At 48.0% G+C, this 72,089-nt stretch overlaps 2 protein-coding genes across 2 annotated transcripts in view; one reads left to right on the top strand and one right to left on the bottom strand.

Annotated features, from left to right (window-relative positions):
- The first annotated feature begins 36,693 nt into the window (after positions 1-36,693).
- On the top strand, positions 36,694-56,498 carry LOC119945804 (cartilage intermediate layer protein). Its single transcript, XM_038766989.1, has 8 exons — positions 36,694-36,754; positions 37,674-37,775; positions 39,961-40,230; positions 41,427-41,606; positions 43,539-43,859; positions 44,266-44,374; positions 48,490-48,647; positions 54,217-56,498. The coding sequence occupies exons 1-8, from the start codon at positions 36,694-36,696 to the stop codon at positions 56,496-56,498; spliced, it is 3,483 nt and encodes a 1,160-aa protein (XP_038622917.1).
- A 12,845-nt stretch (positions 56,499-69,343) lies between these two features.
- The window catches only part of MTFMT (mitochondrial methionyl-tRNA formyltransferase), a 17,812-nt gene continuing 15,066 nt past the window's right edge, over positions 69,344-72,089 (bottom strand). The window contains exons 8-9 of the mRNA XM_038766988.1: positions 71,473-71,555; positions 69,344-69,794 (exon numbers count right to left, since the gene is read on the bottom strand). Of these exons, the coding sequence (XP_038622916.1) occupies positions 69,588-69,794; positions 71,473-71,555 (290 nt within the window). The 3' untranslated portion in view covers positions 69,344-69,587. The remainder of the gene's footprint in view (positions 69,795-71,472; positions 71,556-72,089) is intronic.

Here is a 72,089-nt window from a genome sequence, read left to right as displayed (position 1 = left end):
TTTCTCCCGGGCTTACTGCAGTCTGTTTTGTCCACAAAAGGCGGGTTAAACGATTCCCATTCTTATTTTCCGAGCCCACAGGGGGAATCAGCTCACTCCCCAGATGAAGAGGAAAGGGGCAGGTCATCTAGTAAAGCAGAACTTTACGTCCAAGTGTTTTCCTTTTCCCTAAAAACTCCAGAGCCGCCGTGCTGAGGTTAATCTAGGCCGACAGTAGGACAGACTCCGAAATATATGTATATACATATTTATTACTCTATTTATTTATTTGTACATATCTATTCTATTTATTTTATTTTGTTAGTATGTTTGGTTTTCTTCTCTGTCTCCCCCTTTTAGACTGTGAGCCCACTGTTGGGTAGGGACTGTCTCCATATGTTGCCAATTTGTACTTCCCAAGCGCTTAGTACAGTGCTCTGCACATAGTAAGCGCTCAATAAATACGATTGATGATGATGATCTAGTCCATCCCCCTGCCTCCAGTTGGGCAGAGGAGTCCAGTGACTCGTCCAAGGGCACACAGCTGACAAGTGGCCCGTTTTAGACACGGATTAGGCCTATTTCTCACCTGTGCGTTGTTTTTGTCCTCTGTCTCCCCCTTTTAGACTGTGAGCCCACTGTTGGGTAGGAACTTTCTCTATATGTTGCCAATTTGTACTTCCCAAGCGCTTAGTACAGTGCTCTGCACATAGTAAGCGCTCAATAAATATGATTGATTGATTGATTATTTTCTCCCGGGCTTACTGCAGTCTGTTTTGTCCACAAAAGGCGGGTTAAACGATTCCCACTCTTATTTTCCGAGCCCACAGGGGGAATCAGCTCACTCCCCAGATGAAGAGGAACCGGGCAGGTCATCTAGTAAAGCAGAACTTTACGTCCAAGTGTTTTCCTTTTCCCTAAAAACTCCAGAGCCGCCGTGCTGAGGTTAATCTAGGCTGACAGTAGGACAGACTCCGAAATATATGTATATACATATTTATTACTCTATTTGTACATATCTATTCTATTTATTTTATTTTGTTAGTATGTTTGGTTTTCTTCTCTGTCTCCCCCTTTTAGACTGTGAGCCCACTGTTGGGTAGGGACTGTCTCTAGATGTTGCCAATTTGTACTTCCCAAACGCTTAGTACAGTGCTCTGCCCACAGTAAGCGCTCAATAAATACGATTGATGATGATGATCTAGTCCATCCCCCTGCCTCCAGTTGGGCAGAGGAGTCCAGTGACTCGTCCAAGGGCACACGGCTGGCAAGTGGCCCGTTTTAGACACGGATTAGGCCTATTTCTCACCTGTGTGTTGTTTTTGTCCTCTGTCTCCCCCTTTTAGACTGTGAGCCCACTGTTGGGTAGGGACTGTCTCTATATGTTGCCAATTTGTACTTCCCAAGCGCTTAGTACAGTGCTCTGCACATAGTAAGCGCTCAATAAATATGATTGATTTTCTCCCGGGCTTACTGCAGTCTGTTTTGTCCACAAAAGGCGGGTTAAACTATTCCCATTCTTATTTTCCGAGCCCACAGGGGGAATCAGCTCACTCCCCAGATGAAGAGGAACCGGGCAGGTCATCTAGTAAAGCAGAACTTTACGTCCAAGTGTTTTCCTTTTCCCTAAAAACTCCAGAGCCGCCGTGCTGAGGTTAATCTAGGCCGACAGTAGGACAGACTCCGAAATATATGTATATACATATTTATTACTCTATTTATTTATTTATTTATTTGTACATATCTATTCTATTTATTTTATTAGTATGTTTGGTTTTCTTCTCTGTCTCCCCCTTTTAGACTGTGAGCCCACTGTTGGGTAGGGACCGTCTCTAGATGTTGCCAATTTGTACTTCCCAAGCGCTTAGTACAGTGCTCTGCACATAGTAAGCGCTCAATAAATACGATTGATGATGATGATCTAGTCCATCCCCCTGCCTCCAGTTGGGCAGAGGAGTCCAGTGACTCGTCCAAGGGCACACAGCTGACAAGTGGCCCGTTTTAGACACGGATTAGGCCTATTTCTCACCTGTGCGTTGTTTTTGTCCTCTGTCTCCCCCCTTTTAGACTGTGAGCCCACTGTTGGGTAGGAACTTTCTCTATATGTTGCCAATTTGTACTTCCCAAGCGCTTAGTACAGTGCTCTGCACATAGTAAGCGCTCAATAAATATGATTGATTGATTGATTATTTTCTCCCGGGCTTACTGCAGTCTGTTTTGTCCACAAAAGGCGGGTTAAACGATTCCCATTCTTATTTTCCGAGCCCACAGGGGGAATCAGCTCACTCCCCAGATGAAGAGGAACCGGGCAGGTCATCTAGTAAAGCAGAACTTTACGTCCAAGTGTTTTCCTTTTCCCTAAAAACTCCAGAGCCGCCGTGCTGAGGTTAATCTAGGCTGACAGTAGGACAGACTCCGAAATATATGTATATACATATTTATTACTCTATTTGTACATATCTATTCTATTTATTTTATTTTGTTAGTATGTTTGGTTTTCTTCTCTGTCTCCCCCTTTTAGACTGTGAGCCCACTGTTGGGTAGGGACCGTCTCTAGATGTTGCCAATTTGTACTTCCCAAACGCTTAGTACAGTGCTCTGCCCACAGTAAGCGCTCAATAAATACGATTGATGATGATGATCTAGTCCATCCCCCTGCCTCCAGTTGGGCAGAGGAGTCCAGTGACTCGTCCAAGGGCACACGGCTGACAAGTGGCCCGTTTTAGACACGGATTAGGCCTATTTCTCACCTGTGTGTTGTTTTTGTCCTCTGTCTCCCCCCTTTTAGACTGTGAGCCCACTGTTGGGTAGGGACTGTCTCTATATGTTGCCAATTTGTACTTCCCAAGCGCTTAGTACAGTGCTCTGCACATAGTAAGCGCTCAATAAATATGATTGATTTTCTCCCGGGCTTACTGCAGTCTGTTTTGTCCACAAAAGGCAGGTTAAACTATTCCCATTCTTATTTTCCGAGCCCACAGGGGGAATCAGCTCACTCCCCAGATGAAGAGGAACCGGGCAGGTCATCTAGTAAAGCAGAACTTTACGTCCAAGTGTTTTCCTTTTCCCTAAAAACTCCAGAGCCGCCGTGCTGAGGTTAATCTAGGCTGACAGTAGGACAGACTCCGAAATATATGTATATACATATTTATTACTCTATTTATTTATTTATTTATTTGTACATATCTATTCTATTTATTTTATTAGTATGTTTGGTTTTCTTCTCTGTCTCCCCCTTTTAGACTGTGAGCCCACTGTTGGGTAGGGACCGTCTCTAGATGTTGCCAATTTGTACTTCCCAAGCGCTTAGTACAGTGCTCTGCACATAGTAAGCGCTCAATAAATACGATTGATGATGATGATCTAGTCCATCCCCCTGCCTCCAGTTGGGCAGAGGAGTCCAGTGACTCGTCCAAGGGCACACAGCTGACAAGTGGCCCGTTTTAGACACGGATTAGGCCTATTTCTCACCTGTGCGTTGTTTTTGTCCTCTGTCTCCCCCTTTTAGACTGTGAGCCCACTGTTGGGTAGGAACTTTCTCTATATGTTGCCAATTTGTACTTCCCAAGCGCTTAGTACAGTGCTCTGCACATAGTAAGCGCTCAATAAATATGATTGATTGATTGATTGATTTTCTCCCGGGCTTACTGCAGTCTGTTTTGTCCACAAAAGGCGGGTTAAACGATTCCCATTCTTATTTTCCGAGCCCACAGGGGGAATCAGCTCACTCCCCAGATGAAGAGGAAAGGGGCAGGTCATCTAGTAAAGCAGAACTTTACGTCCAAGTGTTTTCCTTTTCCCTAAAAACTCCAGAGCCGCCGTGCTGAGGTTAATCTAGGCCGACAGTAGGACAGACTCCGAAATATATGTATATACATATTTATTACTCTATTTATTTATTTGTACATATCTATTCTATTTATTTTATTTCGTTAGTACGTTTGGTTTTATTCTCTGTCTCCCCCTTTTAGACTGTGAGCCCACTGTTGGGTAGGGACCGTCTCCATATGTTGCCAATTTGTACTTCCCAAGCGCTTAGTACAGTGCTCTGCCCACAGTAAGCGCTCAATAAATACGATTGATGATGATGATCTAGTCCATCCCCCTGCCTCCAGTTGGGCAGAGGAGTCCAGTGACTCGTCCAAGGGCACACAGCTGACAAGGGGCCCGTTTTAGACACGGATTAGGTCTCTCACCTGTGCGTTGTTTTTCTCCCGGGTTTACTGCAGTCTGTTTTGTCCACAAAAGGCGGGTTAAACTATTTCCATTCTTATTTTCCGAGCCCACAGGGCAATCAGCTCACTTCCCAGATGAAGAGGAACCGGGAAGGTCATCTAGTCCATCCCCCTGCCTCCAGTTGGGCCCCACCCACCTCAAACCACCTGGTTCTTGCGCCCGCCCTCGGGGTTTCCATTTCCAAGCCTTGTCCGGCTACAGCTCTACCCTGTCACTTAACTTTGGGCAAGTCACTTAACTTCCAACTTGTACAAGCGCTTAGTACAGTGCTCTGCCCACAGTAAGCGCTCAATAAATACAATTGATTGATTCTCGGTGCCTCAGTTCCCTCACCTGTCAAATGGGGGATTGGGACTGTGAGCCTACAGCTCTACCTTGTCACTTAACTGTGGGCAAGTCACTTAACTTCCAACTTGTACTTCCCAAGCGCTTAGTACAGTGCTCTGCCCACAGTAAGCGCTCAATAAATACGATTGATTGATTGATTGATTCTCGGTGCCTCAGTTCCCTCACCTGTCAAATGAGGGATTGGGACTGTGAGCCTACAGCTCTACCTTGTCACTTAACTTTGGGCAAGTCACTTAACTTTCAACTTGTACTTCCCAAGCGCTTAGTACAGTGCTCTGCCCACAGTAAGCGCTCAATAAATACGATTGATTGATTGATTCTTGGTGCCTCAGTTCCCTCACCTCTCAAATGGGGGATTGGGACTGTGAGCCTACAGCTCTACCTTGTCACTTAACTTTGGGCAAGTCACTTAACTTCCAACTTGCACTTCCCAAGCGCTTCGTACAGTGCTCGGCCCACAGTAAGCGCTCAATAAATACGATTGATTGATTGATTCTCGGTGCCTCAGTTCTCTCACCTGTCAAATGGGGGATTGGGACTGTGAGCCTCATGCGGGGCAACCGGATTACATTGCATCTCCCCCAGCGCTTAGAACAGTGCTCGGCACATAGTAAGCACTTAACAAATACCAACATTATTATTATTATTATTATTATTAGAAATACAACTGAATGAATAGAGCAGGAGGCCGCCGTGGATGGAAAATGCCTCGCCCTTGGCTTTAAAGCAGTCAATCCCCTTGCCTGCATTTCTCTATTGCTTCTGTTGAGCCGAGAAGCAGCGTGGCTCAGTGGAAAGAGCCTGGATTTGGGAGGCAGAGGTCATGGGTTCGAATCCTGGCTCTTGATTGATTCTTCTTTCCGCGTCTTAGAGCCTCCCAGTCACCACCTCAGCATTTACGTCATCCGTTGCCCTTTTTTTGACATATCAATACAGGTAATGCTCCTGTTTAAGCCTTCAGTTACGCACGGATCCTTTTTTCCATTCATTCATTCAATCGTATTTTTTTTTAATGGCATTTATTAAGCGCTTACTATGTGCAAAGCACTGTTCTAAGCGCTGGGGAGGTTACAAGGTGATCAGGTTGTCCCACGTGGGGCTCACAGTCTTCATCCCCATTTTACAGATGAGGGAACTGAGGCACAGAGAAGTTAAGTGACTTGCCCAAAGTCACACAGCTGACAATTGGCAGAGCCGGGATTTGAACCCATGACCTCTGACTCCAAAGCCCGTGCTTTTTTCCATTGAGCCACGTCAATCAATCAATCGTATTTATTGAGCGCTTACTGGGTGCAGAGCACTGTACTAAGCGCTTGGGAAGTCCAAGTTGGCAACATCTAGAGACGGTCCCTACCCAACAGTGGGCTCACAGTCTAGAAGGGGGAGACAGAGCACTACCGGCAGAAATCTAAATATCGGGCGGACTTTGTCCTCTTCAAGTTTATTCTTGCGGGCTTCAACCCTGCCTTCTCCTCCTTATTGACGCCCATCGCCCTCGCCAGTTGTTCCAGGCATTTGATTTAATAATAATGGTAGCATTTATTAAGCGCTTACTATGTGCAAAGGGTAGGCCTTTGCCCCACCTGAAAATCTTGTCTCTACCCCAGCGCTTAGTACAGAGTCAGTGCCTAACAAATACCGCAGTCATCAATCATTTAGTCAGAGCTGAGCAGAGTTTGTGGCACGCTGTAAGCGCTCAACAGACACAATCATAATACGGGGCCTTTCCCTCATTTTAGACTGTGAGCCCACTGTTGGGTAGGGACTGTCTCTATATGTTGCCAACTTGGACTTCCCAAGCGCTTAGTACAGTGCTCTGTACACAGTAAGCGCTCAAGAAATACGATTGATTGATTGATTGATCTTGAATAAAACCACCCAGAAATCTACTCGATCCCCTGGTTTGCCAAGTCTGACATTAAACCTCACGAAGAGGATTCTCTCCCTTCAAGGCCCTACTGAGAGCTCACCTCCTCCAGGAGGCCTTCCCAGACTGAGCCCCTTCCTTCCTCTCCCCCTCGTCCCCCTCTCCATTCCCCCATCTTACCTCCTTCCCTTCCCCACAGCACCTGTATATATGTAGATATGTTTGTACTTATTTATTACTCTATTTATTTATTTTACCTGTACATATCTATTCTATTTATTTTATTTTGTTAGTATGTTTGGTTTTGTTCTCTGTCTCCCCCTTTTAGACTGTGAGCCCACTGTTGGGTAGGGACTGTCTCTATATGTTGCCAACTTGTACTTCCCAAGCGCTTAGTACAGTGCTCTGCACACAGTAAGCGCTCAATAATTACGATTGATTGATTGATTGATTGATTGATTTTAGATTGGGGGAGAACAAGGCTGGGAGTCCCCACCCCAGAGGCTCTGAGGGTGAAGACAGTCAGTCGGCATTCAATTTGTATTTATGAGCGCTTTCTGTGGGCCGAATACTGTAGTAAGTGCTTAGGAGAGTGCAATACAATAATAAACGGACACATTCCCTGCCCATAACGAACTTACAGTTGAAAGGGCAGCAGCCTCGGCCCCTGAGCTGGAAGCCTCCATTTAGGAGAAGCAGGAAAGAGCCTGGGCTTTGGAGTCAAAGGTCATGGGTTCAAATTCCGGCTCCACCAACTGTCAGCTGTGTGTCTCTGGGCAAGTCACTTCATTTCTCTGTTCCTCAGTTCCCTCATCTGTAAAATGGGGATTAAAACTGTGAGCCCCCGGTGGGACAACCTGTTCACCTTGTAACCTCCCCAGTGCTTTGCACATAGTAAGCACTTAACAAATACCATCATTATGAGGGAAGCGGTGTGGCTCAGTCCAAAGAGCGCGGGCTCTGGAGTCAGAGGCCATGGGTTCAAATCCCAGCTCCGCCAACGGTCAGCTGGGTGACTTTGGGCAAGTCGCTTTACTTCTCTGTTTCTCAGTTACCTCATCTGTAAAATGGGGGTGAAGACTGTGAGCTCCCCTTGGGACAACCTGATCACCTTGTAACCTCCCCAGTGCTTAGAACAGTGCTTTGCACGTAGTAAGCGCTTAATAAATGCCATTATTATTATCATTAACAAATGCCACGATCGTTATTATGATGATTCACTATGTTGGCATGACTTTGGTAAATAATAATAATAATAATAATAATAATAATTATTATTATTATTATTATTATTATTTCCCTCCACAGAGGAGACATGGGCCAGTGGCCACTCATCCCCGCCCTGGGCCGCCTGCTCCTCCCTCTGACTCAGTCTGCTGGCCTTTCCCGGCCGGTGACCCCCGGCCCCCCCACACTAAACCCCTCCAGGCCGGGAGCGGCAGAGGAAACTTGGGTGGAGACCAGCGTCTTTTGGAGCTCCTGTAGGTCAGCTGTGCGGGTCTCTGCGCTTCTCCAAGAAGACAAACAGCAGAGACCCAACGTCCAAAGTGACCTGTTTGGGCTGATTTCCCCGGCTGCTGGCCTGGTCTGAGAGACAGAAGCGGCTGGCCTCTCCTGGGGTCCCAGCAGCTGGAGGGTCCTGGCCCAGGGTGGGCACTCAGGGGCTGACATCACCCTATCCATCCACCTCGCCACTGACCTCTCCCCCACATTTCACTCATTCGTTCATTCCATCACATTCACCTCCTCCAGGAGGCCTTCCCAGACTGAGCCCCTTCCTTCCTCTCCCCCTCGTCCCCCTCTCCATCCCCCATCTTACCTCCCTCCCTTCCCCACAGCACCTGTATATATGTATATATGTTTGTACATATTTTTTTACTGTATTTATTTATTTATTTAATTTATTTCTACATATCTATTCTATTTTATTTTGTTAGTATGTTTGCTTTTGTTCTCTGTCTCCCCCTTTTAGACTGTGAGCCCACTGTTGGGTAGGGACCGTCTCTAGATGTTGCCAATTTGTACTTCCCAAGCGCTTAGTACAGTGCTCTGCACATAGTAAGCGCTCAATAAATACGATTGATGATGATGATGATTTATCTAGCGCTTACTGTGTGTAGAGCACTGGACTAAGTGCTGAGAGCTCACCTCCTCCAGGAGGCCTTCCCAGACTGAGCCCCTTCCTTCCTCTCCCCCCTCGTCCCCCCCTCCATCCCCCCATCTTACCTCCTTCCCTTCCCCACAGCACCTGTATATATGTATATATGGTTGTACATATTTATTACTCTTTTTATTTATTTATTTATTTTACTTGTACATATCTATCCTATTTATTTTAATTTGATGGTATGTTTGGTTTTGTTCTCTGTCTCCCCCTTTTAGACTGTGAGCCCACTGTTGGGTAGGGACTGTCTCTATGTGTTGCCAATTTGTACTTCCCAAGCGCTTAGTACAGTGCTCTGCACATAGTAAGCGCTCAATAAATACGATTGATGATGATGATGATGATGACTAAGCGCTTGCATGCCGCCTCTGGTCTGAGGCTTGCATGAGCCTCTGGGGTGGGGACTCCCAGCCTTGTTCTCTTCCGATCTAAAACCCTTTCTGAGAGTCCTCTTTGTGAGGTTTAATGTCGCAAACCAAGGGATCGAGTAGATTTCTGGGTTGTTTTATTCAAGATCAATCAATCAATTGGAACACCCTCCCTCTTCTTCCCCGACAGACCGTGACTCCCCAACTTCAAAGCCTTATCGAAGGCCCGTCTCCTCCAAGAGGCCTTCCCTGACTAAGCCCTCCTTTCCTCTTCTCCCACTTCTGCGTCGCCCTGATTTGCTCCCTTTATTCACCCCTCCATTCAGCCCCGCAGCACCTATGTCCATCTCTGTCATTTATACTAATTTCTGTCTCCCTCTCTAGGCTGTCAGCTCACTGTGGGCAGGGAATGTGTCCACCAACTCTCCCAAGGGCTTAATACAGTGCTCTCCACACAGAAAGCCCTCAGTGATTTGCTCCCTTTATTCACCCCTCCATTCAGCCCCGCAGCACTTATGTCCATCTCTGTCATTTATTCATTTATACTAATTTCTGTCTCCCTCTCTAGGCTGTCAGCTCACTGGGGGCAGGGAATGTGTCCACCAACTCTCCCAAGGTCTTAATACAGTGCTCTCCACACAGTAAGCCCTCAATGATTTGCTCCTTTTATTCACCCCTCCATTCAGCCCCGCAGCACTTTTGTCCATCTCTGTCATTTATTCATTTATACTAATATCTGTCTCCCTCTCTAGGCTGTCAGCTCACTGTGGGCAGGGAATGTGTCCACCAACTCTCCCAAGGGCTTAATACAGTGCTCTCCACACAGTAAGCCCTCAATGGTTTGCTCCCTTTATTCACCCCTCCATTCAGCCCCGCAGTACCTATGTCCATCTCTGTCATTTATTCATTTATACTAATATCTGCCTCCCTCTCTAGGCTGTCAGCTAACTGTGGGCAGGGAATGTGTCCACCAACTCTCCCAAGGTCTTAATACAGTGCTCTCTACACAGTAAGCCCTCAATGATTTGCTCCCTTTATTCACCCCTCCATTCAGCCCCGCAGCACTTATCAATCAATCAATCAATCGTATTTATTGAGCGCTTACTGTGTGCAGAGCACTGTACTAAGTGCTTGGGAAGTTCCAGTTGGCAACATATAGAGACAGTCCCTACCCAACAGAGGGCTCACAGTCTAAAAGGGGGAGACAGAGAACAAAACCAAACATACTAACAAAATAAAATAAATAGAATAGATATGTACAAGTAAAAAAGAGTAATAAATATGTACAAACATATATACATATATACAGGTGCTGTGGGGAAGGGAAGGAGGTAAGATGGGGGGGATGGAGAGGGGGACAAGGAGAGGAAGGAATGTCCATCTCTGTCATTTATTCATTTATACTAATTTCTGCCTACCTCTCTAGGCTGTCAGCTCACTGTGGGCAGGGAATGTGTCCACCAACTCTCCCAAGGGCTTAATACAGTGCTCTCCACACAGTAAGCCCTCAACAAATATGAACGTGTCCGTTCTGTTGTTCTGTTATACTCTCCCAAGCACTTAGTCCAGTGCTCTGCACACAGTAAGTGCTCAATAAGTAGGACTGACTGACGATTGATTGATGGATTGACGGTTCCCTGATCCTGAGCTCAGCTGCTCGGCCTGTGAAATTTCCTCAATCCTAGTGGGTCTCTGCTCACCCTGAGCTCTCCAAGACCCTGCTTCCTGGGATGGGGATGGGGCGATGAGGATTTCTTGGTTCTGCCGCGCCGGAGAAGGCCGTGGTGCCTCCTGCCTATTTTCCCCCTCCTACTTAGTTTGTGAGCCCTCCATAGGATAGGGGCTGTGCCCAACCTGATTATCTTCTATCTTCCACATAAATACCATTATCATCATAATCATCATCTCAGTGACAGAGAAGGCTGTCAAGTCCCGCCCCTCCCCCCCCCAGGACCCCCATGCTTCCAAGCTCATTTATTCAATCATATTTATTGAATGCACACTGTGTGCAAAGCACTGTACTAAGTGCTGGGGAGAGTAGAATATAATAATAAACGGATGCATTCCCTGCCCATAACAAGCTTACAGGCTGGTGGGGGGAGACAGACATTAATAGAAGTAAATAAATACACAAATAAATTTAAAATATGCACAAAGTGGCTTCAGGAAAGCTGGGTATCTGCTTCTTTTTCTTTCTGGTGCAGGAGAGCAGGGCAGAACGCTGACCCCTGGGTCTATCTCTGTCTTCCATGTTGACTCTCTTAATAATAATAATGTTGGCATTTGTTAAGCGCTTACTATGTGCAAAGCACTGTTCTAAGCGCTGTGGGGGGGGTACAAAGTGATCAGGTTGTCCCACGTGGGGCTCACAGTCTTAATCCCCATTTTCCAGATGAGGTAACTGAGGCTCAGAGAAGTCACACAGCAGACATGTGGCGGAGCCAGAATTCAAACCCTTGACCTCTGACTCCAAAGCCCGGGCTCTTTCTACTGAGCCACTCCTCTTCTCTTCGCTCTGTCTCTGTCTCTTTTTTCTCTCTCTCCGTCTCTTTCCGTGTGTATCCCGAACTTCATGGAGTGGGACCTGCTGAAGCCCTGGGGGATCTGTACTTCCCAAGCGCTTAGTACAGTGCTCTGCACGCAGTAAGCGCTCAATAAATACGATTGATGATGATGATGATGACCCCTGGATCTATCTCTGTCCTTCATGTTGACTCTCTTCTCATCTCTCTGTCTCTGTCTCTCTTTTCTCTCTCCCCGTCTCTTTCCGTGCGTATCCCGAACTTCATGGAGTGGGACCTGCTGAAGCCCTGGGGGATCTGTACTTCCCAAGCGCTTAGTACAGTGCTCTGCACACAGTAAGCGCTCAATAAATACGATTGATTGATCATGTGAAGCACCTTCTCTGAGACAACCGCGGCAGGCCGGGGGTCGACGGTGGGCCCACTGGCCCAAAGAGACCGGGACAGGGATGTCCGGGGGCCTCGGGCCTCGTCGTATCCCTCATCCCAAGCGGAATGGTGCGATGCCACGGGACGCTTCCTCCCCGCCGGCCCGGCTGGGTCCCTCTCGGCCACGGTCCTTCTCGCTGGAAACATTTTGTTCCCCTCTTGGAGAGTGGAAAGAAACATTTCTGAGGTCAAACTTGATGTCCCCGGGTACGGTCGGAAAAAATGAAATTCCTGTTTGCGCCAACAGACGTAGCGCGATGGAGGAAAAATAAGCCGGATCTTCTGGGTTTTCCCTTTGATGGATTCAGTCTTAATGGGAGAAGAACATTCCTGCCCGGAGCGGCGGCCAGCCGAGCTGCCCGTTAGAACTTTCAGATGTCGTTAAATTTAATTTTAAAAAGTTATTCTTGACCTTTTAACCAGTTTCTTTTTTTGTTTTTGTCCCAGGATGACGGGCTGGGATGGAAGCTGGGAGTTGATCCCTCGGCCCAGTTTTAATCTCCTTTTGCGTTATTCTGATTATGGCATTTATTGGAGAAGCAGCGTGGCTCAGTGGAAAGAGCCCGGGCTTTGGAGTCAGAGGTCATGGGTTCAAATCCTGACTCTGCCAATGGTCAGCTGTGTGACTTTGGGCAAGTCACTTCACTTCTCTGTGCCTCCGATACCTCATCTGTAAAATGGGGATTAAAACTGCGAGCCCCCCGTGGGACAACTTGATCACCTTGTAACCACCCCAGCGCTTAGAGCAGTGCTTTGCACATAGTAAGCGCTTGACAAATGCCAAAATTATTATTTTTAAGCGCTCTCTGTGTGCCGGGCAAAGGGGTCAAGATGCGATCCACCGGGTTGGACGCCACCCCTGCTCCACGTGGGGCTAGAGAGTGGGTATCTTACCCCCATTTTACAGATGAGGGAACTGAGGCCCAGAGAGGCTTAGTGACTTGCTCAAGGTCTTCCAGCCACCAGGCCATTAACTTCTTGTGGACAGGGAACATATCGACCAGTGTTGTCATACTGTCTTCTCCCAAGTACTTGATAACAGTCCTTGTTCGATAAGTATCGTTGATTGACTGGCTGATTTAATAAATAAATAATAATGATAATAATAATAATGACGGTGTTTCTTAAGCACTTACTATGTGCCAGGCACTGTACTAAGCACTGGGGTGGCTCCAAGCAAAGATTTATTGATCAAAGCCACACAGCAGGCCAGTGGAAAAAGCATGAAGCTAGGAGCCTCTTGCTTTCAATTTCCCTCTCTGCCACTGCCAACTGCCCCGGTGATTAACACACAGTGGGCAAGTCACTTAATCAATCGCATTTATTGAGCGCTTAGTGTGTGCAGAGCACTGTACTAAGCGCTTATAATGGCATTTATTAAGCACTTACTACGTGCAAAGCACTGTTCTAAGCGCTGGGGAGGTTACAAGGTGATCAGATTGTCCCGCAGCGGGCTCACAGTCTTCATCCCCATTTGACAGATGAGGTAACTGAGGCCCAGAGAATGAAGTGACTGGCCCAAAGTCCCCCAGCTGACAAGTGGCGGAGCTGGGATTCGAACCCGTGACCTCTGACTCCAAAGCCCGGGCTCTTCCCACTGAGCCACGCTGCTTCTGGGCCTCAGTTACCCCATCTGTAAAATGGGGATTAAGCCTCTGAGCCCCCTGCGGGACAACCTGCTCACCTTGTAACCTCCCCAGCGCTCAGAACAGTGCTTGGCACATAGTAAGTGCTTAATAAATCCCATCATTATTATTATTATTACTTAATATACTTAGTAAAACTGAACTTCCTGGGGAGGCCCCTGAAACTGACCAGCCTGACCCACCTGGAGCAAGAATCCTTTTTCCCAGGCGGCCTCAAAAAGCGCTTAGAACAGTGCTTGGCACATAGTAAGCGCTTAACAAATATTATTATTATTATTACTATTATTATTAAAAAGGGAAGGAGTATGGCCTAGTGGCTCATCTCCTCCAAGAAGCCTTCCTTGATTAAGCCCTTCTCTCCTCTTCTCCCATTCTCTTCTGTGTCACCCTGACTTGCTCCCCATCTCACCTCCTTCCCTTCCCCACAGCCCCTGTATATATGTATATATGTTTGTACCTATTTTGTACTCTATTTATTTTACTTGTACATATCTATTCTATTTATTTAATTTTGTTAATATGTTTGGTTTTGTTCTCTGTCTCCCCCTTCTAGACTGTGAGCCCACTGTTGGGTAGGGACTGTCTCTATATGTCGCCAATTTGTACTTCCCAAACGCTTAGTACAGTGCTCTGCACACAGTAAGCGCTCAATAAATACGATTGATCGATTGATTGATTGATTGATCACCACCCCCACCCACAGCACTTTCATATAAATATATCTTTAGTTAATTTATTTATTTACATATGTATATTAATATCTGTCTCCCCCTCTTGACTGTGAGCTCACTGTAGGCAGGGAATGTGTCTGCTCATCGTTATACTGTGTTTTCCCAAGCCCTTAGTGAAGTGCCTCAGTTTCCTCATCTGTAAAATGGGGATGAAGACTGTGAGCCCCCCGTGGGACAACCTGATCACCTTGTAACCTCCCCAGTGCTTAGAACAGTGCTTTGCACATAGTAAGTGCTTAATAAATGGCATCATCATTATTGTTAAAGTAAGCGCTCAATAAATACCACTGAATGGATGAAAGAGTCACTAGTTTGATAGAGCATGGGCTTGGGAATCAGAAGGCTGCGAAGCAGCGTGGCGCAGTGGAAAGAGCCCGGGCTTTGGAGTCAGAGGTCATGGGTTCGAATCCCGGCTCTGCCACATGTCTGCTGTGTGACCTTGGGCAAGTCACTTAACTTCTCTGAGCCTCAGTTACCTCATCTGTAAGATGGGGTTTAAGACTGTGAGACCCTCGTGGGACAACCTGATCACCTTGTAACTTCCCCAGTGCTTAGAACAGTGCTTTGCACATAGTAAGCGCTTAACAAATGCCATTATTATTATTATTATTAGAAGGACCTGGGGTCGGAACTGGAAGGGCAGGGAACTTGTCCATTAATTCTGTAGTATTGTATTCTCCCAAGTGCTTAATTCAGTGCACTGCACGTAGTAAGCGCTCAATAAATACCATCGATTGATTGATTCTAATCCTGGTTCTGCCATTTGTCTACCGCGTGACCTCAGGTGAGTCATTTAACTTCTCAAGGTCTCAGTTCCCTCAACTGTAAAATGGGGATTAAGACCGGGAGCCCCATGTGGGACAGGGACTGTGTCTAACCTGATTAGCTTGTATCTACGCCAGCGTTTAGTACAGTGCCCGGCACATAGTAAGCGCTTAACCGATGCCATAAAAAGGTGTGGAAGGGGGTTATGTGGCCCGCACTCTTGTTGCTGGCTAGTAGCCATGGGAGCACTGAGAAGGCAGTGTAGCCTAGTGAAAAGAGACCAGGATTGGGAGTGAGAAGACCCAGCTCCTAGCTTTGGCTCTGCCCCTTGCCTGCTGCCAACTTGTAATAATAATAATAATAATAATAATAATAACATTTATTAAGCACTTACTATGTGCAAAGCACTGTTCTAAGCGCTGGAGAGGTTACAAGATGATCAGGTTGTCCCTCGGGGGGGCTCACAGTCATCATCCCCATTTACAGATGAAGTAACTGAAGCCCAGAGAAGTTAAGTGACTCGCCCAAAGTCACACAGCTAATTGGCGGAGCCGGGATTTGAACCCATGACCTCTGACTCCAAAGCCCGGGCTCTTTCCCATTGAGCCACGCTGCTTCTCGACTTGTACTTCCCAAGCGCTTAGTCCAGCGCTCTGCACACAGTAAGCGGCTAAATAAATACGATTGAATGAATGGATGAATAAATGCTGGGTGACTTTGGGCTAGCAGCGTGGCTCAGTGGAAAGAGCCCGGGCTTTGGAGTCAGAGGTCATGGGTTCAAATCCCGATTCCACCAGTTGCCAGCTGTGTGACTTGGGGCATGTCACTGAACTTCTCTGGGCCTCAGTTCCCTCATCTGTAGAATGGGGATGAAGACTGTGAGCCCCCCGTGGGACAACCTGATCACCTTGTAACCTCCCCAGCGCTTTTAGACTGTGAGCCCACTGCTGGGTAGGGACTGTCTCTATATGTTGCCAATTTGTACTTCCCAAGCGCTTAGTACAGTGCTCTGCACATAGTAAGTGCTCAATAAATACGATTGATTGACTGATTGATTGATTAGAACAGTGCTTTGCATACAGTAAGCGCATTATAAATGCCATTATAAAGTCACTCTATTTCTCTGGCCCTCAGTCTCCTCCTCCGTAAAATGGGGTCAAGATACCTATTCGCCTTTCCTCTTAGGCTGGGAGCCCTGGATGGGACAGAGTCTGTGTCCGATCTATCTTGTAACTACCTCAGGGCTTAAGCAATGTTAATTATTATTATTATTGTTATTATTATTATTCTGCTGCTGCTGCTGATGATGATAATGGTGATGACTAGTTCTGGGTTTCTTGGATCACTGGGGGTGAAAACCTCTCTGGGAGAAAAGGAAAACTTCTTTGGGGAAGAATTTGCCTGGCTTCCAACCCTCCGAAGTGTCCTCCACTGGGCAATTAGGGACAGTCTTTTAGACTGTGAGCCCACCGTTGGGTAGGGACCGTCTCTATATGTTGCCAACTTGGACTTCCCAAGCGCTTAGTACAGTGCTCAGCACACAGTAAGCGCTCAATAAATACAATTGATGATGATGATGATGAATTAGGGACCTTCTGCCTCTCTGCTCCTCTAACTATAAAACAAATATTTTCTTAACCCGGGCCTTGTCCAAGGCCACACAGCAGCAGAGAAGTGGCCGAGTTGGATTAGAACCCAGGTCCTTGGTGGGCTCTATCCACTAGACAACACTACTACTCACCTTGGACAGCTGACCTGAGAGCGGGATAGCTTTCCAGAATAGATCGCCTGATGGCCAACAGTCTGTGGATTTGCCTAATGATAATAATTGCAGTATTTCTTAAGCGCTTACTACGTGCCAGGCGTTCATCCGTTCGTTCATTCAGTCGTATTTATTGAGAAGCAGCGCGGCTCAGTGGAAAGAGCCCGGGCTTTGGAGACAGAGGTCATGGGTTCAAATCCCAGCTCCGCCACTTATCAGCTGTGTGACTGTGGTCAAGTCACTTCAATCAATCAATCAATCAATCAATCAATTGCATTTATTGAGCGCTTACTGTGTGCAGATCACTGTACTAAGCGCTTGGGGAGCAAAAGTTGGCAACAATAAGTGAGAACTTCACTTCTCTGGACCTCAGTTACCTCATCTGTAAAATGGGGTTGAAGACTGTGAGCACCCCCCCCCCCGTGAGACAACCTGATCACCTTGTAACCTCCCCAGCGCTTAGAACGGTGCTTTGCACATAGTAAGCGCTTAATAAATGCCATATATATATATATATATATATATATATAGCGCTTACTGTGTGCAGGGCACTGTACTAAGCGCTTGGGAAGTACAAGTTGGCAACAATAAGTGAGAACTTCACTTCTCTGGACCTCAGTTACCTCATCTGTAAAATGGGGTTGAAGACTGTGAGCCCCCCCGTGGGACAACCTGATCACCTTGTAACCTCCCCAGCGCTTAGAACAGTGCTTTGCACATAGTAAGCGCTTAATAAATGCCATTATATATATATATGTACATATACATATATATATATTGAGCGCTTACTGTGTGCAGAGCACTGTACTAAGCGCTTGGGAAGTACAAATTGGCAACATATAGAGACGGTCCCTCCCCAACAACGGGCTCACAGTCTAGAAGGGCACCGTACTAAGGCACTGGGGTGGACACAAACAAGCCACAGTCCCAGTCATCATCATCATCATCAATCGTATTTATTGAGCGCTTACCGTGTGCAGAGCACTGTACTAAGCGCTTAGCACTGTACTAAGTACAGTACACAGTCCCCATTTTACAGGTGAGGTAACCGAGGCCCAGAAGAGTGAAGTGACTTGGCCAAAGTCACAAAGCAGACAAATGGGAAAGCTGGGATTAGAACCCGCGACTTCGGACTCCCAGGGCGGTGCTGTCCTCCCCCGGAGCCGTCCCCATCTGTCCGGGCAAGGGGCCATTTCTGCTTGGAGGCCGGGAGATGGATGGGATGAGCTCAACAGGATCCTGACGGCTTGGGGCGGGTGTGATTCTGGGAAACAGAAAGGCCTCGAGGATCGGCTCCCGGGAACATGGAGCTAAAACAGCCAGAAATTGAATCCAGGACGGAACAGATCGCCCGCCAAGAAGGGCAGACGCCTCCCCGCCTCAGCCTCACCGAGGGGTCGTGCGGTCAAGCTGGGTCAATTCACTCCACCACGCTGACCTCGCACCATAGATCACTTCTCCGAGCCTCAGTTCCCTCATCTGTAAAATGGGGATTAAGACCGTGAGGCCCACGTGGGACAACTCGATCACCTTGTATTCCTCCCCCCAGTGCTTAGAACAGTGCTCTGCATGTAGTAAGCGCTTAACAAATGCCATCATCATCGTTATTATTATTATATTATTATTATTAGAGAAGCGGCGTGGCTCAGTGGAAAGAGCCCGGGCTATGGAGTCGGAGGTCAGGGGTTCAAATCCCGGCTCCGCCAATTGTCAGCTGTGTGACTTTGGGCAAGTCACTTCACTTCTCTGGGCCTCACTTCCCTCATCTGGAAAATGGGGATGAAGACTGTGAGCCCCCCGTGGGACAACCTGATCACCTCGTAACCTCCCCAGCGCTTAGAACAGTGCGTTGCACATAGTAAGCGCTTAATAAATGCCATCATTGTTATTATTTACAAATGCCATTATTATTATTATTATTATTATTATTATTATATTATATTATTATTATTAGAGAAGCAGCGTGGCTCAGTGGAAAGAGCCTGGGCTTTGGAGTCGGAGGCCAGGGGTTCAAATCCCAGCTCCGCCAACTGTCAGCTGTGTGACTTTGGGCAAGTCACTTCACTTCTCTGGGCCTCACTTCCCTCATCTGGAAAATGGGGATGAAGACTGTGAGCCCCCCGTGGGACAACCTGATCACCTTGTAACCTCCCCAGCGTTTAGAACAGTGCTTTGCACATAGCAAGCGCTTAATAAATGCCATCATTATTATTATTAACAAATGCCATCATTATTATTACTATTATTATATTATATTATTATTATTATTAGAGAAGCAGCGTGGCTCAGTGGAAAGAGCCCGGGCTTTGGAGTCGGAGGCCAGGGGTTCAAATCCCGGCTCCGCCAACTGTCAGCTGGGTGACTTTGGGCAAGTCACTTCACTTCTCTGGGCCTCACTTCCCTTGTCTGTAAAATGGGGATGAAGACTGTGAGCCCCCCGTGGGACAACCTGATCACCTTGTAACCTCCCCAGCGCTTAGAACAGTGCTTTGCACATAGTAAGCGCTTAATGAATGCCATCATGATTATTATTAACAAATGCCACCATCATTATTATATTATATTATATATTATATTATATAATATAATTATATTATGTTATATTGTTATATTATTATTATTATTATTATTATTATTATTATTATTAATTATTATTATTAGAGAAGCAGCGTGGCTCAGTGGAAAGAGCCTGGGCTTTGGAGTCGGAGGTCAGGGGTTCAAATCCCGGCTCCGCCAACTGTCAGCTGTGTGACTTTGGGCAAGTCACTTCACTTCTCTGGGCCTCAGTTACCTCATCTGTAAAATGGGGATTAAAACTGTGAGCCCCCCGTGGGACAACCTGATCACCTTGTAACCTCTTCAGTGCTTAGAACAGTGTTATGCACGTAGTAAGCGCTTAACAAATGCCATTATTATTATTATTATTATTATTAATAAGGGGGAAAAGCCAGGAGGTTGAATTACTCTCTCCTCAGGACCCCTCTCCGGGGAAAGCCCCCAGCAGCGTGGCTCAGTGGAAAGAGCCCGGGATTTGGAGTCAGAAATCCCGGCTCCGCCAACTGTCAGCTGTGTGACTTTGGGCAAGTCACTTCTCTGGGCCTCGGTTCCCTCATCTGGAAAATGGGGATTAAGACGGTGAGCCCCCACTGTGGGACAACCTGATCGCCTTGTAACCTCCCCAGCGCGTAGAACAGTGCTTTGCACGTAGTAAGCGCTTAATAAATGCCGTTATTATAATTATTATTAGCATGAGATGGCAGTCGCTCCTCTGGAGAAGCAAGATGGAGCTCAGCCAGTCCCAGGGCCTCCACCGTTGGAGAGGGCGTCTACTCGGGGTCCGGGTCTCAGTTGGTGAACCCCGAAATCCTTCGGCTTGGGAAAAGCAGAGCAGGCCGAGAGTGGGGGACAGAAAGGGGCGTTTAGGAAAGGCCCCTGCTTCGTATTGCCCCCGGGGGACTGGGTCTCCTTGGGCGGGAAAGGCGGGAAAGTACACGCAGCCTAGTGGGAAGCCAAGCGCTTAGTAAAAATAAATAAAATAAATGATGGCATTTTTTAAGCGCTTACTATGTGCAAAGCACTGTTCTAAGCACTGGGAAGGATACAGGGTGATCGGGTTAGTACATCATCAATCATCATCATCAATCGTATTTATTGAGCACTTACTGTGTGCAGAGCACTGTACTAAGCGCTTGGGAAGTACAAGTTGGCAACATATAGAGACAGTCCCTACCCAACAGTGGGCTCACAGTCTTGAAGAACTTCTCTGTGCCTCAGTTCCCTCAGCTGTTACAGTGCTCTGCACGCAGTAAGCGCTCAATAAATATGATTAAATCAATCAATCAATCAATCATATTTATTGAGCGCTTACTATGTGCAGAGCACTGTACTAAGCGCTTGGGAAGTACAAATTGGCAACATATAGAGACAGTCCCTACCCAACATTGGGCTCACAGTCTAAAAGGGGGAGACAGAGAAAAAAAAAGAAAACCAAACATACTAACAAAATAAAATAAATAGAATAGATATGTACAAGTAAAATAAATAAATAAATAGAGTAATAAATATGTACAAACATATATACATATATACAGGCGCTGTGGGGAAGGGAAGGAGGTAAGATGGGGGGATGGAGAGGGGGACGAGAGGGAGAGGAAGGAAGGGGCTCAGTCTGGGAAGGCCTCCTGGAGGAGGTGAGCTCTCAGCAGGGCAGCAGTAAATGAAATACGACTGAATGAATGAATGAAGCCAGAGGACATGGGTTCTAATCCTAGCTCCTTCGCTTTCATTCATTCGTTCGTTCGTTATTGAGCGCTTACCGCCTTCAGAGCGCTGTACTACGCTTCTGGGAGAATACAGTACAACAATAACTAGACACATTTCCTGCCCTCATTGATCTTCAGCCTAGAGGCAGGGAGACAGGCATTATATAAGCTTTGGGATCCCAGGCAAGTCGCTTTACTTCTCTAGGCCTCAGTTCCCTCATCTGCAAAATGGGAATCTGAGAGCTGTTCTCCCTCCTTTTTAGACTGTGCGACTGATTTTCCTGTATTTACCCCTGCTATTAGTTCTGTGTGTGGCAAATAATAAGCACATAACAAACACTTGTCTTTTCTTATGCTGTTTCCGACCCATGGCGACGCCACGGACACCCCAGATTGCCCCACCTCCATCTGCAGTCGCTCTTGTGAGCCCACTGTTGGGTAGGGACTGCCTCTATATGTTGCCAACTTGGACTTCCCAAGCACTCAGTACAGTGCTCTGCACACAGTAAGTGCTCAATAAATACGATTGATTGATGGATTGATTCTGGTAGTGGATCCATAGAGTTTTCTCGGTAAAAATCCAGGAGTGGTTTACCATTGCCGCCTTCCATGCAAGTAAACCCGAGTCCCCGCTCCTGACTCTCTCCCATGTCGAGCGCAGGTGAATTTTGACTTGTTGAACTCTCCAGGTGCGACACGGAGAGGGGTAACAAATGTGACAAGTATTATTATTAATATTATTATCTTTGGCTGACACCTGGGCTAGAAAGGCCCAGCTCTACGTTGGGCCCATTGGAAGTTGGGAAGCCATGGACCTTGGCAATGGGAAGGAGGGGGACCAGAGCTGCAGGAAACCTTGGACTATAGCAGCATTCATTCATTCATTCAATCGTATTTATTGAGTGCTTACTGTGTGCAGAGCACTGGACTAAACGCTTGGGAAGTACAAGTCAGCAACATACAGAGACGGTCCCTACCCAACAGCGGGCTCACAGTCTAGAAGGGGGAGACAGACAACAAAAACAAAACATATTGACAAAATAAAATAGAATAAATATGTAGAAATAAAATAGAGTAATAAATCCGTGCAAACAGATATCCATATATAAAGGTGCTGTGGGGAGGGGAAGGAGGTAAGGCGGGGGGGGATGGGGAGGGATATTCATTCATTCATTCAATCATATTTATTGAGCGCTTACTGTGTGCAGAGCACTGGACTAAGCGCTTGGGAAGTACAAGTCGGCAACATAGAGAGAGGGTCATTACCCAACAGCGGGCTCACAGTCTAGAAGGGGGAGACAGACAACAAAAACAAAACATATTAACAAAATAAAATAGAATAAATATGTAGAAATAAAATAGAGTAATAAATCCGTACAAACATATATACATATATACAGGTGCTGTGGGGAGCGGAAGGAGGTAAGGCGGGGGGGGATGGGGAGGGATATTCATTCATTCATTCAATCGTATTTATTGAGCGCTTACTGTGTGCAGAGCACTGGACTAAGCGCTTGGGAAGTACAAGTCGGCAACATAGAGAGAGGGTCATTACCCAACAGCGGGCTCACAGTCTAGAAGGGGGAGACAGACAACAAAAACAAAACATATTAACAAAATAAAATAGAATAAATATGTAGAAATAAAATAGAGTAATAAATCCGTACAAACATATATACATATATACAGGTGCTGTGGGGAGGGGAAGGAGGTGGGGGGGGGGGATGGAGAGGGGGAGAGGAAAAGGGGGCTCAGTGTGGGAAGGCCTCCTGGAAGAGGTGAGCTCTCAGTAGGGCTTTGAAGGAAGGAAGAGAGGTAGCTTGGCGGATGTGCGGAGGGAGGGCATTCCGGGGATGGGGGAGGACGTGGGCCGGGGGTCGATGGCTGGAAAGGCGAGAACGAGGCCTAACGGTGAGGAGATTAGCAGCGGAGGAGCGGAGGATGCGGGCTGCCAGGGAGAAGGACAGAAGGGAGGTGAGGTAGGAGGGGGCGAGGGGATGGCCAGCCTTGAAGCCCAGGGTGAGGAGTTTCTGCCTGATGCGTAAGTTGACTGGTAGCCACTGGAGATTTTTGAGAAGGGGAGTAACACGCCCAGAGCGTTTCTGCACAAAGATGAAGTATAGACCGAAGTCTCCCCCTCCCGATTGTAAACTGACTATGGGCAGGGAAGGTGTCCGGTTATTTTTACATTGTACTCTCCCGAGTGCTTAGTACAGTGGGCAGGGAACGTGTCTGTTTATTTTTACATTGTACGCTCCCAAGTGCTAAGTCCAGTGCTCTGCCCACCGTAAGCGCTCAATAAATACGATCAACTGACCGAATGAAGGCAGCCGCGACCTGAGCCTTTTCCAAATGGGATCCTGCCGCTGCGCCCGACCAGTCTCTCGATTGGCTCTGGATTCCCTGGATTCGCCGCCCAGCCCGCAGCCGGCATCCCACCCCCTGTTCCCCAATCCCGGGACTGGGGCCAGAGCTCTGGTTTTCCACTCTCCCTGGACATCTCCTCCTCCCTGGCCCGCCTTTTCCCGATTCCTCTGGGGATCCTGGGCCCGTGTCAAGCCGCAGATGTGGTCTGGGGCGGGAGGAGACACTTGCCTGGCCTGGGCTTTTGACATAAACCCGAAGGCTTCTTCCAGACTGTGAGCCCACTGTTGTTGGGTAGGGACCGTCTCTCAACGTTGCCAACTTGGACTTCCCAAGAGCTTAGTCCAGTGCTCCGCACATAGTAAGCGCTCAATAAATACGAATGATTGACTGATTGATTGATTGGGCTCACTAAGGGCTGGTCGCAGGGGTCAGAGGTCAGGCTGGGGAAAGATGAGGAAACCAGGAAAGGCCCTGAGGGGAAACTACCTCCTCCTACCGCCTTACCTCCTTCCCTTCCCCACAGCACCTGTATATGTGTATAAAATAATAATAATAATGATAGCATTTATTAAGTGCTTACTATGTGCAAAGCACTGTTCTAAGCGCTGGGGAGGTTACAAGGTGATCAGGTTGTCCCACGGGGGGGCTCACAGTCTTCATCCCCATTTTACAGATGAGGTAACTGAGGCGCAGAGAAGTGAAGTGACTTGCCCAAAGTCACCCAGCTGACAAGTGGCGGAGCCGGGATTTGAACCCATGACCATATATTCATTCATTCATTCATTCAATCGTATTTATTGAGCGCTTGCTGTGTGCAGAGCACTGGACTGAGCGCTTGGGAAGTACAAGTTGGCAACATATAGAGACGGTCCCTACCCAACAGTGGGCTCACAGTCTAGAAGGGGGAGACAGAGAACAACACAAAACATATTAACAAAAAAAAATAAATAGAATAAATAGATAGATGTTTGTACATATTTATTACTCTATTTATTGATTGATTCATTTTACTTGTACATATGTTTTCTATTTATTTTATTTTGTTAATATGTTTGGTTTTGTTCTCTGTCTCCCACTTCTAGACTGTGAGCCCACTGTTGTGTAGGGACCGTCTCTATATGTTGCCAACTTGTACTTCCCGAGCGCTTAGTACAGTGCTCTGCACACAGTAAGCGCTCAATAAATACGATTGATTGAAAACTGCAGACTTGGTCCAATGCTACCCAGGGTCTCAGGCTCGTCTTCATTGGCACGGAATGTGACTGTTTCATTGATCTATCGTACTCTCCCAATAATAATAATAATAATGATGATGGTATTTGTTAGGTGCTTACTATGTGCCAAGCACTGTTCCAAGTGCTGGGGTAATAATAATAATCATAATAATGGCATGTATTAAGCGCTTACTATGTGCCAAGCACTGTTCCAAGCACTGGGGTAATAATCATAATCATAATCATAATAGTGGCATGTATTAAGCGCTTACTATGTGCAAAGCACTGTTCATTCATTCATTCAATCATATTTATTGAAATAATAATGATGATGATGGTATTTGTTAAGCACTTACTATGTGCCAAGCACTCCAAGCGCTAGGGTAATAATAATAATAATAATAATAATAATAATAATAGCATGCATTAAGTGCTTACTATGTGCCAAGCACTGTTCCAAGTGCTGGGGTAATAATAATAATAATAATAATGGCATGTATTAAGCGCTTACTGATGTGCAAAGCACTGTTCCTTCATTCATTCACTCAATCGTATTTATTAAAATAATAATGATGATGATGGTATTTGTTAAGCGCTTACTGTGTGCCAAGCACTGTTCCAAGTGCTGGGGAAATAATAATAATCATAATAATAATAATGGCATGTATTAAGCGCTTACTATGTGCAAAGCACTGTTCATTCATTCATTCATTTAATCGTATTTATTGAAATAATAATAATAATGATGATGGTATTTGTTAAGCGCTTACTATGTGCCAAGCACTCCAAGCGCTGGAATAATAATAATATCCATAATAATAATAATGGCATGTATTAAGCGCTTACTATGTGCAAAGCACTGTTCATTCATTCATTCATTCAATCGTATTTATTGAAATAATAATTATGATGATGGTATTTGTTAAGCGCTTACTATGTGCCAAGCACTGTTCCAATCATTGGGATAATAATAATAATAATCATAATAATAATGGCATGTATTAAGCGCTTACTATGTGCAAAGCACTGTTCATTCATTCATTCATTTAATCGTATTTATTGAAATAATAATAATAATGATGATGGTATTTGTTAAGCGCTTACTATGTGCCAAGCACTGTTCCAAGCGCTGGGGTAATAATCATCATCATCATAATAATAATGGCATGTATTAAGTGCTTACTATGTGCAAAGCACTGTTCATTCATTCATTCATTCAATCGTATTTATTGAGCACTTACTGTGTGCAGAGCACTGTACTAAGCGCTTGGGAAGTACAAGTTGGCAACATATAAAGACGGTCCCTACCCAACAGTGGGCTCACAGTCTAGAAGGGGGCTCACAGTCTAGGAGGACAGTCTAATAATAATAATTTTGGTATTTGTTGAGCGCTTACTATGTGCAAAGCACTGTTCTAAGTGCTGGGGAGGATACAAGGTTATCAGGTTGTCCTACATGGGGCTCACAGTCTTCATCCCCATTTTACAGATGAGGGAACTAAGGCACGGAGAAGTGAAGTGACTTGCCCAAAGTCACACAGCTGACAAGTGGCGGAGCCGGGATTAGAACCCACGTCCTCTGACTCCCAAGCCTGGGCTCTTTCCATTAAGCCACGCTGCTTCTCCAGCGCTCAGTACAGTGCTCTCAACACAGTAAGTGCTCAAAAAGTATAATTAACTGACTCAGTCTCTCGGACTGAGGCCAAACTCAGGGGTTGGGTTCCTCTTCCAGTTAATCAATCAATCGGTGGTATTTGTTGAACACTTATTATGTGCAGAGCACTGTACTAAATGCTTGGGTGAGAACAATAGAACAATAAAACAGAAAGGTTCCCTGCCCACAGCTTGCTTCAGTCATTCATTCATCCATTCATTCAATCATATTTATTCATTCATTCATTCGTATTTATTGAGCGCTTACTGTGTGCAGAGCACTGTACTAAGCACTTGGGAAGTACAAGTTGATTGAGTGCCTACTGTGTGCAGAGCACTGTACTAAGCACTTGGGAAGTACAAATTGGCAACACATAGAGGCAGTTCTCACCCAACAACTGGCTTACAGTTTGGAAGATATTAACATAAATATATATATATTAACATAAATATATATATATATATATATATGTATATATATATATACATATATATATATTTATATATATATATATAAAGAGAAGCAGCGTGGCTCAGTGGAAAGAGCACGGGCTTTGGAGTCAGAGGTCTTGGGTTCAAATCCCGGCTCCGCCAACTGTCAGCTGTGTGACTTTGGGCAAGTCACTTCACTTCTCTGGGCCTCAGTTCCCTCATCTGTAAAATGGGGAGGTTACAAGGTGATCAGGTTGTCCCACGTGGGGCTCACAGTCTTCATCCCCATTTTCCAGATGAGGGAACTGAGGCCCAGAGAAGTGAAGCGACTTGCCCGAAGTCACACGGCGGACAGTTGACGGAGCCGGGATTTGAACCTCCGAGCTCTGACTCCAAATCCCGGGCTCTTTCCCCTGAGCCATGCTGCTTCTCTACGGGATGAAGCATGAAACAGCGGATTCATTCATTCAGTCCTATTTATTGAGCGCTAATTGAGCGCTGGACTAAGCGCTTGGGAAGTCCAAGTTGGCAACGTAGAGAGACGGTCCCTACCCAACAGTGGGCTCACCGTCTAGAAGAAGCGGATCACCCCTGCCCTCCGCCTCCCCCCCGAAAATAACATTCCAGCTTTCATTCCCTCCTCAAGTCAATCAATCAATCAATCAGTCGTATTTATTGAGCGCTTACTGTGTGCAGAGCAATCAATCAATCAATCAATCATATTTATTGAGCGCTTACTATGTGCAGAGCACTGTACTAAGCGCTTGGGAAGTACAAATTGGCAACATATAGAGACAGTCCCTACCCAACATTGGGCTCAGAGCACTGGTTGTTCTGTCCCCCAGGGCATCTGGGATGACATTTCCACGTCAAAAATAATTATTCTTTGAGCTTGTCTAATTGCAGGATCCCTCTGTCTGGATGAAGACATCCCATATGAATTAAGGTCTCTTATTCAATCAATCAGTTGAGCTCCTTCTGAGTGTGAAGCACTGTAATAATAATAATAACGATGGTATTTGTTAAGTGCTTACGATATGCCAAGCACTGGGCTAAACACTTGCCCCCTGCCCTCAAGAAGCTTGCAGAATTAATGGGGGAAGACAGATAAAAACGATGGATGAATAGTAATAAGGATAATAATACTAATAATTGTGGTATTTGTTAAGCACTTACTATGTGTTTCTCCCAGGAGGCCTTCCCAGACTGAGCCCCTTCCTTCCTCTCCCCCTCGTCCCCCTCTCCATCCCATCTTACCTCCTTCCCTTCCCTACAGCACCTGTATATATGTAGATATGTTTGCACATACTTATTACCCTATTTATTTATTTTACTTGTACATATCTATTCTATTTATTTTATTTTTTTAGTATGTTTGGTTTTGTTCTCTGTCTCCCCCTTTTAGACTGTGAGCCCACTGTTGGGTAGGGACCGTATTTATTTATTTTACTTGTACATATCTATTCTATTTATTTTATTTTGTTAATATGTTTGGTTTTGTTCTCTGTCTCCCCCTTTTAGACTGTGAGCCCACTGTTGGGTAGGGACCGTATTTATTTATTTTACTTGTACATATCTATTCTATTTATTTTATTTTGTTAGTACGTTTGGTTTTGTTCTCTGTCTCCCCCTTTTAGACTGTGAGCCCACTGTTGGGTAGGGACCGTATTTATTTATTTTACTTGTACATATCTATTCTATTTATTTTATTTTGTTAATATGTTTGGTTTTGTTCTCTGTCTCCCCCTTTTAGACTGTGAGCCCACTGTTGGGTAGGGACCGTATTTATTTATTTTACTTGTACATATCTATTCTATTTATTTTATTTTGTTAGTACGTTTGGTTTTGTTCTCTGTCTCCCCCTTTTAGACTGTGAGCCCACTGTTGGGTAGGGACCGTATTTATTTATTTTACTTGTACATATCTATTCTATTTATTTTATTTTGTTAGTACGTTCGGTTTCGTTCTCTGTCTCCCCCTTTTAGACTGTGAGCCCGCCGTTGGGTAGGGACCGTCTCTATACGTTGCCAACTTGGGCTTCCCAAGCGCTTGGTACAGTGCTCTGCACACAGTGAGCGCTCAATAAATACGATTGATGATGATCAGGCTGTCCCAGGTGGGGCTCACAGTCTTAATCCCCGTTTGACAGATGAGGGAACCGGGGCTCAGAGAAGTGACTTGGCCAGGGTCACGCAGCAGACATGCGGCGGAGGCCGGATTCGAAGCCATGACCTCTGACTCCAAAGCCCGGGCTTTTTCCACTGAGCCGCGCCGCTTCTTGAGGCGTAGGTTGATCTTTTCGGAGGCTGGCTGGGCTTTCCTCCCTGTCAGCTCCGGTTTCGGCCGTGTCCCGTGGCTCGCTGCCACGGACCGAAGCTGCCAGCTGTGCTATATAAGAGCCGCCAGCGGCTCCGGCCTGCCGTGAGATCGCTCCCGCCTCGGCCCAGGAGCTGCACACGGGACTTGGGTAAGCTCTCCTCGCCTCCCGGCCCCTCTGTTGTCCTCTCCCTGATGCTCAGTACGATGCTTTGTCCCACTAAACGTTCAGTAAGTACAATCACCTGACTCGCCGAGCCCTGGTGGAGTCTCCTACTGAGGCCGGGGAAGGGGGAAACGGGCGGAAAGAGGGGACCCAAGTCTGTTTGGCTTTCTCACCTGGCTACCAGAGTCCCCTCTTCCTGCTGTCAGGGGATGGGATATAATAATAACGACTGTGGCATTTGTTAAGCGCTTACTATGTGCCCGACACTGTACTAAGCGCTGGGGTGAATACAAGCAAATTGAATTGGACACGGTCCCTGTCCAGCACGGGGCCCACAGTCTCAGCGGGATATTATAATAATGATTGTGGCATTTGTTAAGTGCTTACTATGTGCCCGGCACTGTACTAAGCGCTGGGGTGAATACAAGCAAATTGAATTGGACACCATCCCTGTCCAACACGGGGCCCACAGTCTCAACGGGATATTATAATAATGATTGTGGCATTTGTTAAGCTCTATGTGCCCGACACTGTACTAAGTGCTGGGGTGCATACAAGCAAACTGAATTGGACACTGTCCCTGTCCAGCACGGGGCCCACAGTCTCAGCGGGATATTATAATAACGATTGTGGCATTTGTTAAGCTCTATGTGCCTGACACTGTACTAAGCGCTGGGGTGAATACAAGCAAATTGAATTGGACACCATCCCTATCCAACACGGGGCCCACAGTCTCAACGGGATATTATAATAACGATTGTGGCATTTGTTAAGCTCTATGTGCCTGACACTGTACTTAGTGCTGGGGTGAATACAAGCAAATTGAATTGGACACTGTCCCTGTCCAGCACGGGGCCCACAGTCTCAATGGGATATTATAATAACGATTGTGGCATTTCTTAAGTGCTTACTACGTGCCAGACACTGTACTAAGCGCTGGGGTGCATACAAGCAAATTGAATTGGACACCGTCCCTGTCCAGCACGGGGCCCACAGTCTCAGCGGGATATTATAATAACGATTGTGGCATTTGTTAAGCTCTATGTGCCTGACACTGTACTAAGCGCTGGGGTGAATACAAGCAAATTGAATTGGACACCATCCCTAACCAACACGGGGCCCACAGTCTCAACGGGATATAATAATAACGATTGTGGCATTTGTTGAGCTCTATGTGCCCGACACTGTACTAAGCACTGGGGTGAATACAAGCAAATTGCATTGGACACCATCCCTGTCCAGCACGGGGCCCACAGTCTCAACGGGATATAATAATAATGATTGTGGCATTTGTTAAGCGCTATGTGCCCGACACTGTACTAAGCGCTGGGGTGAATACAAGCAAATTGAATTGGACACCGTCGCTGTCCAACATGGGGCCCACAGTCTCGGCCCCCATTTTACAGATGAGGTAACTGAGGCCCAGAGAAGGGAAGCGATTTCCCAAGGACACGCAGCAGACGAGTGGCGAGGCCTGGATTAGAACCCATGTCCTCCGGATCCCAGGCCCGTGCTCTAACCACTACGCCTCGCTGATCTATGCCCGTTTTTCCGACTCGCTCCGCACCTGAGCTGAAAACAGCCTTTCCCCTACCTTTCACCCATTCATTCAGTGGGTTTTCTAGCTAAACCATTATGCAAAAGGTACAGGTTTGAATCTTGGCTTTTTTGTGCTTGTATTTATTGAGCCCTGACTGTGTGCAGGACACTGTACTGAGCTCTTGGGAGAGGATGACAGAAGAATAAATAGATTCCCTGGCTGCAGAGAGGTTGACTCATCCCCTTCTGCAGTCTCCTGGTGGTCCGAGAAGCCGCCCACTATGCTTGGCACCAGGATCCAATCAATCAATCAATCAGTCGTATTTATTGAGCGCTTACTGTGTGAAGAGCACTGTACTAAGCGCTTGGGAAGTCCAAGTTGGCAACCTATAGAGACAGTCCCTACCCAACAGTGGGCTCACAGTCTAAAAGGGGCAGACGGAGAACAAAACCAAACATACTAACAAAATAAAATCAATAGAATAGATATGTACAAGCAAAATAAATAAATAAATAAATAAATAAATAAATAAATAAATAAGTAGAGTAATAAATCTGTACAAACAAATGTACATATATCCAGGTGCTGTGGGGAAGGGAAGGAGGTAAGATGGGGGGGATGGAGAGGGGGACAAGGGGGAGAGGAAGGGGCATTACAAGAAATGGGCATTAATCGTCCTCCCTCCAACTTAAGACTCAGAGCCCTATGTGGGACAGGGACATTAGAGGAGTAAAATATGCGGGCTGGGTTGTAATAATAATAATAATAATCATAATAATAATAATAATAATAATAAGGATGATGATGATGGCATTTATTAAGCACTTATGATGTGCCAAGCGCTGTTCTACATGCTGGGGAGGTTACAAGAAATGGGCATTACATCGTCCTCCCTCCAACTTAAGACTCAGAGCCCTATGTGGGACAGGGACATTAGAGGAGTAAAATGTGTGGGCTGGGTTGTAATAATAATAATAATAATAATGATGGCATTTATTAAGCACTTATGATGTGCAAAGCGCTGTTCTACATGCTGGGGAGGTTACAAGAAATGGGCATTACATCATCCTCCCTCCAACTTAAGACTCGGAGCCCTATGTGGGACAGGGACATTAGAGGAGTAAAATGTGCTGGCTGGGTTGTAATAATAATAATAATAATAATAATAATAATAATAATAATAATAATAATAATAATGATGATGATGATGATGGCATTTATTAAGTGCTTACAATGTGCCAAGCACTGTTCTAAGTGCTGGGGAGGTTACAAGATGATCAGGTTGTCCCCCGGGGGGCTCCCAGTCTTCATTCCCATTTTCCAGATGAGGTAACTGAGGCCCAGAGAAGTGAAGTGACTTGCCCCAAGTCACCCAGCTGACAAGTGGCGGAGCCAGGATTTGAACCCATGACCTCTGAGCACCCCGCCCTCCCTCCTTCCCCTCCCCACAGCACCTGTATATATGTTTGTACTGATTTATTACTCTATTTATTTTACTTGTACATATTTACTATTCTATTTACTGTGTTTTGTTAATGTTTTGTATATATGTTTGTATGTATTTATTACTCTATTTATTTATTTTATTTGTACATATTTATTCTATTTATTTTATTTTGTTAATATGTTTTGTTTTGTTCTCTGTCTTCCCCCTTCTAGACTGTGAGCTCACTGTTGGGTAGGGACTGTCTCTATATGTTGCCAACTTGGACTCCCCAAGCGGTTAGCACAGTGCTCTGCCCACAGTAAGCACTCAATAAATACGATTGAATGAATGAATGAATGAATGAATCCCCGTTTTCCGGATGAGGTAACTGAGGCCCAGAGGAGTGAAGTGACTTGCCCAAAGTCACACAGCCGACAGTCTGCGGAGCCGGGATTTGAACCTGTGACCTCTGACTCCAAAGCCCGGTCTCTTTTCCCCCTTCTAGACTGTGAGCCCGCTGTTGGGTAGGGACTGTCTCTATGTGTTGCCGACTTGTACTTCCCAAGCGCTTAGTACAGTGCTCTGCACACAGTAAGCGCTCAATAAATATGATTGATTGATTGATTGATTGATTTTCCACTGAGCCCAAAGACTTCTAACAAGAAGAGCATTTAATGTCTACCGTTGGGGAGGGGAGCCCCGTCCCCATTGCCAGTAACCTTGTTGCTATGGCTCAGTCGCATCCCTGTTGCTATGGGTCAGCCACATCCCTGTTGCTATGGGTCAGCCCTGACCTTGTTGCTATGGGTGAGTCCCATCCTTACCTTCTGTTCCAATGTCATCCTTCCAGAGAGCTGGAATGCATATCCCACCGGCTTTATCCTTCAAGACTCCTCCAACAGGGTGGCCCCGGGAGATGGAAACGGATGGCTTTTAAATCTCCCTCCGTCTGGCCCTTCCAGGAATGCAGACAGATTCCGGGCTCTCCACCCCCCTGGGGGAGGTATAAAAAAAATTCCTGATGGGGGCCGGCTGAAATTTTTCACAAAGTTCGCTTTCCAGCTTCTTGAAAATCCCTGGAACTCCGCCTCTGACCGGGGGAGGCTCTTCTAATGGGAAGGCCGGGTTTTCCCACAACGCTTAGCAATTAGGGGACCGTGTGGGGAATGTCTGTGTTTTCTTCCTCGGCTCCCTGTCATCTCATCCTTGGAGTCCACCTCCGACCTCTTATTAGCGTTTAGGCCGGCCGGGTTACGTCTCACACAGACGGAGCGAAATGCGCGCCAGCTGCGGCCCCGCGCCTCCCGCCACGAACATCTGGAAATGCTCTGAGGGGCCTAGTTCGGGCTCGGTCGCTTTTCGGGTCTCGGCCTTTTCCCGCTCTGTGAGCCCAGGCCTCGGGTCACCTAAGACCTCGAGAGGGATGTGGAGGCTAGGCCGTCCTCCGCTGTGGCCGAAAATTCCCAGACATTCTTACCGTGGGGGAATGTGGTCCAGATGGGGGATGGCGGAGGGAAGGCCAATCTGCAGGGCGGATCTACGGGGGCAAAGGGAGGAAGAGTGAAAAGGGGAGGATTAGGAAGAAGAGGAGAACTATTGGAATAGGGGCAGGAGGAGGAGCAGTAGTACTAATAAAAGTAGCAGTAGTAGCCGCAGCCGTAGCTGGAATTGTGTAATCTAATAATAATAAAGACGGCATTTAGTAAGCACTTACCCTGTGTCAAGCACTGTTCTAAGCGCTGGGGAGGTTACAAGACGATCAGGCTCACAGTCTTAATCCCCATTTTACAGACGAGGCCCAGAGAAGTGAAGTGACTCGCCCAAAGTCACACGGCTGACAATTGGCGGAGCCGGGATTTGAACCCATGAACTCTGACTCCAAAGCCCGGGCTCTTTCCATTGAGCCACGCCGCTTCCCTAATGCTATCCCCTAATGCTGTCGTTCTCTCCCGGGTGCTTAGTACAGAGCCCTGCACACAGTAACTGGCGCAGCCTAGCGAGCAGAGCACTATCCTGGGAGTCAAAGGACCTGGATTCTAATCCCGGCTCCACCATCTGCCTGCTGTGTGACCTTTGGCAAATCACTTCATCTGTAAAATGGGGTTTACATCTTCCTCCCTCCAACTTAAGACTCGGAGCCCTATGTGGGACAGGGACATTAGAGGAGTAAAATGTGTGGGCTGGGTTGTAATAATAATAATAATGATGATGATGATGGCATTTATTAAGCACTTACTATGTGCCAAGCACTGTTCTAAGTGCTGGGGAGGTTACAAGGCGATCAGGTTGTCCCATGGCGGGCTCACAGTCTTCATCCCATTTTCCAGATGAGGTCACTGAGGCTCAGAGAAGTGACTTGTCCAAGGTCACACAGCAGACATGTGGCGGAGCCGGGATTCGAACCCACAACCTCTGGCTCCAAAGCCCGGGCTCTTTCCACTGAGCCACACTGCTTCTCTATTAGATTAGATACAATCTGATCGGGTTGGACATAGTCCCTGTCCCACCTAGAGCTTACAGTCCTCATCCCCATTTTATAGATGAAGTCGCTGAGGCCCGGGGAAGTGAAAAGACTTGCCCAAGGTCATGCAGCAGACACGTGGCAGAGTTGGGATTAGAACCCACGTCCTCCTACTCCCTGGCCCATGCTCTACTAGGCTTTATTGGGTGCTTACTGTGTGCAGAACACGGGACTCGGCGCTCGGGAGAGGAGGACAATATAATCAATCAATCAATCGTATTTATTGAGCGCTTAGAGAAATTCCCTGCCTACAGTGAGCTTACAGTCTAGGGGGAGAGACAGAAAATGAATAGAAATGAATCAGTTACGGATCTGGACAGAAGAGCTGAGGGGCTGAGGTAGGGAGCTCCAGCAGAATTCTCACTCCCTCCTTCGCTCTCCTTCATCGTCCATCCTCCTCGTCCATCCTCATCACCTGCCATTCTGCCAACAGTGCTTTGCACATAGTAAGCACTTAATAAATGCCATTATTATTATCATTATTATCTACCTCAGAGCTTAGAACGACGCTCGGCACATAGTAAGGGCCCAACAAATACCGCAATTATCATTATTCATTCATTCCATTGTATTTATTGAGCACCTACTGTGTGCGAAGCACTGTACTTAAGCGCTTGGGAGAGTACCATATAACACTAAACATTCCTAAACACTAAACACTAAACACTAAACTGCCAATTTGTACTTCCCAAGCACTTAGTACAGTGCTCTGCACATAGTAAGTGCTCAATAAATACGATTGATTGATTGATTCATTCATTCATTCACTCATTCAATCCTATTTATTGAGTGCTTACTGTGTGCAGAGTCGGGAAGTACAATTCAGCAACAAATAAACAGACACATTCCCTGCCCACAAGGAGCTTAAATGCCATTTATTAATTGATTGATGGATTGAGAACCCATGAGCTTCTGACTCCTAAGCTCAGGCTCTACCCACTAGGCCACACTGCATCCGCGCTGCCCACTGCGAGGAGGCCGTGCTCGCTTTGTCAGTCAATCGTACTTATTGAGAGCTTACTTACTGTGTGCAGAGCAGTGAGCGTGGCTCAGTGGAAAGAGCCCGGGCTTTGGAGTCAGAGGTCATGGGTTCAAATCCCGGCTCCACCACAAGTCTGCTGTGTGACCTCGGGCGAGTCACTTCACTTCTCTGAGCCTCAGTTCCCTCATCTGCAAAAATGGGGATTAAGACTGTGAGCCCCCCGTGGGGCAACTTGATCACACTGTATCCCCCCCAGCGCTTAGAACAGTGCTTTGCACATAGTAAGCGCTTAACAAATGCCATCAGAGAAGCAGCGTGGCTCAGTGGAAAGAGCCCGGGCTTTGGAGTCAGAGGTCACGGGTTCAAATCCCGGCTCCGCCAATTGTCAGCTGTGTGACTTTGGGCAAGTCACTTCACTTCTCTGGGCCTCAGTTACCTCATCTGTAAAAGGGGGATTAAGACTGTGAGCCCCAAGTGGGACAACCTGATCACCTTGTATCCCCCCCCAGTGCTTAGAACAGTGCTTTGCACATAGTAAGTGCTTAACATACCATCATCATCATCATTATTATTATTACTAAATGCTTGGGAGAGAACCTGGCACCACTGGCGAATAGAGCGATTGAATAATTGATGAGAATTTGGAACCATTTATGGATTGATTGACTGATTGACTGACTGATTGAGAACTTGGTACCATTTCTGGATGGACTGTTGGAACGACTGCTGGAGAACCCGGAAACCGCTGGAGTTTTGCTTTAATGTGAAGGGAGATTGGGCCCACGAAGGGTTTGAGGGAGGAGAGAGGCCGGAGCAGACCTGTTTCGGGAGGCTCCAAATGGGCTCAAGCGGCTTCGAGAGACGGATATTTCTTTCCAGGCCAACGGATCTGGGAAACTCCTCACGGGCCTGAGGCTCAGCGGACGGGCAGGCCCCGGGGACGTCGTCCCCGAAGCCCGGTGGCTGAAGAGGAGGTCAGAGGTCAGAGAGCGGGAACGATGACCGTGGCCAAGGGGTGGATCGTCTCCTTCCTGCTACTGGAGGCCATTGCGGCACCGGGTAAAGTACTGGCGGCCTGGTTGGGCACACGCCCCGGCCCGAGGGACAACCGCCCTCCTCCAACCCCCAATCTTCACTTCCGCGCCCCTTCCTCCACCCCTCCCCGACACCGGGGTCCCGGCAACGATGCGCTGGCTGTCTGGGGCTAACCGCATCTGGACAGCTAGACAAAAGTTGTCTTCCCTTTTGGGCTTTGGAGTCCGAGGTCAGGGGTTCAAATCCCGGCTCTGCCAAGGGCCAGCTGTGTGACTTTGGGCAAGCCACTTCACTTCTTTTAGACTGTGAGCCCACTGTTGGGTAGGGACTGTCTCTATGTGTTGCCAATTTGTATTTCCCAAGCGCTTAGTACAGTGCTCTGCACATAGTAAGCGCTCAATAAATACGATTGATTGATTGATTCTCTGGGCCTCAGTGACCTCATCTGGAAAATGGGGATGAAGACTGTGAGCCCCACCTGGGACAACCTCATTACCTTGTATCTACCCCAGCGCTTAGAACAGTGCTGGGCACATAGTAAGCGCTTAATAAATGCCGTTATTGTTATCATTATTATTACAGGTCCGAGGTGCTGGGTGGTTCGCTTCCGGTCGGCAGAGGCCTCAGTTTCTGCCTTAATTCATTCATTCATTCAATCGTATTTATTGAGCAATTACTGTGTGCAGAGCACCGTACTAATATTATTATTATTATTATTATTATTATTATTATTATTATTACTAAGCGCTTGGGAAGTCCAAGTTGGCAACATCTAGAGACGGTCCCTACCCAACAGCAGGCTCACAGTCTAGAAGGGGGAGACCAAACATATTAACCGAATAAAATAAATGGAATGAATACGTACAAGAAAGATAAATAAATAGAGTAATATTGTGTTGTCGGCGGGGGGCGGGGGTGGGATGGGGATGGGAATTCTCTGCAGGAATCGGGAGGAGGCAGACAGTGCTCACTCAATCGGTCCAGAATGTCCAGCCTGGGAAGAGAAACCTCCGCTCCTTCACCCAGCCAGCTGACTCCCCGGAAAGTGAGTTCCCCCCATCCCACCCTCTCCCCTTCCCTCCTCTTAATAACAACCACAATAATAATAATTGCGGCATCCGTTAAGCACTTACTATGTGTCAGCGCTGGGGTGGAAACAAGCAAATCGGGGTGGACACGGTCCCTGTCCTCCATGGGGTTCACTGTCTCCATCCCCATTTTCCAGATGAGGTCACTGAGGCCCAGAGAAGTGAAGTCATTCGCCCAAGGCCACACGTTATTCATTCAATCATACTTATTGAGCGCTGACTGTGGGCAGAGCACTGGACTAAGCGCTTGGGAAGTCCAAATTGGCAATATCTAGAGACGGTCCCTACCCGACAGCGGGCTCCCAGTCTAGAAGGGGGAGTCGGACCACAAAACAAAACACGTGGCCACCCTCCCAGACTCCTTTCATGGCATCCATTTATTAAGCGCTTACTATGTGCAGAGCACTGTTCTAAGCTCTGGGGAGGTTACAAGGTGATCAGGTTGTCCCACGGGGAGGTCACAGTCTTAATCCCCATTTTCCAGATGAGGGAACTGAGGCCCAGAGAAGTGAAGTGACTGGCCCAAAGTCACACAGCTGACAATTGGCAGAGTCAGGATTTGAACCCATGACCTCTGACTCCAAAGCCCGGGCTCTTTCCACTGAGCCACGCTGCTTCCTTTGCTCTGATGGGATTGGATGTGGCAAGACCGTAAGCTCATCCTTTGGACTATAAGCTTGGGTGGGCAGGGAATGTGTCTGTTAATTGTTCTGTTGTCCTCTCCCAAGCGCTTATGGTATGATATGATATAATATAATATGGTACAATATAATATAACATAGCATAATACAATATCATTGAATGAATGAATAATAATAATAATAATAATAATGGCATTTATTAAGCGCTTACTGTGTGCAAAGCACTGTTCTAAGCACTGGGGAGGTTACAAGGTGAATTCATTCATTCAATCGTATTTATTGAGCGCTTACTGTGTGCAGAGCACTGGACTAAGCGCTTGGGAAGTCCAAGTGGGAGACGGTCCCTACCCAACAGTGGGCTCACAGTCTAGAACAGAGAAGCAGTGTGGCTCAGTGGAAAGAGCACGGACTTTGGAGCCAGAGGTCATGGGTTCCAATCCTGGCTCCGCCACTTGTCAGCTGGGTGACCTTGGGCAGGTCACTTCACTTCTCTGGGCCTCAGTTACCTCATCTGGAAAATGGGGGTGAAGTCTGTGAGCGCTCCCCCGGGACAACCTGATGACCTTGTGTCCTCCCCAGCGCCTAGAACAGTGCTCGGCACATAGTAAGCGCTTAACAAATACCAACATTGTTATTATTATTATTATAGAGAAGCAGCGTGGCTCAGTGGAAAGAGCACGGACTTTGGAGCCAGAGGTCATGGGTTCTAATCCCGGCTCTGCCACTTGTCAGCTGTGTGACCTTGGGCAAGTCACTTCACTTCTCTGGGCCTCAGTTACCTCATCTGGAAAATGGGGATGAAGTCTGTGAGCCCCCCCACCCCCCACCCCGGGACAACCTGATAATCTTGTGTCCTGCCCAATGCTTAGAACAGTGCTTGGCACATAGTAAGTGCTTAACAAATACCATTATCATCATCAATCATATTTATTAAGCGCTTACTGTGTGCAGAACACTGTACTAAGCGCTTGGGAAGTACAAATTGGCAACATATAGTACAAATTGGCAACGTATACAAATACCAACATTTTTATTATTATTAATATAGAGAAGCAGGGTGGCTCAGTGGAAAGAGCCCGGGCTTTGGAGTCAGAGGTCATGGGTTCAAATCCCAGCTCCGCCACTTGTCAGCTGGGTGACTTTGGGCAGGTCACTTCACTTCTCTGTGCCTCAGTTCCCTCATCTGTAAAATGGGGATTAAGACTGTGAGCCCCCCCATGGGACAATCTGATCACCTTCTATCCTCCCCAGTGCTTAGAACAGTGCTTTGCACATAGTAAGCGCTTAACAAATGCCATCATTATTATTATTATTAATCGTATTTATTGAGCGCTTACTGTGTGCAGAGCACTGTACTAAGCGCTTGGGAAGTCCAAGTTGGCAACATATAGAGACGGTCCCTACCCAACAGTGGCCTCACGGTCTAGAAGGCGAATGGCCCGAGGGGGGTGGTCGGGGGTGGTGGGCCCACCAACTCCCCGGTTTCCGATGGGGCCCACAGGTCCCGGGGAATGGACGAGCTGGTTCAACATCGACCACCCCGGGGGCCACGGGGACTACGAGCGCCTGGACGCCATCCGTTTCTACTACAAGGAGCGGGTGTGCCCGCGGCCCACGCGGGTGGAGGCCCGCACCACCGACTGGATCCCGGCCGAGGCCACCGGCCAGTTGGTCCACGCTAGCCCCGAGGAGGGATTCTGGTGCCTGAACAGCGAGCAAATTGCAGGCCGGAACTGCTCCAACTATACCGTGCGCTTCCTCTGCCCCGTGGGTAAGTCCAGCTTCTACGCTCCGATCCAAAATTCCCGGTGACTGGGACGCCGTCGCCCCACCCTCCCTGTCCCCCCAAACCCAGGGCTGGGTCCCACTCCCCGTCCCCCCACCCTAAATCCCCACCCCTTGGTTTATTTTGTGGTCCGTCTCCCCCTTCTAGGCCGCGAGCCCGTTGTCGGGTAGGGACCGGCTCTATATGTTGCCGACTTGTACTTCCTAAGCACTTAGTACAGTGCTCTGCACGCCGTAAGTGCTCAATAAATAGGATTGAATGAATGAAAACGAGCAACACAAAACCCTCTCCAAATGTGTGAGGCCACTTTCATTATTATTATTATTATCATTATATATTTTATTTTATATTATTATATTATATATTATATTATATTATATTATATTAGATGTCATGTCATCTCATGTCATGTCATGTCATGTCATGTCATGTCATGTTATATATCATATCATATCATATCATATCATCATATCATGTCATGTCATCTCACGTTATATTATATTATTATATTATATTATATATCATATCATATCATATCATATATCATATCATATCATTATATTATATGTTATATGTTATTGTATTATACTATGTTATATTATATTGTATCACATTATATCATATTATATTATATTACATTACAATATATTATATTATACTGTATTATATTATATCATGTCACGTCATATCATATTATATATTGTATTATAATTAATAATAATAATAATAATGGTATTACTATGTGCCTCCCCAGTGCTTGGGACAGTGCTTTGCACACAGTAAGTGCTTAACAAATACCATCATCATCATTATTATTATAATGTGCCTATTTAATGTTTTATCATCCTCTCCCAAACGCTTAGTACAGCGCTTTGCACACCCCAAGCACTCAATAATACGTTTGAATGAGTGAACGATTGAATGAAAGGACAGGTGGGGTCATTCATTCATTCAGTCAATAGTATTTATTGAGGGCTTACTGTGTGCAGAGCACTGTACTAAGCGCTTGGGAAGTACAAGTTGGCAATATATAGAGACGGTCCCTACCCAACAGGGTCTCCAGAGGCTGGCTCGAAGCTTCTCCCGTGGAATGGGGGAGCAGGTGTCGCCGAGCCAGAGGTTCAGGGCAGCGGCCCAAGCGGGCCCGCCGGTGCCCAACTGCATTCCCCACCCATTCCCAGGTTCCCTCCGGAGAGACTCCCCGCGACTGTGGACCCCCTGGTCGGAGTGGAGCGCGTGCTCGGCCCCGTGCGGGCACACCGGAGTCCAGACCCGCAGCCGGACCTGCCTGGCCAAGTCGCCCCACCACTGCCACGAGCCCATGGAGGAAGGCCGGCTCTGCCTTGGGCAGGACTGCAAAGGTACCTGTGAAGATGCCCGTATCGACGTCTGTCTCTCCTCCTCTAGACTGTGAGCCCGCTGCGTCCAGGCCTTATCTCTCTTTATTGCTGTTTTGTACTTTCCGAGCGCTCAGGACAGTGCTCTGCACACAGTAAGCGCTCAATAAAATCGAATGAATGCCCACCTGGGGTGGGGGAGGTCCGCCCGGCTAGGCCCCGGCCGGCACGAGGCGGCGGGAAAAAGCCAGCCCTTGGAGCTGAAACTCCCGGGAGGCAAAGAGGTGCCACTCAATCAATCAATCAATCAATCAATCAATCATATTTATTGATTTGCCCATCCGCCAAGCTAGCTCTCTTCCTCCCTTCAAGGCCCTACTGAGAGCTCACCTCCTCCAGGAGGCCTTCCCAGACTGAGCCCCTTCCTTCCTCTCCCCCTCGTCCCCCTCTCCATCCCCCCATCTTACCTCCTTCCCTTCCCCACAGCACCTGTATATATGGATATATGTTTGTACGTATTTATTACTCTATTTATTTATTTATTTTACTTGGACCTATCTATTCTATTTATTTTATTTTGTTAGTATGTTTGGTTTTGTTCTCTGTCTCCCCCTTCTAGACTGTGAGCCCACTGTTGGGTAGGGACTGTCTCTATATGTTGCCAGCTTGTAAATCCCAAGCTCTTAGTACAGTGCTCTGCACACAGTAAGCACCCAATAAATACAATTGATTGATTGATTGAACACTTACTGTGTGCAGAGCACTGTACTAAGCACTTGGGAAGTACAAGTCCCTCACAGGAGGGACCACCCTTCTCCCCCCAAAGAAAAATCTCCCAAGGGAAGCAGGGTATCCATGATCCCACTGTGGTTCCCAGATGGTGGGGGTTGGGGGAGGAGGAGGAGGAAGAGGAAGGGGGGAGACAGTGAAAGGGAAAGAGGAGGAGGAGGAGGAAGACATGGCCTCCAAATAGGGTCTGAAGTACCCAGGGTTCTGGGCCTTCAGAACTTCCCCACTAAGTCAGTCATTCGATCGTATTTATTGAGCGTTTATGGTGTGCAGAGAACCGTACTGTGTGCTCGGAAGAGACAAGAAAACAATATAGAGTACAATATAACAATGTAAAAATAGAGTGTAATATGACATAGAGTACAGTATAACAAAATAATAGCATTTACCCCACCCTCATTTGGGGGTGGCTCTCCCTCCGGACCCCGTGATTCTCACCCCAACACCGTTCTGGGAACCTCTGGGCTGGCAAGGATAGGGTGGGGAGGCAGCTGGGTTGTTGGGAAGACTGTGATGGGGGGGGGGCACCATGGGAGGTGGGATAGAGGGGAGGGTAATTTGGGAATCAAATTAAATGACCGTCCCAACGCAGGGTGGCTCAAAAGAGTCCTTTAGACTGTGAGCCCACTTTTTCCCCCCTTTTAGACTGTGAGCCCACTGTTGGGTAGGGACCGTCTCTATATGTTGCCAACTTGTACTTCCCAAGCGCTTAGTACAGTGCTCTGCACACAGTAAGCGCTCAATAAATACGATTGATGATGATGATGATGAGTCCCAGGTGTCCCGCCTCCCCCCTCCAGCTTCTGCGGCGGTGGGGTTACTGGGGACCGCCCCCAGGCCCATCCCGGGCTGACCACCCCGGGGCCCGGCCTCTTCCAGTTTTTATATTATAAACATAAACATATTTATTACTCTATTTATTTATTTATTTATTTTACTCGTACATCTCTATCCTATTTATTTATTTTCTATCCTATTTATTTTATTTTGTTGGTATGTTTGGTTCCGTTCTCTGTCTCCCCCTTTTTAGACTGTGAGCCCACTGTTGGGTAGGGACTGTCTCTATGTGTTGCCAATTTGTACTTCCCAAGCGCTTAGTACAATGCCCTGCCCATAGTAAGCGCTCAATAAATACGATTGATTGATTGATGGATTGATTGATTCCAGCGTGCGACCTGTCCTGCGCCATGGGCCGCGTGAACGCGGACTGCGACGCCTGCATGTGTGAGGACTTTGTGCTGCGCGGGGCCGTCTCCCTCCCGGACGGGGCCCCGGCCGCCGGGGCGGCCGTCCACCTGCTGACCCACCTGCAGACCCTCAAGCCCCTGACCCGGGCGGATGCCGGCGGGAGATTCCGGATCCCCGGCCTGTGTCCGGACGGAAGGAGCGTCCTGAGGCTCACCAAGGCCAAATTCGCCCCCCTCGACATCACCGTGCCCAAGACTGCCCGCAAAGAAGCCTCGGTCCAGGCCCGCTTCTCCAGAGCAGGTTTGGGTGGCCCGGAGTGGGTGGGCGAGGCGGGCAGCAGAACCCTAGAAGGATGTTTTGTGTTTTTCTTTTGTGGTATTTGTTAAAGCGCTTACTATGTGTCAAACACTGTCCTAAGCACTGGGGTGGGTGCAAGTTAACTCGGTCAGGCGCAGTCCCTGCCCGCATGGGGCCCACAGTCTAAGTAGGAGGGAGAACAGGTATCGAATCCCCATTTTACAGTTGAGAGACTGAGGCAGAGAGGAGTTAAGTGACTCGCCCAAAGCGTTTAGCAGAGCCGGGATTAGAACCCAGGTCCTCTGACGCCCAGGCCCGGGTTCTTTCTCCTGGGCCACGCTCCTGAAGAGTTGAAGGGAAAGGCCCAAGCCTGGTAAAGTGATCCCGTTTTCCCCTCTCCCCGACACAGGCATCCCCTACATCACCAAGAACCCCCAGACCAAGGCGAGGAGGGTGGGACAGAGCGTCTCTTTCTGCTGCAAGGCCGTGGGCACCCCGAGCCCCAACAAATACCTCTGGTGAGAAATGTCTCCCCCATTTCCTTCTTCCCTTCCCCCCGGCCCCCAACTTGATCAATTTCTTCCCGGACGGTCCCGGTGTCGGCTGCTCCGTCCCCTGTCCGGTTCGGATACCACGGAACCAACCAATAATAATAATAATGATGATGGCATTTATTAAGCGCTTACTATGTGCAAAGCACTGTTCTAAGCCCTGGGGAGGTTACAAGGTGATCAGGTTGTCCCACGGTGGGGGCTCACAGTCTTAATCCCCATTTTACAGATGAGGGAACTGAGGCCCGGAGAAGTGAAGTGACCAAAGTCACACAGCTGACGGTTGGCGGAGCCGGGATTTGAACCCATGACCTCTGACTCCAAAGCCCGGGCTCTTTCCGCTGAGCCACGCTGCTTCTCTGATCACTCCATCCTGTCGATTGAGCGCCTACTGAGTGCAGAACACTGTACTGAGCGGTTGGGAGTCTGGTCCATAAGCCCCTCCTTTAGCCTGTAATCTCCTTGTGGGCTGGGATCTTGTCTACCAATTCTATTATATTCATTCATCCATTCAGTCGTATTTATTGAGCGCTTACTGTGTGCAGAGCACTGGACTAAGCGCTTGGGAAGTCCAAGTCGGCAACACGTAGAGACGGATCCTACCCGACAACGGGCTCACAGGCTAGAAGGGGGAGACGGACAACAAAACAAAACGTGTGGACAGGTGTCAAGTCGTCAGAACGAATAGAAGGAAAGCTAGATGCGCATCATTAACAAAATAAATAGAATCGTAAATATGTACGAGTAAAATAAATGGAGTAATGAATCTGTACAGACATATATACAGGTGCTGTGGGGAGAGGAAGGAGGTAGGGCGGGGAGGATGGGGAAGAGGAGAGGAAAAAGGGGGGTCACTTTCCCCAACACTTAGTACAGTGCTCTGCGCACAGTAAGCACTCCAGCACCACAGAATGGGGGAAGCAGCGTGGCTCATTGGAAAGAGCCCGGGCTTTGGAGTCAGAGGTCATGGGTTCAAATCCCGGCTCCGCCAATTGTCAGCTGTGTGACTTTGGGCAAGTCACTTAACTTCTCTGGGCCTCAGTTACCTCATCTGTAAAATGGGGATTAAGACTGTGAGCCCCAAGTGGGACAACCTGATCCCCTTGTATCCCCCCAGCGCTTCGAACAGTGCTTTGCACATAGTAAGCGCTTAACAAATGCCATCATTATTATTGTTATTATTATTATTATTATTATAATTAGTGGACACAATCCCTGCCTTGAGGGGGGTTTTCGATTTAGCGGCAGTTGCCTCTTCCACCCCTGGGTGTTTGGCTCTGATAATAATAATAATGATATTAATAATAATAATAATAACAATAATGGCATTTGTTAGGTGCTCTTTCAGACTGTGAGCCCACTGTCAGGTAGGGACTGTCTCTATATGTTACCAACTTGTACTTCCCAAGCGCTTAGTACAGTGCTGTGCACACAGTAAGCGCTCAATAAATACGATTGATTGATTGATTGCAAAGCACTGTTCTAAGCGCTGGGGGGATACAAGGTGATCAGGTTGTCCCGCATGGGGCTCACGGTCATCATCCCCATTTTACAGATGAGGTAACTGAGGCTCCGAGAAGTTAATTGACTTGCCCATGGTCACAAAGTAGACACGTGGTGGAGCCAGGATTCGAACCCATGACCTCTGACTCCAACGCCCGTTCTCTTTCCACTGAGCCACGCTGTTTCTTGGATAATAATTACAGTATGTGCTAAGCACTTACTATGTGCCAAGCACTGTTCTAAGCTCTGGGGGAGATCCAAGGTAACCGGGGTGGATACAGTCCCTGTCCCACATGGGGCTCACAGTCTTAATCCCCATTTTACAGATGAGGGAACTGAGGTACAGAGAGGTGGGGACTGGCACCGTGCCTGGGGTAGGGTGGGGATCTCTAGGGACTCCAGTGTCGGTCAATCAGTCGTATTTATTGAGCGCTTCTGTGTGCAGAGCACTCTGCCAAGTGGTTGGGAGAGTTCCAGCTCTGCCACCAAGTTCCGCCCACGGGGCACTGCCCAAATATAATAATAATAATAAGGACGGCATCTACTAAGCGCTTACTATGTGCAAAGCACTGTTCTAAGCGCTGGGGAGGTTACAAGGTGATCAGGTTGTCCCAAAGGGGGCTCACAGCCTTCATCCTCATTTTACAGCTGAGTTAACTGAGGCCCAGAGAATAATAATAATAATGATGGCATTTGTTAAGTGCTTACTATGTGCAAAGCACTGTTCTAAGCGCTGGGGGGGGGATACAATGTGATCAAGTTGTCCCACGTAGGGCTCACAGTCTTAATCCCCATTTTTACAGCTGAGTTAACTGAGGCCCAGAGAATAATAATAATAATGATGGCATTTGTTAAGTGCTTACTATGTGCAAAGCACTGTTCTAAGCGCTGGGGCGGGGGGATACAATGTGATCAAGTTGTCCCACGTAGGGCTCACAGTCTTAATCCCCATTTTTACAGCTGAGTTAACTGAGGCCCAGAGAATAATAATAATAATGATGGCATTTGTTAAGTGCTTACTATGTGCAAAGCACTGTTCTAAGCGCTGGGGCGGGGGGATACAATGTGATCAAGTTGTCCCACGTAGGGCTCACAGTCTTAATCCCCATTTTTACAGCTGAGTTAACTGAGGCCCAGAGAATAATAATAATAATGATGGCATTTGTTAAGTGCTTACTATGTACAAAGCACTGTTCTAAGCACTGGGGGATACAATGTGATCAAGTTGTCCCACGTAGGGCTCACAGTCTTAATCCCCATTTTCACAGCTGAGTTAACTGAGGCCCAGAGAATAATAATGATAATGATGGCATTTGTTAAGTGCTTACTATGTGCAAAGCACTGTTCTAAGCGCTGGGGCGGGGGGATACAATGTGATCAAGTTGTCCCACGTAGGGCTCACAGTCTTAATCCCCATTTTTACAGCTGAGTTAACTGAGGCCCAGAGAATAATAATAATAATAATGATGGCATTTGTTAAGTGCTTACTATGTGCAAAGCACTGTTCTAAGCGCTGGGGGGGGGGGATACAATGTGATCAAGTTGTCCCACGTAGGGCTCACAGTCTTAATCCCAATTTTCACAGCTGAGTTAACTGAGGCCCAGAGAATAATAATAATAATGATGGCATTTGTTAAGTGCTTACTATGTGCAAAGCACTGTTCTAAGCGCTGGGGCGGGGGGATACAATGTGATCAAGTTGTCCCACGTAGGGCTCACAGTCTTAATCCCCATTTTTACAGCTGAGTTAACTGAGGCCCAGAGAATAATAATAATAATAATGATGGCATTTGTTAAGTGCTTACTATGTGCAAAGCACTGTTCTAAGCGCTGGGGCGGGGGGATACAATGTGATCAAGTTGTCCCACGTAGGGCTCACAGTCTTAATCCCCATTTTTACAGCTGAGTTAACTGAGGCCCAGAGAATAATAATAATAATAATGATGGCATTTGTTAAGTGCTTACTATGTGCAAAGCACTGTTCTAAGCGCTGGGGGGGGGGGGATACAATGTGATCAAGTTGTCCCACGTAGGGCTCACAGTCTTAATCCCAATTTTCACAGCTGAGTTAACTGAGGCCCAGAGAATAATAATAATAATGATGGCATTTGTTAAGTGCTTACTATGTGCAAAGCACTGTTCTAAGCGCTGGGGCGGGGGGATACAATGTGATCAAGTTGTCCCACGTAGGGCTCACAGTCTTAATCCCCATTTTTACAGCTGAGTTAACTGAGGCCCAGAGAATAATAATCATAATGATGGCATTTGTTAAGTGCTTACTATGTGCAAAGCACTGTTGGATACAATGTGATCAAGTTGTCCCACGTAGGGCTCACAGTCTTAATCCCCATTTTCACAGATGAGGTAACTGAGGCCCAGAGAAGTGAAGCGACTTGCCCACAGTCACACAGCTGATAAGTGGCGGAGCTGGGATTTGAACCCCTGACCTCTGATTCCAAAGCCCGGGCTCTTTCCGCTGAGCCAAGCCGAATATACGTAAAGCACATGTTGTCCCTGCCACTTCTTTAGACCAGAGTCCCCATGGCTTGGGCCCGGTTAAAGGCCTCTTCCCCCGGCAGGTACCACAACGAGAGCCTGTTGGAGCCTCCATCGCACACGTATGACAACAACCTGATGCTGAAGAACCTGCGGAAGGACCAGGCGGGCGAGTATTTCTGCAAGGCCAGTAGCCCGGCCGGCTCCGTGAAGTCCCAGGTGGCTAAGCTCTCCGTCATAGGTGAGGCCTCCACTGGAGTCCCGAGGGGCTGGGGGAGGCGGGTGGACAGCAAGGAACGCCGGTGGCCCGGTCGGAGGGACCGTCTCTATTTCCAAGCGCTTCGAACGGTGCTCTGCACATAGTAAGCGCTCAATAAATACGACTGAATGAATGAATGAGTCTCTGGCTCAGCTGCTCTTAACCCCCACCATGGCGCTTGGTCCAGTGCTTGGAGCATACAGGGCACAGGATAATGATTAAGATACGTCAACTGAGGCCCCGGATTAATTAATTCAGTCGTTTTTATTGAACACAGTGTGCAGAGAAATGTTCTAAGCTCCTGGGAGCGCTTAGCCCAATGCTTGGCGCATAGAGGATGCGGCATAATGATTAAGATACATCAACTGAGGCGCTGGATTAATTCATTCAGTCGTTTTTATTGAACACTTAACAGTGTGCAGAGAAATGTTCTAAGCTCCTGGGAGCACTTAGCCCAGTGCTTGGCGCATAGAGGACGCGGGATAATGATTAAGATACGTCAACTGAGGCGCTGGATTAATTAATTAATTCAGTCGTTTTTATTGAACACTTAACAGTGTGTAGAGAAATGTTCTAAGCTCCTGGGAGCGCTTAGCCCAGTGCTTGGCGCATAGAGGACGCGGGATAATGATTAAGATACGTCAACTGAGGCCCCGGATTAATTCATTCAGTCGTTTTTATTGAACACTTAGTGTGCAGAGAAATGTTCTAAGCTCCTGGGAGCGCTTAGCCCAGTGCTTGGCGCATAGAGGACGCGGGAAGACAGACTCAGGGCTGGGGTGGACAGCAAGGAGCGCCGGTGGCCCAGTCGTAAGGACCGTCTCTATTTCCAAGCGCTTCGAACGGTGCTCTGCACATAGTAAGTGCTCAATAAATACGACTGAATGAATGAATGAATGAGTCTCTGGCTCAGCTGCTCTTAACCCCCACCCTGGCACTTGGCCCAGTGCTTGGAGCATAGAGGGCACAGGATAATGATTAAGAAATGTCAACTGAGGCCCCGGATTAATTAATTAATTCAGTCGTTTTTAATGAACACTTAAGTGTGCAGAGAAATGTTCTAAGCTCCTGGGAGCGCTTAGCCCAGTGCTTGGCGCATAGAGGACGCGGGATAATGATTAAGATTACTATTACTATTACTCTATTTATTTATTTATTTATTACTCTATTTATTTATTTTACTTGTACATATCTATCCTATTTATTTTATTTTGTTGGTATGTTTGGTTTTGTTCTCTGTCTCCCCCTTTTAGACTGTGAGCCCACTGTTGGGTAGGGACTGTCTCTATGTGTTGCCAATTTGTACTTCCCAAGCGCTTAGTACAGTGCTCTGCACATAGTAAGCGCTCAATAAATACGATTGATGATGATGATGATTAAGATACATCAACTGAGGCCCTGGATTAATTAATTCATTCAGTCGTTTTTATTGAACACTTAGTGTGCAGAGAAATGTTCTAAGCTCCTGGGAGCGCTTAGCCCAGTGCTTGGCGCATAGAGGATGCGGGATAATGATTAAGATACATCAACTGAGGCCCCGGATTAATTAATTCATTCAGTCGTTTTTATTGAACACTTAGTGTGCAGAGAAATGTTCTAAGCTCCTGGGAGCGCTTAGCCCAGTGCTTGGCGCATAGAGGACGCGGGATAATGATTAAGATTACTATTACTATTACTCTATTTATTTATTTATTTATTACTCGATTTATTTATTTATTTTACTTGTACATATCTATCCTATTTATTTTATTTTGTTGGTATGTTTGGTTTTGTTCTCTGTCTCCCCCTTTTAGACTGTGAGCCCACTGTTGGGTAGGGACTGTCTCTATGTGTTGCCAATTTGTACTTCCCAAGCGCTTAGTACAGTGCTCTGCACATAGTAAGCGCGCAATAAATACGATTGATGATGATGATGATGAAGATACATCAACTGAGGCCCCGGATTAATTAATTCATTCAGTCGTTTTTATTGAACACTTAGTGTGCAGAGAAATGTTCTAAGCTCCTGGGAGCGCTTAGCCCAGTGCTTGGCGCATAGAGGATGCGGGATAATGATTAAGATACATCAACTGAGGCCCCGGATTAATTCATTCAGTCGTTTTTATTGAACACTTAACAGTGTGCAGAGAAATGTTCTAAGCTCCTGGGAGCGCTTAGCCCAGTGCTTGGCGCATAGAGGACACGGGATAATGATTAAGAAATGTCAACTGAGGCCCCGGATTAATTAATTCATTCAGTCGTTTTTATTGAACACAACAGTGTGCAGAGAAATGTTCTAAGCTCCTGGGAGCGCTTAGCCCAGTGCTTGGCGCATAGAGGACACGGGATAATGATTAAGAAATGTCAACTGAGGCCCCGGATTAATTAATTCATTCAGTCGTTTGTATTGAACACTTAACAGTGTGCAGAGAAATGTTCTAAGCTCCTGGGAGCGCTTAGCCCAGTGCTTGGCGCATAGAGGACGCGGGAAGACAGACTCAGGGCTGGGGTGGACAGCAAGGAGCGCCGGCGGCCCAGTCGTAGGGACCGTCTCTATTTCCAAGCGCTTCGAACAGTGCTCTGCACACAGTAAGCGCTCAATAAATACGACTGAATGAATGAATGAATGAGTCTCTGGCTCAGCTGCTCTTAACCCCCACCCTGGCGCTTGGCCCAGTGCTTGGCGCATAGAGGACGCGGGATAATGATTAAGAAATGTCAACTGAGGCCCCGGATTAATTCATTCAGTCGTTTTTATTGAACACTTAACAGTGTGCAGAGAAATGTTCTAAGCTCCTGGGAGCGCTTAGCCCAGTGCTTGGCGCATAGAGGATGCAGGATAAATACGATTGATTGAATTACTGGAAAGAGCATGGGCCTGGAAATCTGAAGGATCTGAGCCTGAACAGATCCTGTCTCTGTTATGTGACCTTGGCCAAGTCCCTTAACTTCTCCGTGACCCGGTTACCTCATCTGTAAAATGGGGATTATGGGATTGTGTCCAACCTGATTAACTTGTATTAACTTTCTGTCTCTGCCTCTCTCTCTGTGTTTCTCTGTCTCTGTTTCCCTGTTTGTCTCTGTTTCTCTTTCTGTCTCTGCCTGTTTGTCTCTCTGCCTGTCTGCTTCTCTGCCCTCTCTCTCTCTCCATTTCTCTATTTCTTCCTCTCTTTCTCTGTCTCTCTGTTTCTCTGCCCCCTCTCTGTTTCTCTCTCTCCATTTCTATTTATTTTATTTTGTTAATATGTTTGGGTTTGTTCTCTGTCTCCCCCTTCTAGCCTGTGAGCCCACTGTTGGGTAGGGACCGTCTCTATATGTTGCCAACTTGTACTTCCCAAGTGCTTAGTACAGTGCTCTGCACACAGTAAGCGCTCAATAAATACGATTGATTGATTGATTGATAATGACTAAGAGGCGTCAACTGAGGCGCTGGATTAATTCATTCAGTCGCTTTTATTGAACACTTAACAGTGTGCAGAGAAATGTGCTAAGCTCCTGGGACAGCACAGTAGAACAGTAGAACAGACACATTCCCGGCCCACAGCGATTTTACAGTCTAGAGAGGGATATGAACGTTAATAGAAATAAAAAAATGATGGATATGGACATAAATGCTGTGGAGCTGGGAGGAGGAATAAATAAAGATGGCAAGTCAGGGCGGAGTGGAAGGGAGTCGGAGAAGAGATAAGGGGGTACTTATCTTGGAGGAGATGATCAATCAATCAATCAATCAATCGTATTTATCATCATCATCATCAATCGTATTTATTGAGCGCTTACTGTGTGCAGAGCACTGTACTAAGCGCTTGGGAAGTACAAGTTGGCAACATATAGAGACGGTCCCTACCCAACAGTGGGCTCACAGTCTAAAAGGGGGAGACAGAGAACAAAACCAAACATACTAACAAAATAAAATAAATAGAATAGATATGTCCAAGTAAAATAAATAGAGTAATAAATATGTACAAACATATATACAGATGATGATGATGGTATTTGTTGAGCGCTTACTATGTGCAAAGCACTGTTCTAAGTGCTGGGGGGATACAAGGTGATCAGGTTGTTTATTCATTCATTCATTCAATCGTATTTATTGAGCGCTTACTGTGTGCAGAGCACGGTACTAAGCGCTTGGGAAATACAAGTTGGCAACATATAGAGACGGTCCCTACCCAACAATGGGCTCACAGTCTAGAAGGGAGAGGCAGACAACAAAACAAAATATGTAGGGAGATGAGGAAATGAGGGCTTAGGGAAGACCTCTTGAAGAGCAGATGCTTTAGGAATCTTCATTTACCTTTTGTCCCACGTGGGGCTCACAATCTTTATCCCCATTTTACAGATGAGGCCACTGAGGCCCAGAGAAGTGAAGTGACTTGCCCAAAGTCACCCAGCCGATAAGTGGCGGAGCCGGGATTAGAACCCACGACCTCTGACTCCCGAGCCCGGGCTCTTTCCGCTGAGCCGGGCTGCTCCTCATGAATAATAATATTGATTATGATTGAGAATAATCAGAATAACGGCGGTATTTGTTCGGCACTCACTATGCGCCAGGGGACCGTATTACGTGCTGAGGCAGATACGAGCCAATCGGGTCGGACACAGTCCATTTCATCATCATCATCAATCGCATTTATTGAGCGCTTACTGTGTGCAGAGCACTGTACTAAGCGCTTGGGAAGTACAAATTGGCAACATATAGAGACAGTCCCTACCCAACAGTGGGCTCACAGTCCCACATGGGGCTCACAGCTTTAATCCCCACATTACGGAGGAGGTAACTGAGACCCGGAGAAGTGAAGAGAAGCAGCGTGGCTCAGTGGAAAGAGCCCGGGCTTTGGAGTCAGAGGTCACGGGTTCAAATCCCGGCTCCACCACTTGTCAGCTGTGTGACTTTGGGCAAGTCACTTCACCTCTCTGGGCCTCAGTGTTACCTCATCTGTAAAATGGGGATTAAGACGGTGAGCCCCACGTGGGACAACCTGTTCACCTTGTAACCTCCCCAGCGCTTAGAACAGTGCTTTGCACATAGTAAGGGCTTAATAAATGCTATTAAAAATAAGTGAAGTGACTTGCTCAAGATCACAGCAATCACGAGGCAGAGCTGGGATTCGAACCCACTGCCTCTACGTGGGTGACGAAGAAGGGAGGGCAAATAGGGAGGATGAGGGGTTAGGAAGGGAAGGCCTCTTGGAGGAGGAGGGATTTTAGGAGGGCTTTGATGAGGGGGAGAGGAGTTCCGGGCCAGAGGGAGGACGCGGGCGACATAGACGAGACGGAGTCCCAGTGAGTATGTTCCACATCTAGCCCAGATCGTATTTCCCGAGCGCTTACTCCGTGCATAGCACTGCACTGAGCGCTGTTGTTGGCATCCAGGATATTCCGCTAGACCGGAAGCTCCCCGGGGACGGGGACCGCGCCTTCCGATTCCGTGGGCCCCCTCCGACGGCTCGGCACAGTGCTCTGCGCAGAGCGAGAGCCCCGCCGACGCCGGCGATCGATGGACGGAGGCGGGTCGCCGGGAGACGCTCGGGCCCACGGGTCCGGACTGACCCTTTCCGCCCTCCAACAGACGCCCACGAGCCAGCCTGCGACCCGAGGCCCGAGAGCTACCTCGTCAGGCTCCCGGACGACTGCTTCCAGAACGCCACCGGCTCCTTCTACTACGACGTGGGCCGGTGCCCGGCGGGCCCGTGCGCGGGACCTCGGGACCCGGGCCTGCGGTGCCGGGACGAGGGCGAGCGCTGCTGCGGCGTATCCCGGACGGAGGAGCGGACCATCGCCTGCGGCGGCTACGCGCTGCCCACCAAGGTGGCCGCGGCCTGCTCCTGCCAGAAGTGCCCGGAGACCAGGACCATCGTGAGGGGCCGGGCCGTGGCCGTGGACGACGGCGAGCCCCTGCGCTTCGGCCACGTGTACCTGGGGGACCGGCGGGTGGGCGTGACCGGCTACGGGGGGGCCTTCTCCCTCCACGTCCCGCCGGCCACGGAGAGGCTGATCCTCACGTTCGTGGACCGCCTGGGCCGCTTCGTCAACTCCACCAAGGTCCTGCCCTTCGGCCGGAAGCGGGGCGCCGTGTTCCACGAGGTCAAGATGCTCCGCCGGACGCCCCCGCTCCTCCTGGAGGCCTCGGAGACCAACGTCATCCCCCTGGGGGAGAGGCCCGGGGAGGACCCCATGGCGGAGCTGGAGATCCCGCCGGGCAGCTTCCGCCGGCCCGACGGGCGGCCCTACGCGGGCCGGGTGCGGGCCAGCGTGACCTTCCTGGACGCCCGGGACGTGGCCTCGGCCCCCGCGGCCCAGAGCGACCTGAGCTTCGTGGACGAGGAGGGGGACGTGCTCCCGCTCCGCACCTACGGCATGTTCTCCGTCGACTTCGCCGCCGAGGCGGGGGCCGAGCCCCTCCACGCGGGCCCGGTCACGGTGCGGCTGGACGCGGCCCAGGTCAAGAGGCCGGAGCACGCGGCCGCCATGAAGCTCTGGTCGCTGTCGCCGGCCACGGGCCTGTGGGAGGAGGAGGGGGACCTGCGGGCCGAGGGGCCCGGGGGCCGGCGGCGGAGGGAGGAGAGGACCTTCCTGGTGGGCAACCTGGAGATCCGGGAGCGGAGGCTCTTCAACCTGGACGTGCCCGAGAGCCGGCGTTGCCTGGTCAAGGTGCGGGCTTACCGCGGCGACCGCTTCCTGCCCAGCGAGCAGCTCCAGGGGGTCGTGGTCTCCGCCATCAACCTGGAGCCCAGCGCCGGCTTCGCCTCCAACCCGCGGGCCTGGGGCCGCTTCGACAGCGTCCTCACGGGCCCCAACGGCGCCTGCGTGCCCGCCTTCTGCGACGAGCGGGCCCCGGACGCCTACTCGGCCTTCGTCACGGCCAGCCTCGGCGGGGAGGAGCTGGAGGCCGCGGCCTCCTCCCCGGGGCCCGACCCGGCCGTCGTGGGGGTCCCCGAGCCCTACCTGGCCCGCCTGAAGTACCGGCGGAGCGACCACGAGGACCCCAGGCTGAAGAGGACGGCCTTCCGCATCAGCGTGGCCAAGCCGCGGGCCGGCGTGCCCGGGGAGGCCGGCGGCCCCGTCTTCCCGGCCGAGGAGGCCCGGCGCTGCGAGGACGCCCCGCCGTCCGCCCCCCACTTCCGGTTCTACCGCGTGGAGGGGGACACCTACGACTACAACACGGTCCCCTTCAGCGAGGACGACCCCCTGAGCTGGACGGCGGACTACCTGGCCTGGTGGCCCAAGCCCATGGAGTTCCGGGCCTGCTACATCAAGGTGAGGATCCTGGGGGCCCCGGAGGTGAACGTCAGGTCGCGCAACGCCGGCGGCACGCACCCGCTCACGGCGGGCCGGCTCTACGGCCTCCGCGACGTGCGCAGCGTCGGGGGCCGGGACCGGCCCGGCGTCTCGGCCGCCTGCCTCGAGTTCAAGTGCAGCGGCATGCTGTACGACCAGGCCCGGGTGGACCGCACGCTGGTCACCGTCATCCCCCAGGGCAGCTGCCGGCGGGTGGGCGTCAACCCCATGCTGCACGAGTACCTGGTGAACCACCTGCCCCTGGCCGTCAACAACGCCAGCGGCCAGTACACCATGCTGGCCCCCCTCGACCCGCTGGGCCACAACTACGGCATCTACACCGTCACCGACCAGGACCCCAAGACGGCCAAGGAGATGGCCCTGGGCCGCTGCTTCGACGGCACCTCCGACGGCTCCTCCAGGGTCATGAAGACCGACGTTGGGGTGGCCCTCACCTTCGACTGCGCCCACAGGGAGGTGGGCCGGCAGAGCGCCTTCCAGTACCTGCGCGGACCCCCGGCCCGCCCCAGCGGGGACCGGGAGCCCACCCGCCGGAGCCGGAGGGAGAGTTAGGCCCGTCCCCTTCGCCCTGAGGCCCCCCGGACGGGCCCAGCGGCCGCTAAGTCCTTAGCGGGACCCCCCAACATCGCGCCCCTGCCCTCTCCCCCCGCCGCCCTCCGCCACGTCGACCCGAACTGGAACGGGCTGAAAAAGCACCCGGGCGGGCGGCTGTCGCGTCTGTCCTCGCCCCGTCGTGATAATTGTGGTATGTGTCGAGCGCTTACTATGTGCCCCGCGCTGCATCAAGATGGGCAACGGAAAAGTCAAGCGACTTGCCCCAAGTCACCCGGCTGACAGTTGGCAGAGCCGGGATTCGAACCCGCGCCCGCCGACTCCGAAGCCCGCGCTCTTTCCACTGAGCCACGCTGCTTCTCTTAACAAATACATCCAATTGCAGCGCACCAGTTGTCACGGGAATCCCGTTTATTGGGTGCAGGGCACTGTACTAAGCCCTTGAGAAGTCGGTCAGTCAGTCGGTCATATTTATTGAGCGCTTATTGTACACGATAGGCGCGATAGAGAATACAATAGAAATTTAGAATAAAAGAGAGAAGCAGCGTGGCTCAGTGTTAAGAGCCCGGGCTCGAGAGTCTGGGGGTCGTGGGTTCTGATCCCGGCTCCTCCGCTTCTCAGCCGTGTGACTTTGGGCAAGTCACTTCACTTCTCTGGGCCTCAGTTCCCTCCTCTGGAAAATGGGGATTAAGATTGGGAGCCCCACGTGGGGCAACCTGATCACCTTGTATCCCCCCCCCCCAGCGCTTAGAACGTAGTAAGCGCTTCACAAATGCCATTATCGGTATTATTATTACAAGCAAATCGGGTCGGACCCGATCCCTATCCCACACGGGGCTCATGGGCTGGACGGTTTTCTTAGAAAAATGATTTGGGCAGCAGAGTTGAGTTTCCAGCGCTTAGTACAGTGCTCTGCACATAGTAAGCGCTCAATAAATACGATTGATGATGATGATAGTAAGCACTTAACAAATACCAACGTTATTATTATGGTCATGGACAGGAGTGGGTAGAAAGGGGAGGCGGGGAGGTCAGTGAGGAGGCAGATGCAGTAATCAAGGGAGCAGCATGGTGTAGTGAATACAATATGGGCCTGTGAGTCGAAAGGTCATGGGTTCTAATCCTGCTCTACCACTCGTCTGCTGTGTGATCTTGGGCAAGTCACTTCACTTCTCTGGAGTCAGAAGTCGTGGGTTCTAATCCCAGCTCTCCCACATGTCTGCTGTGTGACCTTGGGCAAGTCACTTAGCTTTAGAGAAGCAGCATGGCTCAGTGGAAAGAGCCCGGGCTTTGGAGTCGGAGGTCATGGGTTCCAACTGCGGCTCCGCCGCTTGTCAGCTGTGTGACTCTGGGCAAGTCACTTCACTTCCCTGTGCCTCAGTGACCTCATGTGTAAAATGGGGATTAAGATTGTGAGTCCCACGTGGGACAACCTGATCGCCTTGTATCCCCCCAGCGCTTAGAACAGTGCTTTGCACATAGTAAGCGCTCAACAAACACCATCATTATTATTGTTATTATTATTATTATTATTATTATTCTCTGAGCCTGTGACCTCATTACAGAAGAGGTAAGTGAGGCCCAGAGAAGTGAAGGGAACTGCCCGAGGTCACACAGCAGACTGGTGGCGGAGCCGGGATTAGAACCCACGACCTTCTGACTCTCGGGCCCGGGCTCCGGGAACTAGTCTGCGCCGCTGCTCGACGAAGCAGGACCCCGGGCCCCCACAGTAAGTGCTCAATAAATACGATTGATTGATTGATTGATTGATTGACAAAGATCAATCGGGTTCGTCACGCAGAGGCAGCCCCCTCCCCAACCCTGCGGCCCCCGCCCGGCATTTGGGGGACTCCCGAGAAGGGACCCGAGAAACCGAACACACGGTCTCCGCCGTTAGACCGAAAGCTCCCCGAGGGCAGACTCTACTGGCCTCTCTCCCAGGCCCGGCGCTCATCACAGTACTCCGTCAGTCAGTTAATGGTGTTTATCCCAGCTCCGCCACATAATAATAATAATGATGATGGCATTTCTTAAGCGCTTACTATGTGCAAAGCACCGTTGGGATATAACGTGATCAGGTTGTCCCGCGGGGGGCTCACAGTCAAGCCCCATTTTACAGATGAGGTAACTGAGGCTCAAAGAAGTTAAGTGACTTGCCTGAGGTCACACAGCAGACATGTGGCAGAGCCAGGATTCGAACCCATGACATCTGACTCCAAAGCCCGGGCTCTTTCCACTGCTTCTCTGCCACATGTCTGCTGCGGGACCTTGGGCAAGTCACTTAACTTCTCTGAGCCTCAGTTCCCTCATCTGTAAAATGGGGATTAAGATTGTGAGCCCCACGTGGGACAATCTGATCACCTTGTATCCCCGCCCCGCCCCCGCGCTCAGAACAGTGCTTTGCACATAGTAAGCACTTAACAAATGCCATTATTATTATTGAGCGCTTACTGTTTGCAGAGCACTGTACTAAGCGTTTCGGAGAAGACAATACAAAAATAAACAGACACGTTCCCTGCCCACGACCAGCTTACAGGTAAGAGATAAGAGCTTACTGTGTGCAGAGCACTGTACTAAGCATTTGGGAGAGGACGATACAAAGATAAACATCAGGTTCCCTGCCCACGACCAGCTTACAGGTCCGAGTTAAGAGCTTACTGTGTGCAGAGCACTGTACTAAGCGTTTGGGAGAGGACAATACAAAAATAAGCAGACAGGTTCCCTGCCCAGGAGAAGCTTACAGGTACGAGATAAGAGCTTATTGTGTGCAGAGCACTGTACTAAGCGTTTGGGAGAGGACAGTTCAAAAATAAACAGACAGGTTCCCTGCTCAGGACCAGCTTACTGATACGAGATAAGAGCTTACTGTGTGCAGAGCACTGTACTAAGCGTTTGGGAGAGGACAGTTCAAAAATAAACAGACAGGTTCCCTGCTCAGGACCAGCTTACTGATACGAGATAAGAGCTTACTGTGTGCAGAGCACTGTACTAAGCGTTTGGGAGAGGACAATACAAAAATGAACAGACAGGTTCCCTGCTCATGACCAGCTTACAGGTGTGAGATAAGAGCTTACTGTGTGCAGAGCACTGTACTAAGCGTTTGGAAGAGGACAGTTCAAAAATAAACAGGTTCCCTGCCCACGACCAGCTTACAGATACGAGATAAGAGCTTACTGTGTGCAGAGCACTGTACTAAGCGTTTGGGAGAGGACAATACAAAAATGAACAGACAGGTTCCCTGCCCACGACCAGCTTACAGGTATGAGATAAGAGCTTACTGTGTGCACAGCACTGTACTGAGCGTTTGGGAGAGGACAATACAAAAATAAACAGACACGTTCCCTGCCCACGACCAGCTTACAGGTACGAGATACGAGCTTACTGTGTGCAGAGCACTGTACTAAGCGTTTGGGAGAAGACAATACAAAAATAAATAGACAGGTTCCCTGCCCAAGACCAGCTTACACTTACGAGATAAGAGCTTACTGTGTGCAGAGCACTGTACTAAGCGTTTGGGAGAGGACAATACAAAAATAAACAGACACGTTCCCTGCCCATGACTAGCTTACAGGTACGAGATAAGAGCTTACTGTGTGCAGAGCACTGTACTAAGTGTTTGGGAGAAGACAGTACGAAAATAGGCAGGTTCCCTGCCCATGACCAGCTTACAGGTACGAGATAAGAGCTTACTGCGTGCAGACCACTGTACTGAGCGTTTGGGAGAGGACAATACAAAAATAAACAGACAGGTTCCCTGCCCACGACCAGCTTACAGGTACGAGATAATCGGCTTGGACACAGTCTCTGTCCCACAAGGGGCTCACAGTCATTCATTCATTCATTCAATCGTATTTATTGAGTGCTTCCTGTGAGCACAGCACTGTACTAAGCGCTTGGGAAGTACAAGTCGGCAACATATAGAGACGGTCCCTCCCCAACAGGCCTTATCTCCATTGCACAGACGAGGGAACTGAGGTGCAGAGAAGTGTCGTGACTGGCCTGAGGTAACAAGGCAGCCGAGGAGGGGAGTCAGAATTAGAACCCAGGTCCTTCTGATTCCCAGGCCGCCGTGCTATCCACTAGGCCACACTGCGCTATCGGTTAATTGGGGCTGGGGAGAGCTGGAGATTGGCGGAAGAGGTTTGAGCGTCCTCCACCCGATACGATCGATCCTCGTGGCAAGGGACGGAACGGAGCGTCTCGGGGCGTCAAACGTCGAAGAAGACCAAGTAAGGTCTCCACGCAGCCCAGAGCTTCAACACCTCGATCCCGGCCTGGAGACGGGGCGGCATCCGAGGAATCAACGGCCCGCTTTTGTACTTGAAATGTAAATAACTTATTTATTTCCTTGCAAAATTGGGAAGCCCTGTCTGCCGTCCTGAAACGCCGACCCGCGGGCTCCCCGTAAATTCCGCCTTACTCGCGGCAGGCGTATCCCTCGCGACAAATTCCCGCTTCATTTGCTACCCACCTTCGCTCCAGCCCCGAGTCCTCCTTGAATAAATCGGAATTTTCGCGATTCCTCGAGGGCTGGACCGGCTCCTGTCTGTCCACGGGTTTGGCTGGAGACCCCAGGGGTGGACGGCCAGAGCGGAAAGCCACGGTTCTCCACGGCTGACTCTCCACGCTGTGTCGACCCTGTTGTATTCCTACTCTCCCCCGTCTAGACCGTGAGACGGTAGGGACCGTCCCTAGACACAGTAAGCGCTCAATAAATACGATTGATGACGATGATGATGATAGATGTTGCCAACTTGGACTTCCCAGGCGCTTACGACAGTGCTCTGCACACAGTAAGCACTCGATAAATACGACTGATTGAATGAAAGTGCTTCGTACAGCGCTCTGCACACAGTACGTGCTCAATAAATACCACCGCTTGATTGATTTGACCAACTCGGTGTGAACGGTACTCACCTGGCCTTGTCCCGAATGATAATAATAACTGTGGTATTTGTTAAGCACTTACTAGACGCCAGGCACTGGGGTAGATACAAGATAATTGGGTTGGACGCAGTCCCAGTCCCACAGAGGGATCCCAGTCTCAAACCCCATTTTATAAATGAGGTAACTGAGGCACAGAGACCTGCCCAAGGTCACTCAGCATTCATTCATTCATTCAATCATTCACTCAATCGTATTTATTGAGCGCTTACTGTGTGCAGAGCACTGTACTAAGCGCTTGGGAAGTCCAAGTTGGCAACATATAGAGGCGGTCCCTACCCAACAGTGGGCTCACAGTCTAGAAGACAAGTGGAGAAGCAGCGTGGCTCAGTGGAAAGAGCCCAGGCTTTGGAGTCGGAGGTCATGGGTTCAAATCCCGGCTCCGCTAATTGTCAGCTGTGTGACTTTGGGCAAGTCACTTCACTTCTCTAGGCCTCAGTTCCCTCATCTGTAAAATGGGGTTGAAGACTGTGAGCCCCGCTGTGGGACAACCTGATCACCATGTATCCTCCCCAAGGCTTAGGACGGTGCTCTGCATATAGTAAGCGCTTAATAAATGCCATCATCATCAAGTGGTGGAGCTGGGATTTAGAACTCAGTTCCTTCTTACTCGATCAATCGTATTTATTGAGCACTTACTGTGTGCAGAGCATTGTACTAAGCGCTTGGAAAGTCCAAGTTGGCAACATATAGAGACGGTCCCTACCCAACAGTGGGCTCACAGTCTAGAAGACAAGTGGAGAAACAGCGTGGCTCAGTGGAAAGAGCCCGGGCTTTGGAGTTGGAGGTCATGGGTTCAAATCCTGGCTCCGCCAATTGTCAGCTGTGTGACTTTGGGCAAGTCACTTCACTTCTCTGGGCCTCAGTTCCCTCATCTGGAAAATGGGGATGAAGACTGTGAGCCCCCCGTGGGACAACCTGATCACCTCGTATCCTCCCCAGCGCTCAGGACAGTGCTCTGCATATAGTAAGCGCTTAATAAATGCCGTCATCATCAAGTGGTGGAGCTGGGATTTAGAACTCAGTTCCTTCTTAATCAATCATATTTATTGAGCGCTTACTGTGTGCAGAGCACTGGACTAAGGGCTCGGGAAGTCCAAGTTGGCAACATATAGAGACGGTCCCTACCTAACAGCGGGCTCACAGTCTAGAAGCGGGAGACAGAGAACAAAACAAATTAACAAAGTAAAATAAATATTCATTCATTCTTTCAGTTGTATTTATTGAGCACTTACTATGTGCAGAGCACTGTACTAAGCGCTTGGGAAGTCCAAGTTGGCAACATATAGAGACGGTACCTACCCAACAGTGGGCTTCCAGTCTAGAAAGTGGGCTCACAGTCTGGGTTCTAGCCATTAAGGCCCCGCTGCTTCCCTAGCCGGCTGAACGTGTAGGTAGCCGGAGTGACCCCGGCAGCATCTGATTTCACGGACCTCATTTTCCAAGAGCAGACTGATCCCAGGAGAGACTTCTGGGTCGTCCATTAACTTTTCTCAATCAATCAATCAGTCACCGATACTTATTGAGCACTTATTGGGTCTTGTCTCACGCCGTCGAGTCGTCGCCGACCCACAGCGACCCCGTGGACACGTCTCTCCCGGAACGCCCCACTCTCCACCCGAGTGGATGGATCCGTAGCATTTTCCTGGTAAAAATATGGAAGTGGTTCACCATCATCATCATCAATCGTATTAATTGAGCGCTTACTATGTGCAGAGCATTGTACTAAGCGCTTGGGAAGTACAAATTGGCAACATATAGAGACTGCCTCCTTCACCACTGCCTCCTTCTGCTCCGTAAACCTGAGTGTCCGCCCTCGACTCTCTTTTAGACTGTGAGCCCACTGTTGGGTAGGGACCGTCTCTATACGTTGCCAACTTGGACTTCCCAAGCGCTTAGTACAGTGCTCTGCACACAGTAAGCGCTCAATAAATACAATTGATCGATTGACTCTCTCCCAAGCCGCTGCTGCCCAGCACAGGGGAGTTTTGCCTTGTAGCAGATTGCCTTCCATTCATTCATTCATTCATTCAATCGTATTTATTGAGCACTTACTGTGTGCGGAGCACCGTACTAAGTGCTTGGGAAAGCACAATACAACAATAAACGGTGACATTCGTTGCCCACAACACGCTCACAGTCAGGGGTGGGGGAGAAAGACAGCAATGCAAATAAACAAAATTACGGATATGTGCGTGTGGTCATGGGTTCAAATCCTGGCCCTGCCACTTGTCAGCTGTGTGAGTTTGGGCAAGTCACTTGGCTTTTCCGGGCCTCAGCTACTTCATCCGTAAAATGGGGATTAAGACTGTGAGCCCCACATGGGACAAGCCGATCACCTTCAGAGCTTAGAATAGTGCTTTGCATATAGTAAGCGCTTAACAAATACCATAATAATAACAATAATAATTATTATTATCATATTATCACATTATATATAATTAATTATTATTATAATTATAATAACATAATTATAATAAATATATTATATTTATTATAATATTATATTATATGCAGTATAATAATATTAATATTATATGTCATATGTTATATATAATATATATAATATATATAACATCTATATAATATAACATATATAATATAATATATGTTATTGTATATTATATATATTTGTATGTAATATTTATATTATAATATATAATAAAATATATATAATGCAACATAAATTACATATAATATAATATAAATTATACATTATATATTATAACAATATAATAATATATAATATATAATATCATATATAATAATCATTATAATAAATATTATTATTATTATTATTATTATTATTATTATTATTATTATTATTATTATTATTACATAAGCGCTTTGAGGCTGGGAGGGGCAAGAGCAGCAACTGGCCAAACTAGGAATGGAATGGGTAGGCCTCGGCTTGACTCTCCCTCCGGTAGCCGAGACCGGTAGTGTACTGGAAACTCTCCAGGTGCCATCCGGTGAGCGTGAGTGCTCAATAAATATCATTAATTGAGTCCCGGAAAAAGGAGATGTCCACAGAGGTTGGGGAGGATTCGGATGGAGAAGTAGAGTTTCTTAGATTTGGATAGGAGATCTCCAGAGACCTAGGTGAAAGCTCATCACCGACCCTCCTCTCAAGTTCTGGAATCAGCACTCAGTACAGTTCATCGACGCTGTCGGGACAATAGATCAATCAATCAATCAATCAATCGTATTTATTGAGCGCTTACTGTGTGCAGATCGCCTTGCCGGCCCGATTTAGTGGAACGAGTCTGGGTCTAGGAGAGCTGAGGTTTTAGATTCTAGCCCTAGCTCTTCCACCAGCCTGCTGGGAGATCTTGGACAAATCACTTAACTTATCTGGGCCTCAGTTTTCCTCATCTCTAGAATGGGGATAGTAAGATTCATTCATTCATTCAATCGTATTGATGGAGGTAGCTCTAGGGGTGGGGCCTTGGAGAAATGGGGAAACCATTAAAAAACATGTCATTCATTCAATCGTATTTTTTGAGCGCTTACTGTGTGCACAGCACTGTACTAAGCGCTTGGGAAGTACAAGTTGGCAACATATAGAGACGGTCCCTACCCAACAAGGGGCTCCCAAGCCCTCTGAATGGTGTCCTGCACACAGTAAGCGTTCGATAATATCTGCCTTTTCCTACCTCTCAGAAAACCCGTGAGGAGAGAATTGGGATCGATCGATCGATTATATTTACCGAGCCCTTACTGTGGGCAAAGCGCTGTAGTAAGCGCTTGGGAGAGCACAGTACAACAGAGTTGGTTGACACGTTCCCTGCACCTAACGAACTTAATCTAGTGATAACGAAGACCGTTTGGGGAATAAAAACATTATATAAAAGAGACAGTTTGGGGAATAAAAGCATTATATAAAATAAACGTATCACTGGCAAAACAAAGGGCTGCTAACTCAACTGAACTTACATTTTCCATTTTAATGTAGTTTCTCCCGACTAAGCCTTCATTTTCTCTTCTTCCACTCACCTCTGCATCAGCCCTGCACTTAGATTTGCCCCTTTTAACTCACCCCTCCCTCATTATTACTAATGTTCATATCCATAATTTTTTTTAATGTTACTGCCTTTCTCCCCCTCTGAACTGTAAACTCATTGCGGGCGGGGAACATATCCACCGACTCTTTTACATAGCACTCATTCATTCAATCGTATTTACTGAGCGCTTACGGTGTGCAGAGCACTGTACTAAGCGCTTGGGAAGTACAAATCGGCAACATATAGAGACGGCCCCTACCCAACAGCGGGCTCCCAAGCACTCCGAATTGTGTCCTGCACACAGGAAGCGTTCGATAAATATGAATAATTAATTCAGAAGCAAAAAAGGCTTGCAGATCAATATCTGCACAATATTCTTATTTTGAGTTCCACAAAATATTTATTACATGGCCCGGAGACAGGATGGATTCTCAGTATAAACCACCTCTCAGAAGAGAAAGGTATCAGTCCTTTAAAATTCAATTATTTCTACTGCTAGGATCCCCACAAACCTTGGGTTGCCAACAAAGGCGTTATTAGCAGTTGGCATTCACGGGGGAATTTCAGTGCAGGATGACCAACCTAATTAATTAACTTTTATACATGTGCTTTGCCTGCCCAAAGCCTCCGGGCCTTTTTATTTTAGGTTAATCTACTCTCAGACAGTTCTCAACCTAAAGATGTTTAGTTGACTTTAGTTTAGTTAACCTCACAAGTTTTCTGAGTGGTAGGAAAAGGCAGATATTACTAAAGCTTTCAGAAAAGACAGTTCGACCTTTTTTTTTTAATGATATCAATCAATCAATCGTATTTATTGAGCGCTTACTGTGTGCACAGCACTGTACTAAGCGCTTGGGAAGTACAAGTCGGCAACATATAGGGATGGTCCCTACCCAACAGTGGGCTCACAGTCTAGAAGGCGGAGACAGAGAACAAAACAAAACACATTAACAAAATAAAATAAATAGAATAGATATGTACAAGTAAAATAAATAGAGTAATAAATACGTACAAACATATATGCGCTTACTGTGTGCAGAGCACTGTACTAAGCGCTTGGGAAGTACAAGTCGGCAACATATAGAGACAGTCCCTACCCAACAGCGGGCTCACAGTCTAGAAGGGGGAGACAGAGAACAAAACAAAACACATTAACAAAATAAAATAAATAGAATAGATAAGTACAAAATAGAGTAATAAATACGTACAAACATATATACATATATATACATATATACATATACATATGCATATATATACATATATACATATACACACACACACACATATATATATATATATATATATATATATATATATATATATATATATATATATATATATATATATATAACACAATGTTATGTTAGGTGCTTACTAAGTGCCAGACACTGCACAATCAATCGACTGTATTCACTGAGCATTTACTGTGTGCAGAGCACTGTACTAAGCGCCTGGGAGAGGTTAATACAATAAAATTGGTAAACAAGATCCCTGCCCTCCAGGAATTTACAATCTACGGGGGAGACAGACTTCAATCACAGAGAAGGGACACAGAAAAGTATGAAGATATGGTTATAAGGGCTGTGGGGCCAGGGTGAGTATCATCATCATCATCATCATCGATCGTATTTATTGAGCGCTTACTGGGTGCAGAGCACTGGACTAAGCGCTTGGGAAGTACAAATTGGCAACATATACAGTCCCTACCCAACAGTGGGCTCACAGTCTAAAAGTATCAGAGTGCTCAATCAGTCAATCAATCAATCAGTGGTACTTATTGAGCGCTTACTACGTGCAGAGCACTGTACTAAGCGCTTGGGAGAGTCCAATACAACAGAATTAGCAGATACATCATCCTCTGCCCCTTACGGGGCAGACAGACGGAAGCGTGGCTCAGTGGAAAGAGCACGGGCTTGGGAGCCTGGTTATAAGGGGTGTGGGGCCACGGTGAGTATCAGAGTGCTCAATCAGTCAATCAACTAATCGGTGGTACTTATTGAGCGCTTACTACATGCAGAGCACTGTACTAAGCGCTTGGGAGAGTCCAATACAACGGAATTAGCAGATACATCATCCTCTGCCCCTTACAGGGGCAGACAGACAGCAGCGTGGCTAAGCAGCGTTGCTCAGTGGAAAGAGCACGGGCTTGGCAGCCAGAGGTCATGGGTTCTAATTCCGCTCTGCCACTTGTCAGCTGCGTGACTTTGGGCAAGTCACTTCACTTCTCTGGGCCTCGGTTACCTCCTCTGGAAAATGGGGATTAAGACTGAGAGGCCTACGTGGGACAACCTGATCACCTCGTATCCCCCCCCCCCCAGCGCTTAGAACAGTGCTTCGCACATAGTAAGCGCTTCACAAATGCCATCATTATTATTATTAATACTAATATAAATGAAGAGATAAGTAATTTAGAATAGATGGGTACTCAAGGGGTACCAAAGGAGCTAGTTCCAGAGCCCCAGATTGGAGGGACTCGCTCTCTTCCTGGCTTCCCTCGAGCCTGGCATGGTCAGCTGGCCCAGCTCGGAAATGCCGTTTATTATAATAATAATAATAATAATAATAGCATTTCTTAAGTGCCTACTATGTGCAAAGCACTGTTCTAAGCGCTGGGGAGGATACAAGGTGATCAAGCTGTCCCATACGGGATTCACAGTCTTAATCTCCATTTTCCAGATGAGGTAACTGAGGCACAGAGAAGTGGAAAGACATATCTACATATCTACATATCTGTTCTATTTACATATCTATTCTATTTATTTTATTTTGTTAGTATGTTTGGTTTTGTTCTCTGTCTCCCCCTTTTAGACTGTGAGCCCACTGTTGGGTAGGGACTGTCTCTATATGTTGCCAACTTGTACTTCCCAAGCGCTTAGTACAGTGCTCTGCACACAGTAAGCGCTCAATAAATACGATTGATGATGATGATTGAGCGCTTATTGTGTGCAGGGCACTGTACTAAGCGCTTGGGAAGTACAAGTTGGCAATATATAGAGACAGTCCCTACCCAACAGTGGGCTCACAGTCTTATTATTATTATCCCGACTGGGTTTCCAAACATCAAAATCCACCCTGAAGTGTAGAGTCCGCTCTCCCGCGAGCTCGCAAAACCCACCGCCGGGGAAACCCCGCGTTGGCCTCCTCGCCCTCTCGGCCCCCGTCACACGGCTTCCTCGAGAACGTCTCCCCCGAGCCCGGCACGGATGCAACCCGGAAGCCCCATGAGGGGAGGGATCGTGTCTTTTCATCTCCGTCGATGCGATCCCCGGCACGTCGGGCACACTCGCGGCCAGCTAGAGACGCCAAGGGTGGAAGGAGTCAGCTGGACGTAGCGGAGCCCTGCTCTGTGGGTGGACATGAGCCCACTGTTGGGTAGGGACTGTATATGTGGCCAACTTGTACTTCCCAAGCGCTTAGTACAGTGCCCTGCACACAGTAAGCGCTCAATAAATACGATTGATTGATTGACGAGGTGTACTCCGGCTCCCCTCCGCCGCGTATCACCGCCCGGCTCGGCACAAGGAGATCGTTTCGAAGGCAGGGCCAAGGAAGAGAGAGAGTTGGCCACCTGGTCTTCCATCCCCCTCCCACCCTGTCCCATCTTGGGAGACAATAAAGCGAATTCTGAACCATTTGGTCTACCTGGGAGAAGCCTTCTAGCTTTAATCCTATTTGTTCTGATGACTTGACACCTGTCCGCATGTTTTGTCTCCCCTTTCTAGACCGCGAGCCCGTTGTTGGGTCGGGACCGTCTCTATACTCATTCACTCAATTGTATCTACTGAGCGCTTATATGTTTCCAGCTTGTACCTCCCAAGCGCTTAGCATCGTGCTCTGCACACAGTAAGCACTCAATAAATACGACTGAATGAATGAGCAGACACACGTAACTTGTCCCTTTTATATAAAAATAGGTTTATTTCCTGCTTAATCACACAAATACTGTCCTTCGTTCCTGTGAAAGCGGGCCGGGTTGTTTTAAGGGCTAAAATGTTACCGTCGTAAAAACAAATTAGCGAACGGATCCGACTGGAAATCGACGGGGTCTGGGTCCCAAGAGTCTGCCGACGTTCACCGAACACCTTGGAATGAGGTTTCCAGGAAGTCACGTGCGTGAGGGGCTGTTTTTTCCCCCCCCCTATATACTCAGCGCACCGTTACACAGCAACAACTGTGGTTCTCCCCGCTGCCTCTGCTTCGGCTGGAGTTTGAGGGTCCGGAACCGGCAGGCCCCGGGCTGGGCCCGGGGATTCTGCTGGAACCACGGGTGCAGGTATCCGTTGTAGAAGTCGGCGGCCGTCAGCTTCTTCTTGAGGATCACGGCCCGGACGCCGACCCAGCCGTCCTACGCAGAACAGACGACGGGGAATTACGTGGCAGAGGAGACTTGGCCCGTACTGATTTATACCAACCAACCACGACAATCACCTCGCACCCCGGACAGAGCGAAAGCACCCCCGCTTCCCTCACCGGGTGTGAAACCTCCCCAGCCCCACACATCAGTCTTGTAGACTGTGAGCCCACCGTTGGGTAGGGACTGTCTCTATATGTTGCCAACTTGTACCTCCCAAGCGCTTAGTACAGTGCTCTGCACACAGTAAGCGCTCAATAAATACGATTGATGATGATCACGAGGAAAAGTTCCCTCGCCCCACCCTCTAGAACGTAAATCCTTCGCGGGCAGGAAACTGTCACTTCTTTTGTGTTGTACTTTGGTGTTGACTGTGAGCCCGTTGTTGGGTAGGGACCGTCTCTATATGTTGCCAACTTGGACTTCCCAAGCGCTTAGTCCAGTGCTCTGCACACAGTAAGCGCTCAATAAATACAACTGAATGAATGAATGAATGTTGGGGAGAGACCGTCTCTATATGTTGCCAACTTGTACTTGCCAAGCACTTAGTCCAGTGCTCTGCACACAGTAAGCGCTCAATAAATACAATTGAATGAATGAATTGTCCTCTCCCAAGTGCTTAGTACAGTGTTTTGTAGAATAATAATAATAATAATGGCATTTCTTAAGGGCTTACTATGTGCAAAGCACTGTTTTAAGCGCTGGGGGGGATGCAAGGTGATCAGGTTGTCCCACGTGGGGCTCACAGTCTTCATCCCCATTTTACAGATGACGGAACTGAAGCTCAGAGAAGTGACTTGCCCAAGGTCACACAGCAGACAAGTGGCAGAGCCGGGATTAGAACCCATGACCTCTGGCTACCAAGCCCGGGCTCTTTCCACTGAGCCACGCTGCTTCTTTATTTTATTTTAAATTTATATTGTATTCTCTACTGCATCTATTGTATACAATAAGCGCTCAAAAAATACGACAATGAATGAATGAATTCTCAAGGGCTTAGTACAGTGCACTGCACCCATTGGGCACTCAATAAATGGGATTCCTATGACAACTAATGCGCTGTAATTGTATGTATTTGAAGAGAAGAAGCATGGCTCAGTGGAAAGAGCACAGGCTTGGAGTCAGAGGTCGTGGGTTCAAATCCCGGCTCTGCCAATGATCAGCTGTGTGATTTTGGGCAAGTCAACTTCACTTCTCTGGGCCTCAGTTCCCTCATCTGGAAAATGGGGATTAAGACTGTGAGCCCCTGTGGGACAACTTTATCACCTTGTAACCTCCCCAGCGCTTACAACAGTGCTTTGCACGTAGTAAGCGCTTAATAAATGTCATTATTACTATTACCAACTCTGTTGTGCTGTATTTTCCCAAGCCTTTGGTACAGTGCTCTGCACACAGAAAGTGCTCAATAAATACCATTGATTGATTATTGATTAATTATCAATCAGTCATCTTCTAGATTGTGAGCCCACTGTTGGGTAGGGACTGTCTCTATATGTTGCCAACTTGCACTTCCCAAGTGCTTAGTACAGTGCTCTGCACACAGTAATCGCTCAATAAATACCATTGACTGATTAACCACTGAGGGTGAGGGGAAATCAATCCCGAAGATAAACGATCCCAGGTGCATTCATAGTAAAACCAGTCCCAAAAGATGACAAGGAGAAAACGGCACCTTGCAACGAACTAGCAATGTCTGTGACGGCTTGTGATACGTCAGGGATCCTGGAAGGACATCCTGTCCTGATGATTTCTGATCTGCCAAAAGAGAGAGAAAAAAGTCCTTTTTACCCTGCAGGTGTTCCAATGAAAAAGGACACTGCTGCCCTACGTTAGCTCTTTGGGATTCCAGTTAATAATAATGACTCCTGCCTTCCCAGACTGAGCCCCTTCCTTCCTCTCCCCCTTGTCCCCCTCTCCATCCCCCCCATCTTACCTCCTTCTCTTCCCCACAGCACCTGTATATATGTTTGTACATATTTATTACTCCATTCATTTTACTTGTACATATCTATTCTATTTATTTTATTTTGTTAGTATGTTTGGTTTTGTTCTCTGTCTCCCCCTTTTAGACTGTGAGCCCTCTGTTGGGTAGGGACTGTTTCTATATGTTGCCAACGTGTACTTCCCAAGCGCTTAGTACAGTGCTCTGCACACAGTAAGCGCTCAATACGATTGATTGATTTTGTGGAAGGTTTAATTGCTCGCAGCGTGGCCTGGCGGAAAGAGCAAAGACTCGGGAGTCAGAGGACCTAGGTTCTAATCCCGGCTCTGCCACTTGTCTGCTGTGTG

This window comes from Tachyglossus aculeatus, chromosome 26, assembly GCF_015852505.1.
Source record: "Tachyglossus aculeatus isolate mTacAcu1 chromosome 26, mTacAcu1.pri, whole genome shotgun sequence".
NCBI classification, from domain to species: domain Eukaryota; kingdom Metazoa; phylum Chordata; class Mammalia; order Monotremata; family Tachyglossidae; genus Tachyglossus; species Tachyglossus aculeatus.
The sequence above is the reverse complement of the archived record's forward strand: the minus strand, read 5'-3'. Positions and strand labels throughout refer to the sequence as shown.

What these genes read in the sequence shown, in the direction of transcription:
- LOC119945804 (XM_038766989.1), top strand. Translation starts at nt 36,694, where the DNA reads ATGACCGTGGCCAAGGGGTGGATCGTCTCCTTCCTGCTACTGGAGGCC. An exon ending in GGCCCGCTTCTCCAGAGCAG is followed by an intron (nt 43,860 to 44,265) that starts GTTTGGGTGGCC and finishes TCCCCGACACAG; the next exon opens with GCATCCCCTACATCACCAAG. An exon ending in AGCCCCAACAAATACCTCTG is followed by an intron (nt 44,375 to 48,489) that starts GTGAGAAATGTC and finishes TTCCCCCGGCAG; the next exon opens with GTACCACAACGAGAGCCTGT.